Genomic DNA, 72089 nt, shown 5'->3' with positions numbered 1-72089 from the left:
CTAGTCATAATGTTTTTCTATTGTAGCATGCTTCTGGTTCAAATCCCTATGGGATGTTTGGGCTTTCTTTAAATATCTTTTGGGTCTATGATGTAAAGAGGTTTCGGGGCCCCCTCAAAACCTGTTTTTACCTTAATCTATAAAAAAAAAATCCTCTAGTGCATATGTCACAAGGTATGCAATAATAAATACAAATACATCAAAATGTTATACAACATCTCGTATGATCTCAAACACAAGATACATAATACACATAGATACAACATTTGAATAGAAATATCCAAGATAAAAATAAGAATGATAATGATACAAGTGCATCAATGAACATCCAACACTTTCCAATATGAGGAGGACCCAAATGGTAAGAAGTCACTACCTTCTAATCCCATGCTCACCTAATCAGGCTCTCACTCCTGTTGTGCAGGGGAGATTATGTACGATCCACTACAAATATCATATCATAAAATAAATCCTAGGCAATGAATCCTAATAGCCAAATATACTTCAAGGGTACATAAACTATTGAAAAAGAAAGATAACCAAAGTTGAATAGACACTCAACCAATTCCAACACCACATACCAAAGTAAAAAAGACAATTACCCATTAACAAAACTACCACATACAAAAGTCAACAAAAAGATACCAAGTATAAATCAAGTATTGAAACCAAAGAGATACAACACTAAAAGTATAACCATTTCTAAACCAAGTATCAAATTTCAAAAGCACAAAAACTAACAAACAACAATTGTTGTCAAAGAGAATAAATCCCCAATCAATAACTCAAATAAATACACCACCAATAAATAACTAAAAATCATCAATAAAAATCAATTGTCAACAATAAATGACATCCAATCAATATGTAACAACTCACAAAATACATTGCCAAAAGTAACATTCACAACAAATACACCACCAGAGGCACATATAAAAACAGCGAAGGAGACTCATGCTACATACTAAGGAGTGTCATCACATGGCCAAACAACTTGAGTTACCTTGAACTGGTCTCTCACTAAACCTCAGACCCTCAAGCATTGAGTTACATTGGATTGGTCACTCTAGACCCTAGACCCTCAACATGACACATGTAGAACCAGAATATCCTCTCATGAAAATGGGAAAACTAGTCATACCTCTCACTAGGTATAATCTCATTCCCATCCTTATCCTATACAAGCACTCAAGGCATGGCCGAGGTAGTATCTCTAACTTATATTTTTAATGTGAATTTCAATTTTTTAATTACTATGTTATCACTTATTTCACAAATTATAATGAGTTACCTTAACAACCACTTTGGTCCCTAACCTCCACTGCAACCCACTCTCATAGGATGCATCTAGACTACATTCCCAAAACTCACAAACCACAATTGTGTCCATGCCAAAACTTGGTTCCATGATAAGCAACACAAAGCTGTATTCGTTCTCAAATCCCAAGTCAAATGCTCAACAACATAAATCTCAGTTGAATCATAAAAGAAATCTCAAAATCCTCTGGTGCACCTTCTAGTTTGGTCAACTATACAAGTCACATAAAATCACCATGAAATAAACATCAAGAGACTTTAAACAAAGCATAAGAAACATACAGTTTTTATCCATATGGTTTAATTCCATCATTTTCTATGTTTGGATTGAGCTACAAATATGTGTTTAACAATAAAGTAAGATTATACATGTTTACATAATTTTTTAGGCTAATTTACTTATTTATATGAATAAGTATTTAAATGTCAAAATCTCTTTGTGCATATAAAATGCCATGCTATATTATCATATTATTAATTTAAACAATCTTAAAACATTAATGACTTAATTAATAACATAAATATATATTATTAGATTAAATATTAATATCAATTACATTTCTAAAATATTAATATGACTTCTATTCAAGTCCATTACTAATATTTATTTTTCCTTTAATTTATAATGCAACTAGAGATAATTCAAACTTGAAATTATAAATATAATTAAATTATTTATAGCTTCTCTCATAATATTAAATATTCATAATTAGATGATTTTATAGGGAACCCATTATAATTTCTCTTAAAATATAATTAAATCAGAAATATATATATATATATATATATATATATATATATATATATATATATATATATATATATATATATATATATATATATATATATATATATATATATATATATATATATATATATATATATATATATATAAACTTATAATTCCACTTGCACAAACGTGAATGCACGCACCCACGTGCATGCGCACGCACACACACAAAAGATATTTAAAAAGCATTAATATACAAAATTCACTCATAAGAATATGCAATATCTATTTATTTAATTTTTGAAATAAATAAAAAATAATATTTAATTTTTTTTAAAAATAAATCCAAAAAATGAAATTATATTTTAATTTTTAAAAAAAGCATGCTATTTGTATTTTCACATGCCTTTGATCTTCTGAGAACATGGAAGGATAATATACTTTGTTCTCTATCTTGAATGTATTTGTTTTCCTGCAATTTTCTATCGTTGAAATTCTTATTTTAAAAAGGGTTTTGAGATGAATATAAAAGTCATAGTTTTCCAATTTCTCTACATTTTAGTAGCATGAGTCTATTTTTTGCTTCTTTCAAAATTTCTCAAACCATACATTTTACAAATTCTATTTCTAAATTGCAAACCGGAATTGTTCCCAAGATTTCATTCCATAAATTTCACCAATGTAGCAGACATGAGATGGACATATTTTCCAAAATAATTCATACAAATGGGTTCTCAAACCCTACCTCAATCTGACATTGAAATGTTGAACAATCTAGTGAATGCATGCAAATCTAAACCATATGAAACTTTCAACAATTATTTTTCTCCAAATGTGTTGGAAAATGCACTACAAACCCTCTAATAAAGAATCATGACCCTAACTAGGGTTTCTATTCTCTAATTTTTTAAAAGTCATTTTCTTTATTAGAATATAAATATTTCAATTGTTTACTTCTTTCATGCATACTGAAAATCCTTTTTAATTAAAATAATTTTTTTAATTTTATTTTTCTCCACTTATTATTTATGTAAATTACTTTTAAAAATATATATATTTATTCTAATTAATAACAATAATTAAAGTCCATTGTTTGAATGCAACTCTAATTTAATCATTATTAATTAATCGATTACAATGAATATATTAAAACTTTAGTATTTTTTTTTTTTAATCCAATATCTCAAACTAAATTTTTAAATTAAATATTTTAAATTGAAGCACATATTTAATTAATTAAAAATTACCATATTTTAATTTCCATTTAACCAATTCTCCAAATTAGAGTTCTAAATTAAATCTTTTAAAGTAAAACACATATTTAATTTATTTTTTAATGAAATAATATTCAACAATTCTCAAAATTATATGATTAATACAAATATTATAATTAAATCATTTACCAAATAAATCACATAGCCAAATCCACATAAAAACAACATAAGAAAACTGACGAACAACCAAATCAAACATCACACACAAGATAAAGTCATAGGTTTAAAAGGATAGGTTGTCAAATACATGTCCTCCTCAGGATAAATAATTAGGACATGGCTAGGATTGGACCTGAACATTATCTCCCTATTCTTACCATTGAGTTATTGTGATAGGGTACACTCATCTTGACAATTCAGGGAAGTCAATGCTTGGTACTTGCAAACCTGTATAAAAGATGAGCATGTACATGTTCATAGATATCTAAGCTACAATGATGGGGAGTGGTGCATTGTGTAAATCCCGACTATCAGATGACTATGACTCCCTCCCTCAACCATATCAAGCATGCCAAATAGAAATGTAAAACAAACACATAACTCATACACATGCAAGTATGGGGTAAGTATACTAGTAAATCTTGAATATAAACATCATATTCTAACATGAAAATCTCATCATCATGAGGACATAATAAATATCTTTCAAGGAAACATCATATGACATTATTATGTAATTAACTCCATGAACTAACTAAGAACAACTAAAGCATCATCATTGCAAGTAGCCAATCATTACTATTTGACATAATCAATTCTCAACATATCAAAGTATTACATTTCAAATATTCCTAAAAATTGACAAGTTCATAGAAGAACTGATAGAACTTTAAACAATGTAATCTACAATGGTAGCAAAGAATAGGTATTACAATATTTGTTACATGAAACTTAGGTATTTGAATTAATTTTGCTTGTCTCTTTTTTGTATTATCTTTTTCTTATTTTGACACATCTTTTCTATTTTAGGTTCTTTTTATTTTGGAGGATAAGCTCGTTTCATTTTCTTGTGTATTTATTCTATTTCATCCAAATCTATTGTAGATTATGTATATAATATTATGTCTCATAAGACACATTCTTTGGCAACTTCAAAATGTGTCTTATGTAAGGTGATTTGCAATAAATATAAGCTTGAAATCCTTTCATTCTTTAACATTTTTTCTTTTGTATACAAATTGAACACATCAATGCAATTGCCTAGTAAAAACTTTCAATTGATTGGATGATGGCACAATGTGACATAAAACTAGTAGCATTTTAGGTCCATTCTCAACAAGATAATACAAATGTATTTATCAAAATTTTGCTAGTTTTTTAAAAATTATAATCAGTAGTCTACCATGGGGACTTACATAATCACAACTCGAAGGCATTGAAGAGAACAACACTAAAATAAGGGTGATGGCTTTTACAAGCCATCAACGTGCTAACAACACCCATTAAAAATAGTGTTTTCAAAGATAAAATAAACAATGCATTTTCATAGGCTAGTAGCCCTCCTCAAGAGTGGGAGGGTCACTTACAAACTACATGTAGAGAAGAGCATGAGTTTGAAGACCTATTTTTTTTGTGTCTTTGCACAACTTCCATGTGATGTAATCATTAAAATCCCCTCCGCAAAGGGGAGGACACTAGTGAAGCACCAAATGAATAGTTGTGGGCACCAAGGCCACAAGCAAGGAGAAAAAAGGAGAAGCATGGTCCACATGAGAAAAGGGGATTGCATTAGAAGGAGAACAAGTGGTATCCACATGGTTTATAACAAGGGTATACCTATATTTACAACAGAAGCATGACCTAGATTTGTAGCATAAGTGTTACGTAGACTCACAATGTGAGCTTCATCCTCATCATCAACCTATGAGGAGTCCTTAGAGGTAGAATTGGAAGCTCATATGGTCAAATGATCACCATTTGCATCCTTCCACCAAGTGGCAACACCTTTACGATGCAACATATGTCAAGTATAGAAGCATTGTCAACACGAAAAGGGAAGTCCCTCATGTTGATAAATTGTAGCATTGATATCAAAACTAATATGACATAGAGGGTTTCAATATGCTTGTTGCACGCAAATATTCAGAATTAATAATTGTGTATTTAGTTCACAGAGCAATTCAGATATTGATGATTCCAGACGTGTAAAATACATAACATATTGTGTACAAACAAAGATATTGAAGAAGTTGTGAAATATATACCTCTATGTTTAGAACTAACAAAGTGTGATGGTTGTATGTCTATTTTCAGAATTGCTCATTTTGTTCACCGATTGGATATATATTTGTAAAAAGCATGCCTACATCTGTGTTTAGATGACGCTAAAGATCCTAGGTAAAAAAACTTTGGCCATATAAAAACTTGTGATAAACAAAATTATTGATGTGGAGATCCAATGTCTCCGTAGAATTAAAAAGTGATGATAAGTATTCAGATGGTATAGGTGAGAACAAAACTAGCACTAGGTCCACACATAATCTAATTGGGTTGGATGACTCAATGGTTTGGTCTCTTTCACTTATGTGAACTTATTTTGTGGTAGCTAATTGAAATATTTTTCAAAGTATACATGTCATGTATATCTTTGAAATCAAGCTGGCAAGAAAGTAGACGACACATATCTATCTTGGCAATCCACGCAAGACTAGTTTAAGGGACTCTGTTTGTTTTTCAAGAATCCATGTGTTATGATTTGAAGGACAATAAAGAACAAAAGGTATATTTATGGATGCAAAAAAGGGGTTAGAGATTGTTACAGTTGAAGATAGTAAGTAATACACATGTATAACAAAAATAGTGATTCATCTTTTTGTCTTAATAGAGATATGTTTTTATCTCAATATACTATTAAATGCAACTTTCTTCAATCTATATAAGAAATATTTAGATTTGAATTAGTTTAATTTTATTTAAGATATATAACTATTGAACATTTGATTTAATGAAAATAGAGTTGTATCAAAGAACTTGTCGATGGTAATATTGTTTCAGGGTGGTTTTAGACTATAAAGACCATCATATCGGCTGAAGTTTAGTGTAAATTGTTATTTATAAAATAGAGAGAAGCTCTTCACAACAATAATATGTGTTCGATATTGAAGCAAGGTACTTACATTTAACTAGTTTAACATTCACTCAGTTTTAAATAGCATATAGATTTGAATCCTCAAGCAGGAAATATCTTGTCTTAAATCAATACTTTCAAACTAGACTATAAACCTATTGTGTAAACATAGAAAGATTGTTGTCACTTCTATATTTATCATTGGTTCAGGCTACAAAGGAATTTCATATATCCCAAACTTGAATTTATTTTCCAAAGAAATTTATGAAGTGCTCATTTCATTGAGTTGGTGCTCTTATTCATTGAGTAGGTGCTCATTTTTGGAAGCGATATTTTTCTAAGTAGGGGTTGTTTCTCTTTAGGGTTGAAGCCCTCAAAGTTGTAACTAGATTGGAGATTTTTGAGGTTGGAGTAGCACAATATATCCTAGTATCTATTCTCACTATAGTGTTCTCCTACATTAGGTTTCCATGTCATAGTCTTGTCCATTGTCTTTTGTGCTTTGTTCCTTGATACAGTATACTTTTGAAGTTGCTCTTTTAAAATTATTATTCTTAAGTGCAAATTGAAAAATTAAAGTAATCAATCATAGTTGGGTTAAATTTTATATATTACTAATTCACCTCACCCTACCCCCTTTCTTAGTAGTGAATTTGTGCTCTGCAATTGGCATTAGAGCTAGTACTCGTCATAAGACCTAACTAGTCTAAGAATAAAACACGTGGATAATTTAGAGGAAGCATCTTCAAATAAAACACCTTTATTTGATGGAACAAACTATGTTTTCTTGGAGTGTTACAATGGAAAGTTGTATTACTTCAATTGGTTACATGATTCTTGGATGTCTATTGAAAATGAGTACACTTTACCCAAATCTCCTTTAAATGATGTTGCAACTAAGAGAAATTATGAATACAATGCTAAATCTAGGAATGTATTATTATGTGGATTAACTAATAATGAATTTACAAAGTCTTGCATTGTAAAATTTCTAAGAAAAATTGGGATACGTTAAAGGTTGTCTATAAAATGGATGATAAGGTTAAATAGGATAAATTAGAAACCTATAAGGCTATATTTGAAAACTAAAAAAATTATATTTTGAGAGTTGATCAGGTTGCGAATGCAAACTAAAGTCTAGGTGAAAAATTAAAAGAGTCAACTATCGTACAAAAGGTTTATGCTCTTTACCTTCTAGATATAATGCTAAAAAAATTTCTATAGAAGAAGCCAAGTATCTCACAAAAATAACAATAGATGATTTACATGGTATTCTAACAGCTTATGAGATGAGATTGGCAAGTGATGTAGAAACTAGAAGAGAAGTTAGTTTCAAAACAACTAAGGTGGTGAAAGGAAAAACTTCAAAACCAAAAGACCTTAAAGAACAAATTAGCTAACCTGGTTAAAACATTTTAAAACTTTGATAAAAGTAAAGTGATCATTTTGCTACTAAGTTTCCTTATTCTCACAATGATGAGGAAGAGGGTTTTAAAGTGAAATCATTTTCTTAAAAATCAAAAAAGTTTACAAAGAAGAAGAAAAGTGTATATGTTAAGAATGATAGTAGTGAGAATTGTGAATTGGATAATTATGAAATCTTGTTTATGTTGAAAACATATTGATACAAGTATGAGAATGTGTTTCGATCATTTTTTTGTCACTGATGTCAAGCTTGCTACTTGTTGGTAAGACAACTACTTAGTTAATTTTGAGCACTATCAATTGTTTGATTGATGAAGAAGATTTGATCAAATGAGATAACAAAAGAACCTAGAGAAAAGGTTGAGTTATGGTATATAAAAGACATACAAAGATCAATTAAGACAATGATGATATAGTGCATTGATTATTTACTTAAGGTTACAAAGGTTGGATACACTGACTAAGTCTGGAAGAACAAGTAAGAAAAAATGAGTCTGCCAAGCTTGACCGAGTAGACAGTAGGTGTCAAGCAAAGTTAGTACAAATCAAGCAAAAAATCAATTGGAGTCGAGAAAAGTCAAATTTCAATTTTTGTCGAGTGATATAGTGTAAGCTGACTAAAGTTTAGTTAATATTGAGCATCAACAAACTTTAGTATTTTCTGAGAGATCTAGTTGATGATGAGTGGAAGAACAATATGGAAGCCGAGTGACAACATATTGATGTTGAGTACTAGTATTCATGTTAAATTGTGGATTTGATGAATCTGAGCTGACTATTTCATTTTCTTGAATTTTGTGAAGTGTGTGGAAGATAACTATGATGAGTTGGTGGTATAGAATTCATGGTAAACTATTTTGAGGTGAATTCAAAGATGATTGAAGCAGAAGTTTCCAGAAGGGACTAAAATGAAAAGATGGGTAGATTCATTGAATCCTACCTAATTCCTAACCCTAAAAATAGATGATAGAAGATGAATAAAAAAATATCTTAACTTTTTTTATTTATATAGATGGCTGGTTAGAAGCAAAGTTGATCAATGTTGGATAACCTAAGATAGACAAAAGGTCTAAGGTATTGCTTCATACAGTGACCGAATAGAAGAGATTTCTATTGGCAAGAAAAGCAAGAAGGCTTAAGGGTATGGATGCTTGAAGGGTGAACAAGCTATCAGAGCTGAAGTGTGTGAAAGCTAAGCATAATAGAGGACTAAAACATAGATCAATAATCTGCAAGTGAGTTGTAAGTTGTTATCAAATCAAGCCTTACTATTACTTTCTAATCATTGTACTAGTCTAGGGTAAATCCTTTGAAATAAGGTTTCCCTAACTATCATTTGTAAATCCCTTAACTAGGTGACATTCCAAGTGAATGATCTAAAGTCCTCTAACAAGGCTCACTCCTAACAGGTGATTGAAATCCTCTAACCAGGTCACATTTAACAGTGTGTATTGTAACCTTTGAATAGGGTTGGCCTTTCACAAGACATCACTTTAGAAGAGTGAGAATGACTAGCATGTTACTAGTGGTTTTTCCCAAATTGGGTTTCCACGTTAAATCATTGTGTCAAATGTGTTATTGAATATGTTATGCTTCATGCTTACATTTATGCAAAGTTGATTTGGTAGTAACCTACAAGTTTAAGTGAATGTATGATCTAATGGATGCATGCATGTTGAATATGTTTTATGGATATGGGTTCACTAAGGTGTGAAAAGTTTTATTTGTACATATGGACCTTGGATAACTGATTCACCCCCATCCCACCCCCCCTCCCCCCCACTCTCAGTTATTCTAAAGAATTACAACAGTTTATGGGTTTAGGATCTTTCTCTATAGGTTCTAATGATGGTGAATCATGAAACAATACATAAGATGAGTTTGATCTTGAAGCGGAATTAGTGTATCCTTTAGGAGAAATTAGATGGTATTAAGTAATGATTTTTCAAAAGATATTAAAACCAAAGTTGATATTACTACAAATTTGAAAATTCAACTTGAAGAAACCAAAAGAAAATTATATATGGTAAATTTTGAAGTCATTGTACTGAGTCTAAAAATTACTCTAAGTTAGCAAGTGAGATTATTGGTTTGAAAAATGAAATCAAGAAACTGCCTTATGATACCTGATAAGCAAGCAAAATTTACAAAAAAAGTTTAGAAATATTAAATGATATGTTGACTCAACAACATGAAAATAGTATCAAAATAGGGGTAGGATTTGAAAAGGTTGAAAGTTCAAATAATGCAATAAATAAAATAAATTCTAAAAGAAATAGATGGTTTCCTATAAGAACTTATTCATTCTATGGTTATTATTATTATTTATGTAATTACTTTGGTCATACAATGTTCAAATGCAAGGTTATGCTAAGAAGAAGGATCATGTTTGTAAGTCCAAATTCCTTTGGTGTCTTGAGAAATTTCAATTTGGTTTGCTTTATTTGTTAGAATCTATGGCACACTGCAAGAAATTGCTAGTTGAATAATGTTGATTTGGGGATCAGGTCACTTAACAAGAAAGAGACAAAAGTATGAAGAGAAAGAGTACAAGCCCCATGTTATTACAATGTTGTATGCTAAAAAAAATAATTGTGGGTTGTTAATGGTGATTGGTCAAACCACATATCAGGTGATAAGAGCAAGTTTCTTATATTCACAAATTAGAATGGTGGTCTAGTAAAATTTGGAGATAAATATTCAATACCAATTTGAGGTAAAGATTCCTTCAGTGCAAATGGAGTGTTAGTAGTCAACAATTTATGGTTTCTTGATGGTTTAAAGTATAATTTTTTGAGTGTGAGTAAGTTGTGTGATAATAGCTACTCAATAAACTTTAATGTTTAAGGTTGTGAAATAAGAAAGCTTACTCTAGAAAGGTAATTGTAGAAGGTAGACATGCTGAGAGAAATGTTTATGATTTAAGAGAGGTAAAAGGCATAAATTATTTGCTGAGTCAAGTTTATGAGAGTTGTTTGTGGAACAGGTGGCTAGGTCATGTTAGTTTTTATGATCTTGTAAAGATCAACTCTTTAAATTCAATTAAACACATGCCTAAGATTCTGAAGCCTAAAATATTTGTTTGTAAAGAATGTCATCAAGGTAAGTTTTAAGTCCAAAGGATTTTTAAGTATACAACCTTTTGGATTAATTCAAACTGATCTTTGTGGATGCATCAAAACTAAAGGTCTAAAAATTAAAGACATTTTATGTTGTTTGTAGATGACTACTCTAGAATGGCTTGGGTGACATTTTTAAATGAAAAATCAGAAGTTCTTGAATGATTTAATTTTTTTGGAGATATGGTTGAGAAGGAAGTTCATTATGAATTTAAATTCCTTAGATATGATAGAGATGACAAGTTTTCCTTGTTTCTTATAGTAGAGAAGGTATAGAAAGGAATTACTCTACAACGAAGACACCTCAATAGAATGGGGTAGTTGTACACCGATTCATAATAGTAAAAGAAATGCCTAGAACCTTACTTAATGAATCAAATCTTTCTGACAAGTTTTGGATGATAGCTATACATACAATAGTTTATGTTCTTAACAGGGTTTGGCTCAAGCCTAACAACAATAAATTCCTTATGAATTATGGTATAGTAAACTAGTTTTCGTAAAGTACTTAGTTTTTTTGGTAGAAAATATTATATTAAGCGAGATGAAGAAGGCTTGCGTACTTTTGATTCAAAATGTGACGAAGGGTTGTTTCTTGATTATTTGAAGCTCATAAAAATCATATAAATGTTTTAACAATATTTCAACGAAATTTGTTGGATGTATTAATTTAATTTAATTGATGAAATTACACAAGGAAAATTCTGATGATCGTGTTGTTAATTTAGAAACTATGTTCGAATGTACTTCTACATCTTCAAATGTGTAATGTTCTCTTTCAGAATTGCATTTAATTTTTCTTAATGATTCCTTTGAATCCAATAAATTTCATATATATCTTAATCTATCCTTTGTTCTCCTATTTATATATTTTATTACTAGTGAATGGTTGTGGATGGTTGCATCCCTTCAAATAATAATTAATCTAGCTATTTTTTAAGGTTTGATAGTGCTTTATTGACATATATGTAATAATAAACATTAATATATATTATATATGTATAACATTTATTATTTATTTTAAATTTCCATATTTGTAGTGTATCCTTGGACATATGCATAATATATGCTATTTAGATAACATACTAATGTTGTCACCATTCATTTGGTACCATCTTTACTTATTATCATTATTATATATATCATAAGATTCTTATATTGGTAAATATAAATATTGTAATAAAGCTATATTAGTAAATATTGATATATTATCATTAGTAAATGCTAATATATTATCATTATATTTAAATATATCCAAAAATATATATTAGATATATTAAGTTAATATAATAATATTATTTTACTCTTATTAAAACCTAGTCTAAAACTGGGGACATTACAGTCCTCCCCTCTCAAAATTTGCTTGTCCTCAAGAAAAGACAATTTATACAAATATTTCGATGTAAAATTAGTATCCACAAAAATATGATATAAGAAAACATAAGAATATATTGAGTATACATATTGATGCATAAATACATGAAGTAGACACGAAGTAAACACATAAATGCATGAAGACGCGAAGCATACACGATGTAGATAGATGAAGACACAAAGCATACACGATGTAAACACATAATACACATGTTATGCAATTCCTTGATTGAGTCCTATAGTTTGCAACTTCTATGGTTAGAGAAAGGATTTGCAAAATTTACTTCCTTATTATACTTGGTTGTGAACCCTACAACCACAAAATAATTAGTAGACATATATATATATATATATATATATATATATATATATATATATATATGAGTTCCAAAGAAAGGTGTATAACAATAAATTATGCTCAAGCTAATTCCATATACTAAGCCCAAGAGTGGGACTTTGACCCCTTTGGCCTTGATGGTTGATGTTAAGCATCCAACAAGGTGGTCTATTTAGATAATCAATATATCCTTCTTTTAGAGGAAGAACTGCAATAGGGCGCCCTATTATCCAACCCTAGGCCCAAGGGTAGATCCTCCGACCCCCTTGGTCCTATATCATATGGAGTGGTGTACCTAGTGGGCCTCACTAGTCCCCCTTATTGTAATTACCCATTGATCTTAGATTGGTTTTGACAAGTGAGTGTCAACACACTTAAGATATTTACTTAGTTCATGCCGAACTAGTAATGCATGCCAAGTACAACATGAAAATATTAGACCATGCCGAGTCACTCAAGTGCTGAGAAAATAGACCATGCCGAGTGATTCAAGTGTCGAGTAAATAGTAGATGCTAAGCAATTTATGTGCCTAGTCAGAAATAGAATTATAGTGTATGCCAAGGCTCAAAGACTTCATATGCTGAGTGACACAGATTGAACATATTTGTTTTTTATGGCACAAACAACTATGTAAACTAGTTTTTAGCCGACCTAAAGATAGATTTTGATCTTTTAGAGATAAGGATGAATCTATATAGGGATTCCCTATGTAATTACATGCAACCAATTAGAAAATGGGAAGGTTTAAGAGGCAAAATGGATGAATCTCAGCTGTAGATTCATACCTAACCCTAAGCCACCTAAGTCTTTTTAAGGAGGACAGAGCCCTAATTTTTTAACGATGTTGAGACCAAGATACAAGGGGTGAATGATTGAATTGGAGGAGAGATCAAGACAGTCTACAGAGCATTCAAGGTGACTTAGTAGTAAGAGTGAATTGTAGAATCAGTTGAGTGGAGAACAAAGGATAGAGGAGGATACACAATTGACACATCAAATCGTGAAGGATCAACTAGAGATTGGATAGAGGTGATCTTTTATCAGGCAAGCAAGTGCCAATTATAGGATCTATGCTAAGACATTTTGATAGATGAATTCAGCTAAATCTCTTAATAGAGTAGTCTTAACAGGTTGTATGAAATCCTTTAACAGGGTGCTTATTTAGTTGTAAGTTGAAGTCCTCTAAAAAGACACTCTTCTAACAGGGTGTTAAAATCCTCTAACAAGGTGGGACTTAACAGTCATTGTAAGCCTTTAACAAGGCAGGCCTTTCACAAGGCAGACCATGATTCATGGTCAAACCATTGTAACCTAAATTGGATACACTTTATTGTTGTAGTAGCGAAGATCTGTGGGTGTCATCCCCACACTAGTTTTACCTTCTCATTTGGAGGGTTTCTAGATAATCATATCTAGTGTTAAGTGTGTGTATTTGATTACATGTTTACATGATTTAAATGTATGTGCTTTACATGTTATTTTAGTATGTTAATGCATGTGATGTATGAATGGTGAAAGTTTTATGGGTCCAAGTTTAAACTCCTAATTCACCCCCCCCCCCCCCGTCCCTCAGAAGTTTACTCCTTGCCCACTTGTAATTCCAACAATTGTTATCAAAGCCTTGTTCTCTGAAAGAGAAGCTTTGTAGCTTAGAGGAAAGACCTTTGAATGGAAGTCTACAAATTGGGAAAGATTATTGAGAACTAGGAGATTGAAATACATCTTATACTACATCAATTGAATGAAGCTAGATATGCTTTAAAGAGTTCCTTGAAGAGAAGGAAAGAAATTTCTATTGTAGAGAATGACACACTATACAAAGAGATAGACACAACCAAGCTATTTGCAGATGGTAACTCCAATGTATTTGATGCATCAGTTGTAATTCTAATGGAGAAGAACAGAATCCAAGCTGAGAAAACCATAAATCTCAAGTTGGAGCAAGAATCACAAGCTACACTACTATGTGAGGTGCCTGAACAAAAGAAGAAAGCCATGGAAGACAAAGCCATGATTGAAGAAGACAAAATAATTTTGGCAAATAGATTGGAAGAAAAGTCAACACAACAAACCAAGATCTCCAACATGCAATTGGATACTATAAGTCAAATGATGAATGCCAACTATGAACTAAACGTCAAAGACATTGAGGTAACCACATTGAAGTTGCAGAATGAACAATTGTGGAATGATCTGAAAAGACAAAAGGAATTTGTTGAAAGTTTCAACAAGCCAAATGAAGCCATCAAATACTTTGAGCAATTACTGAGATCCCCTAGATCCAAAAAGATACATCAAGAATGGGCTACACAAGCACTAAAGAAGGAGAATCATCCAAAGTTATTGAAGAAAGGAACAACAGAGGTAAGAACTCCAAACCTACTTGTCATAGTTGTAGAAAGAAAGGACATACTGCTAATGTTTATTTTAGAGCAACAATGCAAATCAGAATGTTAAGCCTAAGAACATGGTTCATTGTCATAAGTGCAACAAACAAGGTCATCAGGCACATGAATGAAAAACCAAGACCATGCATAAACAAAAAATTGAAGCATATTGCTACACTTGTTAGAAGTATGGACATAGAGCCTTTAAATGCAAATGCAAATCCATGTGGTCATAAAACGAGCCAACAAAGGTAAGAAGCTATGGAAACTCTTATAATTGGGATTACAATACAAGATATAGTTGTCACTATTGTCAAGAATATGGGCATGTTTCTAAGAATTGTATTAGGACACACTTCAATGGTAACTACAAAAGGTGGTTAAGTCAAACTACATGTTTTAGCTATTTGAAGACTGGTCACATTAGTAAGCATTCTCCAACTAAGACAAAGGCACCAAGTTGTGAATTTGATAAAGGAAAAGGCAAGACAAATGTTGAACACATTAGAGATGAGATGAATGAGACATGCAAAAAGAAAGATGCTTGTAGTATATCAAATGCAGAAGGGATCACTTCACTCAATAAGTCAAGTGATCACACGTCATCAAATTGAACAATCAAGAGGAATGTGGGACTGATATTTAAAGTGTTATATCATACATTAGTTCCAAAAGAAGTTAGTACTGAAAGGACTACATTAGCATGAATGAAGATGCAAGATGTTGTTGAAAATTCAAGATTAAATCTTTATGTTTTTATGTTATTATCGAGCATGGAAAAGCTTCAATGGATGCCGAGTGGAATGCTAGTTGATGTTGAGTTTGTAGTAGCTACCAAGTGATGATAATATTAATGGATGCCATATGATTTTGAAATCAAGTTGATGCTGAGTTTACAATTGTACAAGCATTATGCAAGGGTTTTGAAGGGTATATGGTTATTTTTCACTCATTCTTCATCATTTCAAATTTGAGCAATAGTAAACAGAGCAAAAGGTGACTCAGAAACTTGTTTGAAGTGTTTGTAAAGATTTCAGCAAGGATTTCACACTAGCATAGAGATTTTACAAGGTATTTATCACAAGCCGAGCTACACAATTTATTTTACACAAACATTAGTTTGATAGGAATGACATCTAGCTCGAGGAATGTAGAAGGGAAAGAGGTTTAAAATGTTCATCTTGTAAGTAATGAACTCAAACAACCTATATTCAAGGCCATCCCTGACATAGCGTACAAACAAGATCCCTTTGGCACACTTTCAATGATCCTACCTAATGTTATTATGGTTCAAGATGTTAGGAAATGTTATAATTGTAGAATTGGTAGCATTGGAGACCTAGAAATTAGAGAAGCTTATGATAGATTATGTGATAATGGTGTTTTGAAAGAAGAATATAAAATTGTTGAGAGAAACGGTTTGACCTGTGCCCTAGATTTTCCTACTATTTTCAAGACTAAATGGATTAAAATTGTGTTAAGACAAATACACGATGGATACTTATGGCTATAAGGAGGACCAATTAAGATATCAAAGAGGATAATTCACAGGGTTACTAGCTATCCAACCCTAGATCAGCCCAAGACTCTAAGAAGTGACTCCAAGGAAGTAATAGAAAAGAATACAAGAGAAAAATGGAACAAGAGAGGGATGACAATTGATACTATCATTGATCCATTACTGGACTTTGCTATTAAGGTAATCTCACATGAATTCTATCAATCTAGTAGACTGAATAGTGTACCCTATATTGCAATAGATGTTGGTTATAAAATTGTAAAGAAAGATAGTACTTATGATCTGGCTAAGCTATAGTTACAAAAATTGATGGAGAACCTTGGGGCTATAAGGAAAATCAAAAGTGCACAATGCAAATTTTGTTCAATACTTATCTGTATATTCTTCTATGTACAAAATACATTTCCCTCTTTTGGCACACTTGGCTGGAAGACCAATAGGTCAATTGCAGTACATATTAGTGAGTATATTGAACAGATGGGTGAAATTTTTGAGACATTGATGACTAGCTACTTTGAGGACTTTAAGAAGTCAATGAAGAAAAGAATGAGGATACCTATTTCACTGGTTGAGCAACATTACAATGATATATGCTTTCTTTTTGATGTTGATTACACCTTTGTATAGGCTACCACACCAAGGGTTAGATGGTTAAGACCACTTGGATATGAGATCAATGTTGATGAAGCATCAACAGAAATCACAACACTCCTAGCAAAGGAAGTTGACAAGATTGCAAAAATCTTTGGGAACTATGATGTGATGAAATCAGAGATTGGAATGGATTTCAAAACTGCCTCCACATTTAAAAAGAAAGATAAGCTAGTAAAGAAGCTAAAGGAAAAAATTGTTGAAGGTGCAGGTAAGGAAGACGAGGAAAAAGATGAAGAAGAAGAGCAAGAACAAACACAAGGACCTCTTGCATTGACTCAAGGCATGGGAAAGGACAAGGAAGAAGAAGAAATAGAAGGTACTAAGGAAGAAGGATCCAAGGAAGCACCCACACAAGATGAGAAAAAGAAGAGAAAGGCTAAGGCACAACCTGTGGCTAGGGCAAAGAAAGTTGTCAAACCTAGCCCAGCCAAGCCTACTGCTCCTACCACCAGAGCTAGCACACATGCAAACACACAGAAGACCAAGGAGAAGACTAAGGCTACAGATCAAGGAGGTCAAGTGAAAAAGAAATAGAGAAGAAAATATTTTGCACAACCTGACTCAAATGAAGAAAAGACTAAATCAGATGATTTAAGTCAATTCAAAGTGGTAAGTCACAAACCACTTTTTGATATTGATTTTTTTTGTGAAAATGTCAAGAATAATGCAGATTTGTTTGGATTTAAGCATATTAATTTTGGGAAACTTGAGAAAGAAGAACAAAAGCTAGTAGAAGAAGTCGTATATGTAATGATGTCTAAATTTAAGACTATATCATTAAAATTTTCCAACTCAATACCCAAGAAGTTATATGATTTTTAGTTGAGTAAAAATGACATTATTATTTAAATTTGGAAAAATGAATAAGGGAAACTACTTTGGCCCAAGTAATGCCAGAACTAACAAAAGGGTAGATTGCTAAGGCTACTAAGAAATATGGAGTTAGGTTCACACCTAAGTATAGAGCCTTCAACATACTTCAAAATAATATTGAAGATGTGGTCAAGAAATCTACCCAAGTATGGAAACTTATCTATGGGTTGACCACTATAAAAAAAGGAGAAGCTGACCTTTTGAGGGTAAAGATGAAGATAAAGATGAAGATGACAAAGAAGATGATGACAAACAAGATGGTAAGAAATATGATGCAATGGGGGAGGAACTGAAAATCAAACTAATGACATGGCTACAGCTGATTAGCAGCAAGATGAACAAAGTGTGTAGGACACACAAGTGCCAAGTGTTAGTCCCCCACATGACACAGTCAAGTCAACAAAAACTATTATTTTCAAGGATGTTCTTGATGCATTAGCTCAGAACATCAATCCACTAACTGCAGATGAATTGAAGAAAATATTGGACCAAATCTACACTACAAGAAAAAGTTATGTGACAATCCAATTTTGGTTAGTGTAGACGAGCTCCAAAAGGTAGTAACTTATATGAAAAGGGACAAAGTGAATCCACAAGAACCACCTTCTACCCTCCCTTTAGTTACTCAAGTGCAACCTCTAATTCAAACTAAAGTAGATACACTTACTAGGGTTGATACACTTGTGAAAGTTGTTACTCTTGAGAAGAAGTAGGAAGAAGAGAAAGACAAATCAGGACAAATGGATTCTTATATACCTAAAGCACAAGGACAAGTGTTGTTCATGTCATTATATTAGACAAGAGCCAATCTAAAGAAAGCGAGCAAACACATAAGGTAAAGGAGCAAGAAGCCATCCAAGTATTGGTAACTCTACCTACATCTAGCACTTCTCCTACAATAGTTCTTCAGAAGCCAAGCATAAAAGATATACCATTGCAAATTTTAGTGCCAGGATCAAGCTCTTCAAAAGCTGAAAAATAAATTCACTATGGTGATATCACTCTTGATGAAGAGATTGTTATTCCTAAGTTTGATTATGATACAATGACATTGGATCAAATAAGCATTTTGCAACAAGCTTTAGAGAAGAAAAAGCATCAAGAAATGCTTAGGAGAGAATACAAGAAGAAGCAAGCTCTTTAAGACATAAAAGACATCTTTCTAGATGCGTTTAGTCTGCCTACTCCTACAGAGACCAAGCCACTACTAAAGAATCTGTCAAACATAGTGGAAAAGGTCAATAATGAAGACATTGATACTAGTGCAAAAATTTTGGAGTGGTTGGAAAAGAAATTCTAGAACAAGATCAATGAGAAGATATCTGGTGAGATAGCACTCACTCAAGTTGCACTAGCAACAAAGGTTGAGGATGTGATGAAGGTACTTGAGAATATATTCTCATTGTACACCAAATTGTGTGACCCTACACTCTTCACCCAAGAGACCAGACACCATATTCTAAGCCTGGAGAGAAATCTAAACATATTAGGTACAAGGTTAGCTCAGAACCTAGCTTAGAGTGAGAAGCATTATCATACAATGCTTCAAACACAAAGTCAATTAGTTGTGTTAATAGTAGAAGAGGCTAGAATAAGAGCCAAATTGACATGCATCCAGGCGTCTCTCACCCCTCATATGGAGTACTACAAAAGGAGCTAGGCTATGTAGAAACTTTGCTAAAGAAAGACCCCAATCTCTCTACTCTAAATGGCCTACTACACCTTATTTTCGAGCTTGCCATCCAACTCAAGTCACTAGATGTTGCATGTGACAATAGGGATACGGCTCTTAAAATTATAATGGAGGTCTACAAATATTTTTTGGACAAACACATTATATGTGTATAGCCCATTTGACATAAGTATCAAAAAGGGGGAGACAGATAGAATGGGGGAGACAAATAAAGAAAGGGGGAGAAATACAATACAAAGATAGAAACATACCAGAATAGATATTAGCTAAGGGAGAGCATGAATGAGTATAGTGCATTGAATTCAACATGAAAGAGTATAAGTTCATTAAATTCAAAGAGTATCAGTTAGCAGATCTACTCAAAAAGGAGCACAAACATATTAACTCATAGCACAGGCATGTTAACTCAGGGGGAGTTATAAATTTTGAGGTATATAGGTTATTGCAATTTTTTTGAAATTTTGAAGTTTTTTATATAAGACGAGTCATGGATATGTTATACTCGAGAAGATTAGATTGATTATGTATATTTAAGTGTTTTTGACACTCCTTTCAAAGGGGGAGATTGTTGATCTCAGATTGGTGTTGACAAGTGAATGTCAACACACTTAAGACATTTACTTAGTTCATGCCAAACTAGTAATGCATGCCAAGTACAAGATGAAAATATTAGACCATGTTGAGTCACTCAAGTGTCAAGCAGATAGACCATGCTAAGTGATTCAAGTGCTGAGTAAATAGTAGATGTCGAGTAATTTAGGTGTCGAGTCAGAAATAGAATTACAGTGTATGCCGAGCATTAGAGACTTCATATGAGGAGTGACACAGATTGGACATATTTCTTTGTTATGGCACAAACAACTATGTAAACTAGTTTTTAGCTGACCTAAAGATAGATTTCAATCTTTTAGAGATAAAGATGAATCAATATGTGGATTCCCTATGCAATTACATGTAGCCAATCAGAAAATGGGAAGGTTTAAGCGGCAAAATGGATGAATCTTAGCCATAGATTCATACCTAACCCTAAACCACCTAAGTCTTCTTAAGGAGGATGAAGCCCTAAATTTTCAACAATGTTGAGAGCAAGATACAAGGGGTGAATGATCAAATTAGAGGAGAGATCAAGACAGTTTGTAGAGCATTCAAAGTGGCTTAGTAGTAAGAGTGAATTGTAGAATTAGTTGAGTAGAGAATAGAGGATAGAGGATGATACAACATTAACACATCAGATCATGAAGGATCAACCAAAGATTGGATAGAGGTGATCTGTTATCAGGCAAGCAAGTGCCAATCACAGGATCTATGTTGAGGCATTTTGACAGGTAATTTTAGTTAAATCTCTTAACAAAGTAGTCTTAATAGGTTGTATGAAATCCTTTAACAAGGTGCTTACTTAGTTGTAATTTGAAGTCCTCTAACAAGGCACACTTCTAACAAGGTGTTAAAATCCTCTAACAAGGTGGGACTTAACAATCTTTGTAAGACTTTAATAGGGTAGGCCTTTCACAAGGAAGAGCATGATTCATGGTCAAACCATTGTAACCTTAATTGGATACACTTTATTGTTGCAGTAATGAAGATTTGTGGGTGTCATCCCCACCCCAGTTTTACCTTCTCATTTGGAGGATTTCTGGGTAATCATATCTGGTGTTAAGTGTGTGTGTTTGATTATATGTTTACATGATTTAAATGTATGTGCTTTATATGTTATTTCAGTATGTTAATGCATGTGATGTATGAATGGTGAAAGTTCTATGGGTCCAAGTTTAAACTCCTAATTCACCCCCCCCAGAAGTTTACTCCTTTCCCACTTGTAATTCCAACATTACCTCACTCTGATCATTATTCCCAAGATAGTGCCTTTATATGATGTAAATTAAGCCCATTCAACTCTAGGCCTTGCCTAGTGCCCTTGTATGATATAGCTCTTGCCCATTCCACCACAAGCCTTATCTAGTGCCCTTATACGGTGTAGCTCATGCCCATTTCATCGCAGGCCTTACCCAGTTCCTTTGTATGATGTAGCTCATGCTCATTCCACTTCCAACCTTACCTAGTATGTTTCTATGATGTAGCACTGTCCATTCCACCGCAAGCCTTACCTTATTTTGTGAAGAAATGATGTAATGTAATAAAAATAACACACACACACATACAATATTTTTTCCCTCTATCAAATAAATATCATTTGTTATTTCATATGATTCTAGAACATGCTTTTTGTTGATTCTTTACCATAATTTTATGGCCAATCTTTGTTCCTATATAGGGATATTTGTGCCTATAAGTCCTCCTTGATTTAGAAAAAAGATGTTTGAAAAGTATCTATAACAACTCCATCATTTAATATTTATTGATTGGTTCATCATTTTTAAAATTAAGTTTCCTTTAAAATATTAATGATTCTCTATCTCCATTTCAAATCTCATGGACTCTTTAAATCATATCTATGGTATGATGTTTAATTTCCATATATATTGATTGGACTACATAGTACATAATAGGGTCCAATATATATACTATCTATTTCTTCCAAGGGTGGAGTCAATCATAAAATGTTGTCAATGTCCCTTTCATGGAATGTGAAATTTGGGTATGATTTATCTATTTTTCACAAGTTTTCTTCTACTAAACACATGCATGTACAAGTTGATTGTCTTCAATTTATATTTTCAATATGTGTAGAATGAGTCTCCAAGAGTATAGAGTCCAAGCATTTATTAAGAATGTCTTTTCCCAATTTGGCCTAGTGATATAATTGATGTAATTATTGATAATCCCTTGTTCTAATTTCCTAGGAATTGATTGACTATGTCAATGTAATCATTTTTGTTTAAACTTTTGACTTCTTACATATTATGTTTATTAAGATGTTTGTTGGGCATTCACTATGACCACTATTTTTATTGTTATTATTGTTGTTGGTATCAATTCTATGCTAGTCTATATATAAAAATGCTCAATTGTCATTATTCTCCCTTGCAATACCTTCGTTCTCAGAGAAACTTCATATATTATAATCTAAATTTCCTAAATGATGATATGTCTTCACTATCGCTATTCCCCATAGTTAGCATGCATGTATGTCTTGTCCTCTATCATTTACAAAAAGATTATATATGGATGTTCTTATCTACTGATTGCATATTGCTTCTTCTTTTTGTATCCCCGATATTTTGCTAGTTTTTTAAAATTATAATCTATAGTCCACCAGGGGGACTTACACAATCACAACTCAAAGGCATCAAAGAGAACAACAACAAGCCATCAATAACTTGCTAACAACACAAATTAAAAACAAGTGTTTTCAAATATAAAATAAATAATGCATTTTCACAAAGGCTAGTAGCCCCCCTCAAGAGTGAAAGGGTCACTTATTGCATGTAGAGAAGAGCATGAATTTGAAGAAAAATAATTTTGTGTCGTAGCACAACTTCCATGTGATGTAATTATTAAAATCCCCTCCACAAGGGGGAGGACACTAATGCAACACCAAAAGAATAGTTGTGGGCACCAAGGCCACAAGCAAGGAGAAAAAGGAGAAGCATGGTCCACATGAGAAAAGGGGGTTGCATTAGAAGGAGAATAAGTGGTATCCACATGGTTTATAATAAGGGTATACATAGATTTGTAGTAGAAGCATCACCCAAACTCGCAACATGAGCTTCATCCTCATCATCAACCTATGAAAAGTCCTTAGAGCTAGAATTGGAAGATCATATGGTCAAATGATCATCATTTGCATCCTTTTGCCAAAGTGGCAACACCTTTACGATGCACCATATGTCAAGTAGAGAAGCATTGTCAACACGAAAAGAGAAGACCCTCATGTTGATCAATTGTATCGTTGATGTCAAAATTAATACAACATAGAGGGTTTCAATATGCTTGTTGCACATAAATATTTGGAATTAATAATTGTGTATTAAGTTTACAGAGCAATTCAGATATTGATGATTCCAGACATGTAAAATGTATAACATATTATGTACAAACAAATATATTAAAGAAATTGTGAAATTTATACCTCTATGTTTAGAACTAACAAAGTGTTATGGTTGTATGTCTATGTTCAGAATTTCTCATTTTGTTCATTGATTGGATATCTATTTGTAAAAAGCAGGCCCATATTTGTGTTTAGACGACACTAAAGATCCTAGGTATAAACTTTAGCCATTTAAAAAGTTGTGAAAAACAAAATTGTTGGTGTGGACATCCAATGTCTCCATAGAATTAAAAAATGATGATAGGTATTGAGATGGTATAGGTGAGAACAAAACTAGCATCGAGTCCACACATAATTTAATAGGGTTGGATGACTCAATGGTTTGTGTCTTTCACTTATGTGAACTTATTTTGTGGTAGCTAATTGAAATATTTTTAAAATTATCCATGTCATGTATATCTTTGAAATCAGGTTGGCAAGAAAGTAGACGATGCATATCTATGTTGGCAATCCACGTCAAACTAGTTTAAGGAACTATGTTTTTTTTTCAAGAATTCATGTGTTGTGATTTGAAGGATGATAAAGAACAAAAGGTATATTTATGGGTGAAAAAAATGGGTTACAAATTGATACGTTTGAAGATAGTTAATAAGTAACACAAATGTATAACAAAAATAGTGATTCATCTTTTTCTCTTAATAGAGATATATTTTTGTCTCAATATATTGTTAAATGCTACTTTCTTCAATCTATATAAGAAATATTTAGATTTGAATTAGTTTAACCTTATTTAAGATGTATAACTTTTGAAAACTCCATTTAATGAAAATAGATTTGTATCAGAGAACATGTTGGTGATAATATTGTTTTAGGATGGGTTTAGACTATAAAGACTATCATATTAGCTTAAGTTCAATGTATAAGAGAAATAACTATTGTTATTCCAAAATAGAGAGAAGATCTTCACAACATTAATATGTGTGTCATATTGAAGCAAGGTACTTACATTTGACCAATTTATCATTCACTATGTTTTAAATAGTATATAGATTTGAATCCTTAAGCAGGAAATATCTTGTCTTTAATCAATACTTTCAAACCAGACTATAAACATGTTGTATAAACATAGAAAGATTGTTATCACTTCTATATTTATCATAGGTTCAGGTTGCAAAGGAATTTCATATATCCCAAACTTGAATTTATTTTCTAGAGAAATTTAAGCAATGCTCATTTCATTGAGTTGGTGCTTTTATTCATTGAGTAGGTGCTCATTTTTGGAAGAGATGTTTCTCTAAGTAGGGGTTGTTTCTTTTTAGGGTTGAAGCCCTCAAAGTTGTACTAGATTGGAGATTTTTGAGGCTATAGTAGCACAATAGATCCTATTATCTATTCTCACTATAGTGTTCTCCTACATTAGGTCTCCATGTCATAGTCTTGTCCATTGTCTTTTGTGCTTTGTTCCTTGATACTTTTGATGTTGCTCTTTTATTATTATTATTCTTAAGTGAAAATTGACAAATTAAAGTAATCAATTGTATTTGGGTTGAATTTTCTTCACTACTAATTCACCTCACCCCCCACCCCCTTTCTTAGTAGTGAATTTGTGTTTTACAATTGGCATTAGAGCCAGTGCTTGTCATAAGACCTAACTAGTCTAAGAATAAAACACATGGATAATTTAGAGGAAGCATATTCAAATAAGACACCTTTATTTGATGGAACGCACCATTTTTTTTGGAGTGTTGCAATGGAAAGTTGTATTGCTTCAATTGGTCACATGATTCTTAGACATCTATTGAAAATGACTACACTTTGCCAAAATCTCCTTTAAATGATGTTTCAACTCGGAGAGATTATGAATACAATGCTAAATCTAGTAATGCATTATTATGTGGATTAACTTATAATTAATTTACAAAGTCATGCATTATAAAATTGCTAAGGAAATCAGGGATTCATTAAAGGGTGTCTATGAAATGGATGATACTGTTAAATAGGATAAATTACAAACCTTTAAGACTATATTTAAAAACTTAAAAATGTATATTTTGAGAGTTGATGAGATTGTGAATGAAATCTAAATTCTAGGTGAAAAATTAAAAGAGCCAACTATTGTGCAAAAGGTTTATGCTCTTTATCTTCAAGATATAATGCTAGAAAAAATTCTATAGAAGAAGCCAAGTATCTCACAAAAATAACAATAGATGATTCACATGGTATTCTAACTACTTATGAGATGAGATTGATAGGTGATGTAGAAACTAAAAGAGAAATTAGTTTCAAAACAACGAGGAATAACTCTTGCTTGTTCTTTTGTTTATCGCTATCTTTTAGCCTTTTGTTCTGGCTTTTGGTCGTGGCTTTGATAGTTTCCTTTTCCTGGTCTTTTCTCAGTACTCTTTCCTTTGGCTGGGCTTAATGCTTATTATCAGCCTTTGAACTTATACTTTTTTGGCTAGGTTGTCATGCTTATTATTAGCCTTCTTATGTACTAACTTTCGGGTTTCAGGTTCCCTGTAAAACCTGTTTATCTAATCAAAAACTAATGTGGCTAAAGATAAAAGTTCAGAACCAAAAGACCTTGAAAAAAAATTAGCCAACCTTGTTAAAAAGTTTTAAAATTTTGATAAAAGAAAAGGAAAATAACCTATGAAATGATTCAAATGTGGAAAAAGTGATCATTTTGCTACTAAGTTTTCTTATTCTAACAATGATGAGGAAGAGGGGTTTAAAGAGAAGTCATTTTGCTAAAAAATTAGAAAAGTTTACAAAGAAGAAGAAAAGTGTGTATGTTAAGAATGATAGTAGTGAGAGTTGTGAATTGGATAATTATGAAATCTTTTTTATGGGTTTACGATCTTTCTCTAAAGGTTCTAATGATGGTGAATCATGAAACAATACATAAGATGAGATTGATCTTGAAGCAGAATAAGTGTATCCTTTAGGAAAAATTAGATGGTATTAAGTAATGATTTTCCAAAAGATATTAAAACCAAAATTGAGATTATTAGAAATTTGAAATTTGAACTTGAAGAAACCAAAAGAAAATTATATATGGTAAATTCTGAAGTGGTTGTACTAAGATTGAAAACTGCTCTAAGTTAGCAAGTGAGATTATTGGTTTGAAAAATGAAATCAAGAAACTACCTATGATACTTGATGAGCAAGAAATTTTTTTAAAAAGTTTTGAAATGTTAAATGATATGTTGGCTAAATAATGCAACAATGGTATCAAAATAGGGGTAGGATTTGAAAAGATTGAAAGTTTAAGTAACATGCAATAAATAAAAATGAATTCTAAAAGAAATAAATGGTTTCCTATAAGAACTTATTCATTCTATGGTTATTATTATTTATGTAACTACTTTGGTCATACACCGAAAAAATGGAAGGTTATGCTAAGAAGAAGGATCATGTTTGTAAGTCCAAATTCCTTTGGTGTCTTGAGAAATTTACATTTGGTTTTCTTTATTTATTAGAATCTATGGCACACTACAAGAAATTGCTAGTTGACTAATGTCAATTCATGGATCAGGTCACTTAACAAGAAAGATACAAAAGTATGGAGGGAAAGAGTACAAGCCTCACATTATTAAAATTTTGTATGCTACAAAAAATAATTGTGGATTGTCAATGGTGGTTGGTCAAACCACATATCAGGTGACAAGAGCAAGTTTCTTAGATTCACAAATCAGAATGGTGGTCTAGTAAAATTTGGAGATAAATCTTCAGTACCAATTTGAGGTAAAGGTTCCTTCAGTGAAAATGGAGTGTTAGAAGTCAACAATTTATGGTTTCTTGATGGTTTAAAGTATAATTTTTTGAGTGTGATTCAGTTGTGTGATAATGGTACTCAATAAACTGTAATGTTCAAGGTTGTAAAATAAGAAAGCTTAACTCTAGAAAGGTAATTGTAGAAGGTAGACATGCTGATAAAAATGTTTATGATTTAAGAGAGGTAAAAGGTAGAAATTATTTGTTGAGTCAAGTTTATGAGAGTTGTTTGTGGAATAGGTGGCTAGGCCATGTTAGTTTTGATGATCTTGTAAAGATCAACTCTTTAAATTCAATTAAACACATGCATAAGATTGTAAAGCATAAAATAATTGTTTTTAAATAATTTCAGCGAGGGAAACAAATTAGAGTAAATTTTAAGTCCAAAGAATTTTTAATTCTACAATCGTTTGGACTAATTCAAACTGATCTTTATGGATGTACCAAAACTTAAGGTCTAAAAATTAAAGACATTTTATGTTGTTTGTAGATGACTACTCTAGAATGGCTTGGGTGACATTTCTAAAAGAAAAATCAGAAGTTCTTGAAAAATTTTAATTTTAAGGGATATGGTTGAGAAGGAAGTTTATTATGAATGTAAATTCCTTAGATATGATAGAGGTGACAAGGTTTTGTCTGATGAATTTGTTTCTTAAAGTAGAAAAGGTAAAGAAAGGAATTAATCTACAACTAGGACACCTCAACAAAATGGGTTAGTTGTACAAAGATTCATAATAGTAAAAGAAATGAAGGTAGAACCTTAATGAATCAAATCTTCCTGACAAGTTTTGGATAGAAGCTATACATACAATAATTTATGTTCTTAATAGAGTTTAGCTCAAGCCTAAAAATAATAAATTCCTTATGAATTATGGTATGGTAAGCCAGTTTTAGTAAAGTACTTAGTTTTTTTGGAAGAAAATATTATATTAAGTGAGATGAAGAAGGCTTGGGTATTTTTTATTCAAAATGTGACGAAGGGTTGTTTCTTGGTTATTTGAAACTCACAAAAAACATATAAATGTTATAACAATATTTCAATGAAAATTGTTGAATGTGTTAATTTAATTTAATTGATGAACAATTAACAAGGCCAATTCTAATGATTGTGGTGTTAATTTAGAAAATATGTTCGAAAGTACTTCACATCTTCAAATGTGTAATGTCACCTTTCATAACTACATTTAGTTTTTCTTAATGATTCCTCTTAATCCAATACATTTAATATATATCTTAATCTATCATTTTTTCTCCTATTCATATATTTTATTACTAGTGAATGGTCATGGATGGTTTCATCCCTTCAAATAATAATTAATCTAGTTGTTATGGTTAAGGTTTAATAACTTACTTTATTAACATATAGTTAATAATATACATTAATATATATTATATATGTATAACATTTATTATTTATTTTAAATTTCTATATTTGTAGTGTATCCTTGGGCATATGCATAATATAAACTATTTAGGTAATATAATAATTTTGTCACCATTCATTTGGTACCATCTTTATTTATTAGCATTATTATATATCATAAGATTCTTATATTGGTAAATATATATTGTTAGATTGTTATATTAGTAAATACTTATATATTATCATTAGTAAATACTAATATATTATCATTATATTTAAATATATCAAAAAGAATATATTAGATGATTTTATATCATATATTTATCTATATAAATATAATAATATTATTGTTTAACTCTTATTATAACCTAGTCTAAAACTGGGGACATCACAGTCCTCCCCTCTCCAAGTTTGCTTGTCCTCAAGAAAAGATAATTTATACAAATATTTCCATGTAAAGTTAGTATCCACAAAAATATGATATTAGAAAACATAAGAATATATTGAGTATACATATTGATTCATAAATACATGAAGTAAACACATAAATGCATGAAGAGAGATGAAGACACGAAGCATGCATGATGTGAACACATAATACACATGCTATGCAATTCCTTGATTAAGTCATGTAGTTTACAATTTCTATGGTTAGAGAAAGGATTTACAAAATTTACTTCCTTATTATACTTGGTTATGAACTCTGCAACCACAAAATTATTAGTAGACATATATATACATATATAAGTTCCAAAGAAAGGCGTATCACAATAAATTATGCTCAAGCTAATTCCATACTAAGCCCAAGAGCAGGACTTTGATCCCTTTGTTCTTGATGGAAAATGTTAAGCATCTAGCAAGGTGGTCTATTTAGATAATCAATATATCCTTCTTTTAGAGGAAGAACTACAATAGGGTTCCCTATTACCCAACCCTAGGCCTAAGGGAATATCCTCTACCACCATTGACTGCATATTATATGGAGTGGTGTACCTAGTGGGCCTCATTGTTCTCCCTAATTTTAATTACCTCACTCTAATCATTGCTCCCAATACAGTGCCTTTGTATGATGTAACTTAAGCCCATTCAACCGCAGGCCTTACCTAGTGCCCTTGTATGATGTAGCTCTTGCCCATTGCACCACAGGCCTTATCTAGTGCCCTTGTATGATGTAGCTCATGTCCATTCCACTATAGGCCTTACCTAGTGCCTTTGTATGATGTAGCACTATCCATTCTACCGCATGCCTTACCTTATCTTGGGAAGAAATGATGTAATGTAATAAAAATAATACACACACACAAATATATATATATATATATATATATATATATATATATATATATATATATATATATATATATATATATATATATATATATATATATATATATATATATATATATATATATATATACATATATAGTATTTTGTCCTTATATCAAATAAATATCAATATGATTCTAGAACATACTTTTTCTTGATTATTTACCGTAATTTTATGGCCAATCTTATTTCCTATATAGGGATATTTGTATCTATATGTCCTTGATTTAGAAAAAAAATTCTTGAAAAGTATCTATAACAACTGCATAGTTTATTCTTCATTGATTGGCTCATTTTTTTTCAACTTAAGTTTCCTTAAAAATATTGATGATTCTCTATCTCCATTTCAAATCTCATGGACTCTTTAAATCATATTTTTGGTATGATGTTTATGATTGGATTGCATAGTACATAATAGGCTCCAATATATATATCCTATCTTCTTCTTCCAAGGGTGGAGTCAATCATAAAATGTTGTCAATTTCCCTTTCATGGCATATGAAATTTGGGTATGTTTTATTTATTTTCACAAGTTTTCTTCTACTAAACACTTGCATATACAAGTTGATTGTCTTCAAGAATTATATTTTCAATAGATGTAGAATGAATCTCCAAGAGTATAGAGTCTGAGCATTTATTAAGAATGTATTTTCCCAATTTGGCATAGTGATATAATTAATGTAATTATTGATAATCCCTTGTTCTTGTTTCCTATGAATTGATTGACTATGTCGATGTAATCTTTTTTATTTAAAATTTTAACTTCTTACATATTATTTTTCTAAGATGTTTGTTGGGCATTCACTATGACCACTATTTTTATTGTTATTGTTATTGTTGGTATCGATTCTATGCTAGTTTGTACATAAAAATGCTCAGTTGTCATTTATTCTCCCTGCAAAACCTTTGTTCTCAGAGACACTTCATATATATTATAAATTAACTTTCCTAAATGATGATATGTCTCCACTATCGTTGTTCCCCATAGTTAGCATCCATGTATGTCTCATCCTTCATCCTTTACACAAAGATTATATATGGATGTTCTTATCTATTGATTGCATATTGCTTTTTTTTTTTGTATTCCCAATTGTTCATTAGTAAAATGGTCATCAGTTAGGTACAACTTAATTTCACAAGTGGAATACTTTTTTTCGAGTGATAAAAAAGAAAACTTGCCCAAGTGCTTTAGGAGCTCATAATTTTTATGGTTTCTAGTTTGCCTCTTTCTTGTTATGTCATCCTCCTCCAATTGGTGACCACACTTCCTTTAATATACTTTTCCATCATGGTATTATATTTGTGACACCAAATTTAGGAAATGTAAATATCAAATTTGATACAATATTTCATTTTCTCTTCTCTCATGGGAGAATTATATATCAACTCCAACTCTAATACTACACACATATCTTCATCTCTTCTTAGTGAATTAGATCTTCTCTTATTTTACTATTTAATGATAATGATATATTCACCAATTTGACTATAGGGGTCATTGCCATTTGGAGACTTAGTAGTTCCCTTTATTTATTATAATAGTTTTATTTTTTTCATGAATTGCACCATGTACATTTCAAAAGTATACATCACCAATGAAGATTCCCAGTTCTAAGTCACATTTAGATATTGATGGCATCTTCTTATTAAATATCGATCGTGAGTTTAAGAAAATGTTGGAAAATATAATATGATAACAAATTTTGTTTTTAGGTTATATCAACTTGTTGCAAATGAGGAAACTGATAATTATCTTCATTTTTAGTAATAACATGATTCCTTAGTGCTTTGTAATCATAACAAAGGATACAAAGTAGTGAGAGACATTAAAGATGATTATGCAGTGGAACAGTGATAATGAAGTATTTACAAAGATGGGTAGTAAACGAACGAAGAAATCACCAAGAGTTCAAAATAAAATTTTCTTTCATATAAATCTAAGACCTTCCAATTCATTAGTTTACATGTGGCTTCTCATAGCTTTATGTCCATGTTTTGGTTTCTCTTTCAACACAGGATGGAAGGAAAGTTGTTCTGCTAGCACTTATAATTGTTGGAAACTTACAATTGGAACAATTGTTGTTTTTCGATTGATGTCAAATCTATGGATGAGACATATTGCTACCTAATATAAATGTCATATCTATTTTATTGGTGAAGATAATTTGGGAGTTACTCATAACTATAACACCTAGAGGAAAGGTTGAATTTATGGAAAATGAGTTGCAATAGACATTTGATTAGATAGACTTTGATAAAGCAAAGTAATTGTTCATGCCAATGAAGCTAAGCCAAGCTGAGTAAAATAGTAAAATACTAAGGAGTGCCAAGTAATGCTAGTGTCAACCAAGCCACAATTAGTGCTAAGAAAATCTAGTGTTGACCAAGCATTAGCATTGATCGAGCAAGCTAGTTGATGCTGAGCCAGAAAACTTAAACAATGAATGAGTATTTTAGTGATTTTTGAGTGACAATAAAAGATCAAATTCAAATAAATTATAAGATCAAGCCACTCTTAGTTGATTTCTTGGGAGATGTAAAATGTGTTGAAGATAAGACTGATGAGTTGGATCATAAAATTCAAGGTGATGATTAGGTAAAGACCTAACATAAGGATTCTAGAGAAGTTTCTAGAGGATGATCAAGAAGATGTATAGATACATTAAATTGAGTTGAATTTGATTGTAAACCCTAAGATTTATGATGGATGTAGAAAATGGTAAAGCACACATTGCCTATTTAAGGTGATATAGAACCAAACAGTTAGTGCCCTGTCCAACCCTAGCCAGTGAGTGTGTGAGATTGTATGTGAAGGAAGTGATACAAAGAAAGTTTGATTAGAAACACACAAGTGAGTGGATGCAAAGCTAAAAGAGAAAATCTTGCAGATGTGATGTTGTTGTTGATAAGTGAATTTGAGCTGAAGGCTTAAGTGTTGATGAGAAGAGTGGACTAATTGCTTGAAGGGTGTCCAAGTAGATCAAGATCAAAGATGACAATGAAAGGTTTATTAGTAAATCAAGATAAGGACCGAACAGAGATCTGGACCAACAAAAGTGAGTTGTAATCACATAGATCAAAACTTATTGTTTTTTTTATTATCATTGTAAATAATTTGTATTAAAATCCTTTTAACAAAGGTTGACCTAATAGTCATTTGTAGACTTAACATTCTGTGTAAATCATTTAACTACATGACATTCTAAATGGAATAATCAAAGTCCTCTTACAAGGTCACTCCTAATAGGGTGATTAAATCCTCTAACTAGGTCACATTTAACAATGTGTATTGTAACCTTTAACAGGGTTGGCTCCTAACATAGCTCACTTCGAATGAGTGAAAAAGAGTGACATGTTGTTGGTGGTTTTTCCTAAATTGGGTTTCCACATAAAATCCTACTGTCAAACTATGATGAATGTCTTATGAATGTTTTGTTGAAGTTGATGGAAGATCAACCCAATAGCTCCCAAGAATCACCTACATACAAACACCTATCACAGATAGAAAGAAGCAAAAGCTATGGAGGTTGGAATTGTCAGATCCATAGATGAGACATTCTTGATGAACAAAAAGAGATTGCTATTATCAAAATTGAATGAATAAAATTACAAAGAGATCAATCCTTATAAAAGGAGATCAAAATACTAACAGGGTAAAACATAGGTTGCATGGTAATAATTAATAAAAGAATTGATTATTATATGCCTAAAGTTTAGCTTAAGTAAACTAGAGATAATAAGTGACTTAATAATTAATAAGGCAATATCTTATTACTCTAACACCCCCCCTTAAGATAAACTTAGGGAGTAGCTAAAAACCTAGAAACTATTACTGAAAGCAAATTTGGGTCCTCAACAAGGCTTGATGAGGTACCCAAGCACAACCAAACCTATGTAAAGAGGAGAAATAGAGAAAACCACATGGAAAAAACTCTACTCCAAAAATATATGTAAAGAATGTTCTAGAAGATAGGAACAAAAGATGACCATGAAGAACACCACTGAAGCATGAAGTTGCAAATGTTGGTTGATCTGAAGAACCTCCATTGTATAGAACATGACCAGGTAGAGAAGAATAAGTCTAAAGAGCTGATCAATCAAAGATGGAAGGTAAATTTTGGCCTCCAAAAATAGGAATAAAAGAATGTTTATATGGTAAATGATCCATCTCACCAAAATGCATAGGTATCTAGCCACTGCAATCACCTAGTACATAGGATCAAATACTAAATACATAGTTCACTCCATTGAACCAAGAAATAAATAGAAGCAACATAATCCCCATCTAATGCTGAGAGGTAAGACATGAACACTAAAACTCAATGCAATATCTCATGCAGAAAGAAGAATTAGGATCATTATGAGTGCAAAAGAAGTACAAACACTTATATTGGCACATGTCATTGACACATCATGAGGCTAATGTCATGGAAGGAACACTCACTTGACAAAGGAAGATGGAAAATATGGGCAACTAAAACCCCCCAAGGCACTTTATAATGTAGTGCAAGTACAAAAAAACACAAAGATGTCCAAGATCCTAAAATGCAATAGAGTGGCACTTTATCTCAGTGCGTTTACAAAAATACTACAAAAGGATGTCAACAAAGATCAAAAGAGACATAAGGCTTATACAATAGATAGAATAACCCATGAAAATTTATCTGAAATAACAAAATTAATTCTCAAACTTAAAACAACCAAGATATCCATCATAATGCAGAAAAGCAAAAAACTGAATGGGATGTACCTGAAGAAGAATCTAGAAAATATAATGTCTCAAAATATGTCTGTTAGAGTGCAAAATATAACTTTTGAATTTGATAGCCAAAATAGGCCACCAAATAGCATCAAAAATCTAAATAAACTACATAATCATGATGGGCTCAGAATTAGCTTTTTGATTCTTCTTTTGGATCAAAAAATGAAGTTTGAATAAGCAAGTTATGGCTAAAAAACCACATATAGGTTTAAAAAAGCACTGGAAAAACCAAAAAAATAAAATAAAATTACCATCTCAGGATCCATGTCAAAATGTCTCAAAAAGTGTGTCCACTAGTACCAAAAATTGCCTCAGGAAGCATGCTAGTTTTGTACCAAAACTACCTTGTTTTGTGTGCCCCAAAATCTTGATTTTTGTGCAAAAAATCTCAATTTTGGTGCCCAAAATCACAAAATCATCATGTTGGGAAACGTGTCAAAATATTTATTTTTTTGAAAAAACTTGATTTATGTGCTCCAAAATCTTAATTTTGTGCCAAAACTACAAAATTCTTGCCTCGGGAAATGTGCCTAAAATCTTGATTTGTGCACAAAATTAAAAAAATCATCACCTCAAGAAATGTCTAAAATCTTACTTTTCAAACCAAAAATTTTGATTTACATGCCATAAATTTTGAAAATCATTGCCTTGAAAAATGTGCCAAAAAATAGAAAATTGTTGCCTCAAAAAATGTGTCCAATTTAGGAGCAAAATTTTTAGCCTCAAAATAGGGATTTTTGGGCACTCTAAGCTCAATGGTGATGTCTGTTTGGGCTCAAAGTGCACCAAAAAAGGGTGACCCCTAGATTCAATACAAAAAAACTTTGAAAAATGAATTCCGTTGAACAAAAAGTATAAATCTGAAAGCCAAGACAAACTTCTCATAAATAGGAATAGGGGTATGAAGATCTAGAGCTCTAATACCATGTTGAAGTTGATGAAAGATCAACCCCACAACTACCAAGAATCACTTGCATGCAAACACTTGTCGAAGAAAGAGAAGCAAAAGCTATGGATGTTGGAATTGCCAGATCCATTTATGAGACATTCTTGATGAACAAAAAGAGATTAATATTATCAAAAGTGAATGAAGAAAATTACAAAGAGATCAATCCTTATAAAAGGAGATCAAATCCCTAACAGGGTAAAACCTAGGTTGCATGATAATAATTAATAAAAGCATTAATTATTATATGCCTAAAGTTTAACCTTAAGTAAACTAGAGATAATTAGTGACTTAATAATTAAATCAAAATGATTTAATTAATAAGGCAATATCTTATTACTCTAACATGTCTAGATGTGATGATGTTTTCATTATGCAATGCAATGCATAAGTTAAAATTTATGACAATTTTACAATAGAGACCAAGCAACAACAAGATATGCAGGATAAGTAGAACAATGATGTGTTTAATGTTTAATTTTTCAAGTGGTACATATGGACCTTGAGTAATTGATTCACTTCCCCCACTCTCATTTATTCTAAGCATTTCTAATAATTGGTATCAAAGCTTAGAGCTTACAAAGAAAATTTTGAAGGTACTTAAAGCTAAAGATCATGATAAACAAGAGAGATGTACCCAAGCTAAATAAGGAGAACTTTCCTGCATGACAGACCCTAATGAAGTTGCACATATCCAGTATCGGTGATGATGTTGTCAATTTTTTGAGCAATGAATAAGTAGAGGTAAACAACTACTCCTCTGATTGTTGAAGATCTGAGACAGAAGTTAGATCACAACCAAGCAATCTTGGAGATTTCTTGAGCTCTAAGTTATGTTGAGTTTGAAGATCAAGTTTTTTTGTGGTTGTCTATGTTCATGATATAATTTTTGGTGGAAATGATAAAGTGTGTTGAGATTTTGCTAATCAAATGCAATCATCTTTTGAAATGTCTATGTTAGGAGAGCTATCATAATTTCTTGATTTTTAAGTTTTTGAATTATATGAAGGAATTTATCTACCACAAACTAAATATACTAAGGAAATATTTTAAACAAATTAGATGAACACATGCAAACCACTCAGTACTCCAATTGTTACTAACTGTAAGTTAAGTAAAGATGATGATTCTCTTTCAATAGATTAAACATTGTACAAGTCTATGATTGTTAGTTTGCTTTATCTAACAACTCCTAGACTATAAATTATGCAGGAAGTGTGTATGGTTGCTCGTAGGGTAATCTTTAAGAAACCCCCCTCCAGAAAAAATTATAAAATATTGGCGAATATTTAATTATTTTGAAAAAAATATTTCTCTTAATTTTTTTTATTTTAAATATTATTTATATTGGCAACTGTATTGGAATCATAATTTTTGTATAGAAAATATCGGCGAATCTCAACAATAATATAAAGTTCATTAATCACCATGGAATATTACAAATCAAAATTGAATACTTTTTAGCTCATGGAATATTATGAGGATCATTACATTATATTTTAAATCAATAGTGAAAACTAAATATTGGTGATATATCCCTAGAGTAACTAATAATTATGATTGGTAAATTAATTTTAATTTCTCCAATAACATATAATATTTAGGTAAATCAAATCTAATCATATATCAAATATTTTGGGGAATCTTTGAGTTTGAATTTTTTTATAAAATTAATTATTGAGTGATTTTATATATTTTTGCGCTAAACTTTATAAAATTTTGGCAATTCAGGTTGCATTAAATCTTAAATTATTAGCCAAATTACCAGCCAAAAATTTATAAAATTAGCCAACTGGAAAATATTAGCCACTAAAAAAACCACAGTTGCTTGATTTCAAGGCTTTCTTAAATTTTCTCATCTTAATGTAGCCATACTTAATTTCAAATACTTGTAGGATATGATTGATTATGGACTATGGTATCCCGATAATAATAATAAGTTTAAATTGGTCATTTATAAGGATTCAAATTTTGTAGGTTATTTAGATGGTAAATGCAACACTAGTGATGGAGCTTTCTTTTTTGGTGATAGGTTGGTAGCCCGGTATAGTAAGAAACAAGATTTGGTTACCTTGTCAACCATTGAGGTTGAATACATTCTTCTACTTCCTCATTGTACACAAGTCTTGTGGATGAAGCACAATCTTATGGATTTGAAGGTGATGTTTGATGGTCCAGTTCCTATTTATTATGATAATAGCAGTGAAATTAATATTTCTCAAATCTTGTTCTTCATTCTCACATTAAGAACATCTCCATGAAATAACATTTTTTGAAGGAAATAGTTGTTGACAATAAAGTTTGTCTTGAGTATGTGCATACCCAATAGAAGTTGGATGTATATTTACAAATCCTTTTCCTGAAACCATACTTAAACATCTTCGAGAAATGCTTAGACTTGTGGCTTTTCCATATTGAGCTCTTGAATTCGTGCCCGAAATTAGGGGGAATAATTATTGGTTTATGTTTTGCACCTCAATCCCTAGTCATTGATGTCAAAGGGGGAGAAATGATTATGATTATGAAATTTTTGTAGGTTTATATTGGTTTCATGGTATTGTGTTTCAAGTTCAAATTGGTTTCAAGGTATTGTATTTTATAGATGGTATTTTTTCATCAATGAGAAGGGGAGATTGTTGATCAATTGTGTTCGTAATGTCAAAATTAATACAAGGAATATCATCATACAATCATATGTATATGTGTATATTTGTTGTACAATTGTGTGTGTGTGTGTAGTAGAAAGGGTTTCAATATGTTGCTTGAATAGAAATATTCAAAATTGATCATTGTGTATTATGTTCATTAAGAGATTCAGATATTGACAATTCCAAATATGTGAAATATATAGCATATTGTGTACACACAAACAAATTGACGTTGTTATATATAAACGATAGTTACCTTTCTATTTTGAAATAACATGTATGTTTCTATTCAAAATTACTCATTTTGTTCATCAATTGGGTATCTCTTGGAAAAGACATACTTATTATGATTAACTCATTATCTATTTGTAAAAAGCATGGTCATATCTATGTTTAGATGGCACTGAAGATCCTTTGTATAAACTTTAGCAAGTTTAAACGTCATGATAGACAACATTTTTGGTGTAGAGATCCAATCTATAGTCTCCAATGAATTTAAAAATAATGATAGGTACTAAGATGGTATAATAACTGACATCAGATTTGAAATAATCTAACAAGTCTTGATAAATCAATAGATTGGTTTCATTTTCTTATGTGAACTTTATTTTTGTAGCTAATTTAGATAATTTTAAAAGTATCTATCTCACATATGTTAGTGTTAGCAATTCAAACAATAGGTTGACCTCTTTTTTGATCCATAATTTATGGAAACTCATCAGTTAAGTGTAGAGTTACGGTGATTCACATGTAGATGGTGATTTCAATGTTAATTAGTGTGCATACATTTTGCATGTTTTATTTAGGATAGTTTAATTTGTATAAAAGCATGCTTAATGCTTATTGTAATTCAAACAATTTCTATAGAATGCGAGACTCAATTTTTCGTGCATTGATTGTGAGCAGCTCTATTTTCTCTATTTATTTTGTTAGTTTTGTAATTATCATTTTAATTTCTAGTTAGATCAATGGCAAAAATTTTACATGGTATCAGAGTCTAGTTGCTAGGAAAGAGAGCAATTTTTTTTTGCAGGTGTTGAAGATCATATTTATTGGACATGGAATTTTTAGCCTTTGGGTTTCTTACTCTATACAACTATTTTGAATGGAAGCCCAAGATTCAACTTTAGCTTAGAAGTAAAGGCTTGTATCAAATAGTTGTGGGATTGGAGGTTGAACCCAGTTCTGTAGTTCAAAAGTCTAAATACTTCAACTACATGGTGAATCCTTTTGTATACTATGATTATCTATTTCATGTTGAAGCATGAACAACTCCAAATGAAATTTGGACTACACTAGAGGGTCTTTTTGGGAAGAAAGATGAGATGTCGGTTCACATCCTTGAAAATGAGATAAACTCATTAGATCTAAGGTAATTTGGAGAATATTCAAGACTTCTTCATAAAGTTCAAGGCTTTATTACTTAAGTTGAAAGAATGTGGAATTGACAAATCCACACAAGAAAGCAACTTAATTCTTTCTATTTTGTCAAAATTGGGTCCACAATATGCTGTGTTTGTCTCTTCTTTTCACACCATCAAGCTTACAATAGGGAAAAGTTGGAAGATGCCCACTCTTAATGCTTTCATTGAGTCCTTGGTACATGAGCAGGATAAGCTTATAAAGATGGGTACATTGAAAATTTCCAAAGCTTGTGCTCTTGTTGCGCATACAAGTGAGAAGGGAAATTTAAAATCTAATCAACAGCCTATGACAAAGAAGAAGTTGGATGAATCTTACAGTTTCTGTGGTAAGGAGGGACATGTGGTCAAAAAATGTTGGAAGAGACTAGAGACCTTGGAAAAGGCCATGCAACAACATGAAATTTTTTTCGTTTCATCTTCTTCATCACATACTAGTCAAGACCATGCTCTTACTACATGGGCCTCATCTTGATTTTCTCTTTAGTGATAGTTTTTTTGTAGATCTATCATGCCTCTTGGAAAAAATGCTTTCTTGGTTCCATAGTTGATCATATTTATGGACTATTGACACCTATATTTTTAATTAGCATTTTATTCTTGCATGGTTGAATAGTGTCATTAGGATCATACTCATACAGATTTGTGTGTTACCTACATCCTTGACAGATAGATGTTTTTCCTTTATTTGTCATCTATTAATTTTTTGGGGGATCTATGCAGCTTATTGTCTTCTATATCTTCAATTGGTAGATGTTTTTCCTTAGTTTTCCATCTACTCGTTGCTTGAGTAGTGTTATTGGGGGAACTCGTGCAAATTGATCTTGGTCTTCACATTGGTTTCAGAGGAGGTTCTTTATTCCATACCATGGTGGTTATCATTCGACAAATGGCCACAATTTTCTCATCTCAAAGAACTTTCATTACAACTCTATAGATTTTGAGGGAGGGTTTTATTCTCACTGGGCTTTCCCTCTTTCCTCCTTTCTTCATTTTCTTCTATTCTCCTTGGTTAGAATTAAGGGGGGTGTTAGCGTTAGCAATTCTAATGATAGGTTGACCTCTGATTTGATCCATAATTTATGAAAACTCATTAGTTAAATGTAGAGTTATGGTGATTTGCATATAGATGATGATTTCAATGTTGATTAGTGTGCATGCATTTTGCATGTTTAATTCAGAATAGTTTAATTTGTATAAAGGATGCTTAATGCTTATTGTAATTCAAGTAATTTTTATGGAATGCGAGACTCATTTTTTTATTCATGGATTGTGAGGAGCTTTTTTCTCTCTATTTTTTTAATTTTTTAATTATTGTTTTGATTTCTAGTTAGATCTATGGCAAAAAATTTACAACATATCTTTGAAATCGGATTGACAAGCAAGTTGAAAAGTCACCATACATATCTACATAGGCAATCCATGTCAAACTATTTTAAGGGACTATGAATAATTTTCAAGATGTTTATTCAGATTAATTAAAGAAAAATTGTGCATACCTAATGATGGAAGTTGAAACTAATTCCACCTAGTCAAACCCTTTTTAAAGATGATTTCCAATGTTCAATATGTTGTGAATAGAAAATTAAGATATAGAGGTTGTAAAAGACTCATTGATGGGATGTGATTTGAAGGAAAATAAATGATAAAAGGTATATTTGTGGATGTAGAAAAGGGATTAAAAAATTGATACAATTGAAGATAGTTAGTAAGAAATACACAAGTATAACAGAAACAATGCTTCATATTCTTTTCTTAAGAAAGATATATATTTATCTCACTATACTTCTAAATGCAACTTATTTCAATCTACATAAGTGGTGTTCAAATTTGAATTGGTTTAACCATACTCAAGATATGTAACTATTGAACATTTTGTTTATGAAAACAAAGTAGTATCAGAGAACATGTTGGTTGTAATATTGTTTCAAGTTGGGTTTATACTAAAGAGACTATCATATTAGTTTAAGATCAGTGTACAAGATAAATAAATATTATTATTCTAGAACAAAGAGAATATCTTTAGGATAGTAATCTATGTTTTATATTGAAGGGAGATCATTACGTTTGACCAATTTTTTGTTCACAAAGATTTAAATAGTATACATATATGAATTCTCAAGCAAGAAACATCTTGTCTCAAATCAATATTTTCAAACTAGACTATAAACCTGATGTGTAAATATAGAGAGACTATTGTCACTTCAATATTTATCACTGGTTTAGGTTCTAAAGGAATTTTATATATCTCTGACTTGAATTTATCATCTAGAGAAATTTATATAGTTCATAGTATCAAGATTACAAGACTATTTATTTTGTTCTCAAGAGGAAATTTATAGAATCGTAATTGGTCCAAAGTTTATTTGAGACATATGTGTCCATAAACTAATTGTATGTTGTGTTTTAGTTTATGCTTATTTTCATTGTTTGGTTCTCATATTCATTGAGTAGCTTCTTTGATTTGGAAGATTCATTTCTCTAAGTAGGGGTTGTTGCTTGTTAAGGTTGAAGTTCTTAAAGTTGTATCTGGATTGGAGATTTGTGAAGCTAGATTAGGACGGTAGATTCTAACAACTATTCACATTATGTTTTTTTCCTAGACTAGGTTTTTACGTCATACTCTTATGCATTCTCTTTTGTGCTTTATTCCTTGATACTTTTGGTGTTTCTCTCATATTTTAATTTGATTCTTAAGTGCAAAGAGACAAATTGAAGAAACCAATTATAGTTGGGTTAAATTTTATATATTACTAACTCACCCCCTCCCCCTTCTTAGAAGTAAATTTGTGCTCTTCAACTCATAATTCATAAATAATTCCAAGGCCTATCCCTAATGATGAGCACCACATACTTCAAGAATGAAGTGGAGATACCCATGTCAATCAAAATGTGAACAAACATAGAGTAGTCTAGTGAAGTCATAGCCTCATCCACCTTCAAGAAATGACCAACATATTTCCCAATGATCTTGAAGTAATAAATATCACAAAATTTGAGTCAAAGATTGGGGAGATGAATCCACATAGAGTGCATATTGAACAGTTTAGTTAGGGGTTTGAAGGAGATTGTCCAAGGTTTGAGAGAGCGATTTCCCCAAACCCACAACTTTCTCAACACCAAATAATGGTTTGATGAAGAGAACACAACAATAAAAAACCTTTACACAAGGGAAAATTTCAATGAACTACTCAAAACTAAGGGTTGCCAAGGAATTGTTACCCAACAATATAGATCCATAAGAGAAGGCCAAAGATTAGTAAATCTACAAATTAACCCACAACTTTGGTATGACTTGACATTATCCACCACATTTTAGCCACACACCATTTCAAGGATGGTCTTAGCACAAGAAAGTGTCAATCTTTCCCCTTTAGAGGAATAGGAGTAGCAGATATGACAAAATGAGTACAACACTATCCATTAACAAAAGAATTAGGAGGGGATGAGTGGGAAACCCTTCCCCTAGCTGCAATAGTGACCCCCTAACCTTTAACATATTGGTGTGGATATGACTCTAGCCCATAAAGAGTACTAGTAGAAGGAATGTTTTCAACACCAACATTATTAGGAATATCAAACACCACTAAAACACTAAAAGCTATTGTTACAACAACATCATTAGTTGTTGTATCCAAAGACATTGAATCTGTTGTAGTGTACATACCCATTGGACTAGGAGTCATTGTAGAGAGTAGGAAAATGTCTTTGCTCTAAGAAGCCCCAACACCCATCTCCCTTGTAGGATGTCTATAAATAATGAACCTTGACAAAAAAAGGTGCAAGACCAAGAAGTTGGTCCACATAGTCAAATATCATATCCACTAACCAACACGTCAAAATTAATTTCCATTTAATTGCCAAAAAAAGAACAAGGTTTGACCAGCTTGCCACAAAGAATAAATGATTGCATGAGCCCACAAATAAGGAAGATGTGTTGACCAAAACTATCAAACACACCATGAGATGCTACATCAAAATTAATAACAATTTTGACAAATAATCAAAAAGCATAATGACCAACTGAGAAGAACTTTGACCAACTTATTGAAAACATCAATGCTTATCTAGGAACTATAGACCAAACATGAACATAGTTTCACAAGATAGAAATATTTTACAAGATCCATCAACTATCATAAGTTACAAATGTCATTACAATAGACCATTGGTTGAGAACATGAAAACACAATCTTCTAAACATGCCAAAGTTCTTGACAACATCTCCAAACACTTTTTTTACACAAAATATTAGGGGTAATAATATTGTAGGAGTTTTTTTCTCACCCTACCACAAAGTAGTCATGATTCCCTAGAATCTTCCTTGACATGAAATATATTTGATGCAGGAGCATCCTGGGTATAAGAGCAATCTTGCATCACCCAAATATATTTCATTTTTAGTCTTTTCTATTTTAATAAGGACTAACAAACATGGTGGTTACTATAAATGGGAACTTGCTATTTTTAGTAAGTTTTTCATATGTGCTTGGAATGTTCTCATTTTCTATAGGAAGGTTCATTTTACAGTTGTAAGCCTACCATACAAATCTCATTTCTCAAGCATAGGTATCAGAGAAGTTATTGCAGATTTTTGGTGGAAATATTTGCAAAAAAATCTTAGGCTCACCGTTGGAGGCCTTAGAGTGCCTAGATGAGGTCCAAAAACTTGATGGAAAGGCACTAGCACCATTTGACCATGTATATCAAGAGTTTGGCATTTATGAAAAGTGGTTATAATAGCCAATCAGAGCAACAGTTTGAGAGTTATGGACTTCCAAAGTTGGGCTACCTGAAATATCTAAAATAATTGTCAAAGATGTATTTGGCTAACTCTATATATATTGTTAGGTTTTTCGGCCATAGGTATCAAGTTTCATTGTCTAGAACCTCCCTAAGTGGCATAAAATTGCCTATTTAAGAAAGGCCCAAAAATTGTCTAGGACAACTCTAGGTATTGGTTCATAGCTTAGTCTTACAAATTATTGTAATGAAGGCACCCATGTGGGTTAGCATATTGTACTTGTAAATTCTGTAATCCCACATTTGCAGCGCAAATAAGAAGTCCATATTTTGTTCTCACATTTGTTGTTGTTTCTTTGTTTCTATTATGAGTTTATGGTTTTAAGGGGAGCACCCTTCATTAGATATGTTGGCCCAAAGTGTCAAAGACTAACCAGTAAATAGATTGGCAACCTTAGTTATCAAAGGTGTTTTTATTTCTAGAAACACAAATACAAGCAAAGACAACTAATCGGTAGATTGGAACAATCGATAAGGAACACTAACATGCGACCCTACTCAGAAGAGAAGGAAAGAAGAAAAGTGACAAGAACAATAAATAGAATATGCTAGGTGTGCTAAGTGAATCCACACAAGAAGCAAGAAGACAAGCAATAGGACCTGTAAATAGGATAACAAGATGACTCAGCATAAAGAGCATGAAGCAAGATATTTGTGACTACGTATCCATGTCAAAGGCAAAGAGTGCATGCAATGTTGCATTTAATAATGATAGGAGAAAGGATCGAAGAATACAAATTTTAATTCTTTCTAGTAGATGCAAGTCACCAAAGGCACATGGAACTCATAACTCTCACACAAATATGCCACAACCTAAAAATAGCAGTGCACCACTGCAATGAGCAACTAAATTTTTAATAAGGAGGGAACTAAAATTTTGAATTCTTGGGGAAAAAACTTCCAAGTGAAGCATAAAGAAAAGTATAAAGTGAAAGAAAATTGAAGCACAGAAGGTTAGATTGCCAAGTGATTATCCTAAGAGCTAGAGGCCAAGCTAAAGTGGAATCTCATAGAGAAAAGGAAAAGGATCAAGGAGAGATCAATCCTTCAAAGTAACTATTGAGAAGAGGTGAGTGAGCCTAAAACACAAAGTGTATTATATGCACAAAATAATAAAGCACACAAGTGATCAAAGACTAAAGTTGTAGATCCCAGAGAAGCAAAGCACATATGCACATTGGTCAAGAGAGTCAACCAAGGATCTAAACCAAGATAAGTTTAGTAGCTAAACTATTGGATCATTTTATTGTTGTTTACTTACCTTTGTAATAGAAAACCCCATCAAGGGTTGACCCTAACAGATTCTTTGATAAATACCTTAAAATGGTGGCACATTAACTTATGTTCCAAATTCCTTTAACCATGATGCTTCTAATAGAGCAAGATCTTAACAAATCTTATCCAAATTCCTCAATAGGCTAGCACCTCACAATATCATTGTAAGCTTTTAATAGGGATAAGCTCTTGACCAGGCACATTTTAGAAGAGTGAAAATTTGTGAGGATCATGGTTTTTACCCTAACTTGGTTTCCACAAGATAAATTATTGTGTTATGTGTTGGTATTTTTGTGTGATGTATTTTTCTTAACCCTAGTCAGTTGAGTTACTTCCTGCACTAACCTATAGATTAAAAGGGAGTGTGATCTAATAGAAGAAAGTTGAAAATATTAAGTATACTGATTCAAACACCCCCCACCAGTATATTGACTTGTGGTAGAGACCATCTATTGGTATCAAAGCCTAGGTTTGCAAAATACAAGAGTCTAATAGCTTGAGGAAAAGATCAAGATGTTTAAAAGAGACGAGCACAAATTCTTGAGGGAGAACTATAACTCATGGTGTAGAAAGATGCATTTGCATCTAAAGACTTTGGGAGATGTTTAAATGAGTCATGAAGAAGTTAAATATGTTGAACCAATCGGTCAACTCAGTGCAAACTAGTTGAAGGATAAGGAGATACATATTGCTATAGTGGATGCTTTGGCAAGCACCCTATCACACTCTAAGTATAAAGATGTGGAGGAACTAGAAACCACATATGAAATGAAGGAAAGTTTGAAGTTTTTCCATGGTGGAGAAAAACATGTCATGAGGGATAAAGCTAAAAGCATGAGAGGAAAGTTCAATGGCATGAGGATGTAAGAGGGAGAAAAGATTAAAGCATATGAAAAATGAGTGAAGGATACCATGTTAGCCATTAGAGAATGTAGAGGATTAATATCTAGAGATGAGTGCATAAGTATGGTGTTGAGAACCTTGCTGCCAAAATATTTCATAAGGATGTCAGATATCCAAGAGTTAAGAACCATAGATAAGATGGACATGTTACTCAGCGCCTTGATAGGCAAGTTCATTGCATTTGAACTCAAATAATTAATCAAGGTTAACAAGTTGTTAACTCATAACACAATGTTTTTCATAAGCATTAATATACATTAAGTCAATGAGAAATTCAACATATTATTAAATTCTTGATTTGTTTGTGTAAATGTTACATTATGTGAACTATGGATGAAATAAATGTATATACACCACTTGTTCATCACATACATGAATAACAATTCTTAACCAACTTATATGTTATAATATCTGATAACCAACGTTACATCAATAAAATGATACCATACATCATCACTAAGATGAAGTTACAAGGCCATATGAAATGTTTTGAAACTTGATTATGTTCTCTAAAGTGTATCCAATCTCCAAAGCCTTTAGACATCATCCTTCTGCTAATTGAGACGGGAGTGTGGCCTAGGCACTTTTACCTCACCAACCACAGAGTGTTTACTCCCCTAGGATTCTTCCTAACATGAAGAATAACCTAACCCTATCACAACTATGATAATAGTCAACTAGCTAAGGTTGAGATTGCATTCAAAGCCTTAGTTGCATCAAGTGCAACACAAAGGGAAAGAGGAGAATCAAGTTTGTCCAAACACATAAAGGAGTTGGAGAGTTTGTACATGGAAGAGGTTGAACAAAAAGAATAGGAGGCCTTGTTTACAAAAAGAATGGTTAGAGGAAAAGGAAATTACAAAGATAAGCTTCCTTTGAAATTCTTTAACTGCAAAAAAGTAGGATGCTACATAGCTAGGTGTCCTGAGCCAGTTAGAAAGGAGACCAGCAAGTGGAGAGAAAATAATATTTCAAAAGGCTCCAACAAGAAGTCGTCCAAGATGAAAGAGAAGAAGCAGTGTTATATCTCAGAAGAAGATGTGGCTAGTGAAGAGTGTATCAATAATGAGGAAGATGATGAAGTATCTTTTTGAATGGAAAGAAATTAGAAACCTCTTCTCAACCCTAATTCCCAAAATGAATGATCCAAATTGATTAAGCACAAGAAAGTGTTCAATACAAAAATGGATCAAGTGATGGAGAAAAGGGTGAAAAGAGGTTCAATAGGTCTTCTTTCCATTTTGATGGGAGTATGTGCTTAAATCCTGAAATAGAAAGATAAATACTAACCTTGAATCTAGAAAATGTTCATTTCTAATGTTTGTGTATAGTTCAAGGAATTCTATAACTTGTTCTAGACTGGAAATTTTGAGATGAAGAAAACCTAGAAATATTTTATCTTTTTGAAGGGAGGTCAACCTTGACCCTACTCATGGGGAAAAATCTTACCCCAGGGCACAATTGTAACTCTAAAAGTTGACCTTGACCTACACTACTTTGACAAAAATTTTGTTTACGGATCTTGCAAGTTTGATGTAGAGGGTATCCAAATTTGTTCTCCAATTCATTGTTCCACACCTATATCTACAAGAAAAATGGTTTGTTTGTTGGATGGGGGGTTTGCCTCACTCAAACCCTATTTGGAATTAACCTTGAAATATAATTCAAAATTGTAATATGCATAAACAAAGTAAATAGAACTATTTACCTTGCTTATATGGGAATCCTTGAATCCACAAGTATGGATGCTCCAAATAAATGTAGAAATGTATGTAGGATGTCTCAAATTAATGTCATTAGATCTTCAACACCAATCTTGAATGTATCTTTTCATAGAACAAGGCTTCCTCATATAGAGATCTAAGGCACTAACTCCTAAAGAAAGCTGACATAGGAGCATTAAATCCCATTTAACCTTAACCCTTAGGAATGGACTTAGATTAAATGTAATTTAAGAGTCTACCATTCCCAAACCTGAAATAGCTGACCCAGAAGTAGGGAATGAAACTTTCTAAAGCTTGAGATCCAAAAATCTCATAAATTGAAATGGGACCTAGGGTCAAGGATGAAGCGAACCTTGCCCTAGGTCAGGGTCAAGGTCATTCTTGACCTAGGTTAGGGTCGAGGTCAACCTTCACCTAGAAGGTCATCCTTGACCCAGAGGTCAAATTCCTCAGTTTCATAAAGCATAACTCACCATGCATGGTGATAGGAAAAAGTATCATTCCTCTAAATGAGACCACTACTTGCGAGAACATGTATTTATTGGAATGATCGAAATACAACTTGTTGAGCATGACTCAACTAATGGAAAAAGGCTACAAGTTTGAGTCCAATAGAGGGTCTTAGAAAATATTTAGCAAGAGAGGCAAGCTACTGGACATAGGAGAGAAAAGCAAAGGTAACCTCTTTTACCTCAATATTTGCATGTATGGTAGCTAGCGGTGACAATAGTTGGTTACAAAATTGAAGGTCATTTCATGTTAATTTTGAAATAATTATCAAAGTAGGAGGAAAGAATTGTGTAAGGGGTTTGATGCCAATCACCAAACCTTACAATGTGGTATGTAAGGATTGTCAACTAGGAAAGTTGGCATGTTCAAGTTTCTCTAGCAAATCGTTCAATTATGAACATGTATTAGATCTAGTTCATATTGACATGTGTGATCCTATGAGGACAAAGAGTATGTCTAGAGATAAATATTTTATGTTGTTCATTGATGATTTTTCTAGAATGACGAGGATTGTTTATCTAAAAGAAAAGTCAAAAGCCTTTCACATGCTCAAAACGTATGAGGCAATGTTAGAAAGGGGGACTAGTAGAGCATTAAAGTGCTTGAGATCAGACCAGGGAGGTGAGTTCACCTCACAAGAATTAAAAAAAATTTGTGAGGAGCATGGAATTAGAAGGAAAATTTCAGCTCCAAGAGCACCACATCAAAATGGTGTTGCTAAAAGAAGAAACTGAATAATCATAGACTGTGCTAGGAAATTAATGATTCAAAAGAATGTTGTATAGATCTACTAGAGAGAAGTTGTAAGTACAAGAGTGTACACCTTAAATCAAGTATGATTAAAGAAAAGGACAAAGAAGACTCCCTACGAACTATGGTTCAATAACATGCCATATACTTCAAGGTCTTTAGAAGTAGGTGTCAAAGTGGATAAATTATCAAATAAGAATGAGGAAGAAAGCATAAAAGAACTAAAAGATTATAAGAAATGTGCTAAATTATATAATGGAGAGAGTGTTAGTTGAAGAAGAACATGTAGAAAAAGTTGTACTAGCACCAATAGAAGACAAAATTAGAGAACAAAAAAAAGATGCACCTAAAGATGAGCCAGTGCTAGCAAAATATGTAAGAAGACACCACTCAATAGATCAGATCATTGGAGATAGGAATGTTGCAGTGATCACTAGGAGAAAGGTGAGAGAGATACTATGCATGTTGTAACATATGGAGCCTAAGACCACAAAAGAGGCACTAAAGGATGAAGACTAGAGGTAGTCAATCAAAGAGGATATTGACCAGATAGTGAAAAATGATGCATGGACCTTAGTAGCTTGACCAAATGACAAGAATGTCATTGGCACAAAGTGGGTGTTTCAAAACAAAGTGAAAGAAGATGGAGAAGTGGTTAGAAACAAGGCCATAATTGTTTTCAAGGGATATACATAAGAAGAAGGTATAGATTATGGAGAAACCTTCACACCAGTAGGTATACTTGAAGGAGTTAGGATACTCGTAGCATTTACAACACACGAGAGCTTCAATGTATACTAGATGGATGTGCAGTCTTCATTCCTAAATGGAATTCTAGAAAAGGAAGTTGACATTGAGCAACATAAGGGGTTTGAAAATGAACATGGTAGGAACCAAGTATTTAGAATAAGGAAAGCCCTATATGGACTGAAATAGGCACCAAGAGCATGGTATGAGAGACTACACTCATATCTAATAAAGATTGGGTTTGCAAGAACTAGTGAAAAATATTATTTATACATGAAGCAAGAGACAAAATAAATCTTGCTAATTGTATAAATCTTCATAGATCATATCATCTTTGGTGGAGACGACAACTTGAGTGTTGATTTTGTAGAAGCCATGAAGAAGGAGTTGGAAATGTCAATGATCTGAGAAATAAAAAAGTTCATCAGACTTCAAGTGTCCCAACTAAAAAGAGGTATTTTCATAGGGAAAATCAAGTATGTTAGAGAAATACTTAAAACTTTTGGCATGGAAGACACAAGACTAGTGGGAACTCCAATGGCAACCGATTGCAAATTATCTAAAGACGATAAAAGCCCCAAAGTGAATGAGACAATTTACTGATCAATAATTGGCAAGCTACAATATGTGTACATGGAAGAAAAAATATAGAACAAGCACTTAGGTTAGTGGCCAGATTCTTGACCAACCCAAAGGAATCACACATGGTAGTCATAAAGAGTCTTCATGTATCTAAGGGATACTAAAGAATATGGACTATGGTGTCCCCACAAAAGTATCTTTGAACTTACTATCTTTATACATGTTGATTGGGCAGGAAACATATATGAAATAAAGAGCACAACTTGAGGTGCATTCTTCCTTGGGGGAAGACTAGTGGCCAAGACTAGCAAGAAACAAAATTGCATATCGTAGTCAACTATAGAAGAAGAATATGTTATTGCAGCTATGAATTGCACTCAATTTATTTGAATCAAACATATGATTGAAGGAATTTGGGAGAAATGGAGGAACTATTAGTAATCAACTGTGATAATATATGTGCTATCAATATATCCAAAAATATAGTCATGGACTTGAGGACCAAGCACATATCTATGAAGTACCATTTTATGAGGGAACAAGTGCAAGCAAAAGAGATCAGGTTGGAATGTGTACCAACCAAGGAACAACTAGTAGATATCTTTAGTATATCTCTTAAGAAATATATGTTTGTGTATCTATGAGAAATGTTAGGGGTTTTACCCCTATCTAGCCTAATTTAAACTAAGATAGGAGGACATCAATCCATGATCATGAACTGCAACAAGCTCAAAGTGGATTGATGAGAACATGGGACTACTCCATAGGGGGAGCAATAAGGAATATAATAGGAAATGAAATATGGTTGCCTTTGGCATTATTGTCAAAGGGGGAGAAGTTGAGAAGGGTCATAGAAGATCAAGCATAAAAATGCACTATCCTAGGGGGAGACAATGAAAAGAAGCAAATGGTAGAAAGTGCCAAAATGACTAAGTGTTGCCATCAATGCCAAATGGGTGGATTGTTGGCATAAAGTGTCAAAGACTAATCGGTAAATAGACTGGTAGATTTAGTCATCAAAGGTGTTGTCATTGCTGGCAACACAAACACAAGAAAAGAGATCTAACTAGTAGATTGGCATAACCAATAAGGCATACTAAGGTGAGACCCTTAGTCAAAAGGTAAGGAAGGAAAGAAGATAAGTGATAGAAAAAGTAAATAAAATACACTAAGTGTGCTAAGTGAAGTCCATGCAAGTAGAAGGAAGATACTTGTGATTGCCTAGCCACATCGAAGGAAAAGAGTGTACTCAACATCGCATTTAATAATGATGGGAGAAAGAATCAAGGAATAGTCAAAAGAATTCAAATTTGAATTATATATAGTAGATTGAAGTCACCAAAGGTACATAATACTCATGACCCTTGCACAAACATGTCACAACCTGACAAGAGTGATGCATCACTGCAATGGGTGGATCAGTTTGTAATAGGGAGGGAATTCAAATTTTGAATTATTGGGAAAAAGAAAAAATAAAAGTATAAAGTGAAAATAAGTTGAAAGAGAGAAGGTTAGATTTCCAAGTGATTATCCTAAGAGCCAAAGGAGCCAAGCTAAAGTGGAATCTCATAGAGAAAATGAAAAAAATCAAGGAGAGACCAATCCTTCAAAGTGATTGTTGAGAAGAGGTGAGTGAGCCTAAAACAACACAAAGTGTATCATGTGCACAAGAGAAGCACACAAATGATGTAAGACCCCTCCTTGTATGTACTTATTTAAATTTGAATTAATTTTTTATGGTTTAGGTATCCTAATGGAAATTGAGATCAGTTGATACATTCATGTTTTAAATACTTTGTGATTGGAGAACTAATAAATTATCTCAATTGTTTAAACATTAATTGCACTAATGATGATACGAGATGTTTCACCTTATGATGATGATGTTGATTATGGTACCTTGATGATTAGGTTATATTCATTTGAATAGTTCAGTATGCTCTATTGATGATGTTTGTGATGTTTAGGTAAACGCATGCCTAATGATGAGTATTCTAGTATTTTAATTTGAATTAATGAATAGGTTAGGTTATATGTGGGTATGCAATTTGTTTTAAATATATGAATATGATGTTATTGAACTATTGATTTTTGAATTGAGTGTGCAAGATTATTAACCATGGAATTTATCAGAGAATCAGTAATTGACCCTATGTACAATCTGTGAAACCAAGGTTGAGTCTGATGAAGAGATGTAGACCTCATTGTTTTGTATTTTATTTGTATCATAATCTAAATGTGTGTATCATTCTATAATTGTAAGGTGTTTAATGTTACGTAATAGTGAATCTTATGGTGTCACTTGACAGTTGTAATTCATATATATCTATTAGAATGTTAATTAGGGTTAGCAGAGTAACTTGATAATCTGAGATTGATTAAGTTAGCAATCTAAGGCTAATTAATTGGTAACCTATATTGATTACCCTAATTAGGGTTTAGTGAAAATGTGTCATTCTTAGTTTTTTTTAAGTCCAAATATTTTAAGTCAATTTATAGGTCCTAAAAATGATCCTAGAAGCCAAAATAAATGCAAACCAAGGGCCTAGGGGGTATGTGTATGGGGTGGGGACATTTTCCACCCTTCTAGATTTTTTTATTGACTTTTATGACCTCCTAAATATCTAATTTTCCCTTTAGTGCGAAAATTGAAATTCTTCATGAGTTTTCCAAGTTTACATTTCACCAAAAAGGTTGTCTTAATGGTAGGATCAAGTAGGAAGACCCTAGAAGGCTATGGTCAAGTCTGGAGTTATTGTCATTTTAGGTGGGTGAGTTTAGAAGCCTATTTAGTTGTTATTTTAAGGGTTGAAGAGTTTTTCACGCATTCTCTACATTTAGAGAGAGTCAAGCCAGGATTGAAGGAGGAAGAAGGATTAGCTCTTCTCAAAATTTTAATTTTCCATAACCATTTGTGAAGGTAGGAAATCTTCATGGCCTTATTCTTCATGTTGTGTTTTCATTTGCTTAAGTATGCCTTTTGCATGTGTGTGTATTTTCATATATGTGATGGATGGGTTATTGTGGGGTTCTTAATTATTTTCCTTTCATGTTTTACATTTTTTTTTGTGGGGAAAACTATAAGGGTTGTGTTGGCACTACTCACCCTTGGATAGGGCAAAAGTGGCCATGTACAGGAGGAGGGCCTTAGTTGGATTCCAGGTCAATGTAGAGTCTCTCCTCATGATGAGAAGAGGGAGAAAATAGGGTTTTATGGACACCTACTTGTCAATACATACCATTTTGTGTTTGGGGAGATCATGAGTGAAAGAACAAAAGTTCTTGTGATTATTAGCCTCAGAAGAGGCATGTGTTTTGGTGTTGTGATTGACATCTCATACCCTAGAAAAATTCCTATTCTTGGTTCGATAAGGAACATGTTGTACAAACCTGGGATGGGATTAGTTGGTTGAGTATGTCTATGTGTTTAAATTTGATTGTTCATCAGTTAATTTTAGTTCTCCATGGTTATCTTGATGTAAATTTGTAGATTGCATAGTTGATATCTTAATATGGAGCCAAACTGGATTCAAAGTTTTGGTGTCCTTGAGTTCAATTTTATGGGGACTTTTCCTTGAGAAAATGATCCTGATGTATAATTCATTGTTAACCTTATATTTGTAATAACAATGATATCAGATTTTCTTCCCTGATTCTTTCCCGATTGAGTCTTTGAATCAGGTTTTTTAATAAAATGATAGTTCCTTATAAGGGAAAAGTTGCATTGAATTATTATAATGTTCCATTAGTTCTTCTCTTGTGATTTTGTCTTCAAATAGAAATAAAAGACATGGTTTTTAAAATGTTGATTTACATTATAGTAAAAAAATTAAAAAATCATTCCTTTGTAAATTGTATAAATGATGAAAGAATGAAAGGATTTGATCTTAAGTATGTTTTGTGTGAATTTTCAATATGAGTTCAAGTGCAAATTAGATTGGGAACATAGTCCTTGGATTAACCTACATTTGGATATGATAAATTGCTTAGTATTCGACCTTATCAATTTAATAGATTAAATGATATACTATGAGTTAATAATCCTATATAAAACATTAGGAGCATAGTTCCTAAGTGATAGTATTATCTTGATTAGTATTCCAATACATGACCCAACTTAGAAGAAGAAAAAAATTGCATTAAAAGTGGATAGAAATCTAATGAATCAAGAATTGTGAAAATCCATACTTTTCTAAGAGAGTATATTAGCTCTTTGGAAAATGTACGGCAAACAATTAATTCATCCTCAAATTTTCCCTTGCAAAAGAGAATATTATTCTTAAAGATTCCCTTCTTGAAAATAAAATGATTTTGTAAAATAGATAGATGTAAGGATGACCTCAATATAAGACCTTTTAAAATATATATATAAATACAAAAAGGGCTAGTAGGATGTGTGGGGATGTGACCCACCTGATCTCCTCTAATGAGATTCATGTAGGCTTTCATGACTGAAAACACAATATAAAAAAAATTCAACAAAAAATAAATATTATAACTATTTTCATTAGTTCATAAAACTACCCAATCCCCTATCTCACCTTCCACCTCATTCCCCAATTGTCTAAACCCTTCCTAATGCCTCAAAAAGATCTGAAATGCATTTAAGAAGGACTTTAATGCTTCCTTGATTGTGACATCCTTGCCTCACGTGGTCTTGGGTAGCCTTTGTTGAACAACAATATGAAAAAGTATTAAAACATAGCTCTTTAAACACCATCACATCTCCCTTAACGGCTCATGTAAAGGCATGCATGCTAGGAAGGAGGAAGGACATGTTGCCTTGTGAAATGATCTGTATGCCTTGGGCAGCCCATAGAAGATGTGGGGAAGCACTCTAAGGGTCCTTAGAAAGATAAAAGGGCAAGTGGCCAAGTGGTCTGGTTTAGGTATATGCTTAGTGTAGTTAAGTAGGATATTGTAATTTTAATGTTGATTAAATAGTATTTTAGTAATTTGAATTAGTAAAAGTGAATGACTTTTTGTAGAATTGTAATTTTAGTAATTTGATTTTATTTTTTTTTGTTGGTAAAATGTAATAGGGGGTTGCCTAATGGCCAAGTGGCCCACTTGTATTAAGTAAGGGTTAGGATAGTAGTTTTGTATGTAAATGTAATTTAAGGGGTAGTTAGTAGATGTAAGATAGAAATTAGTAGTTTTTTAATTTGTTATTGTTTTTTTATATATGCTTAGTAATACATGGTTGGAAAATAGGAGTTCCATTGTAAATTTTTCTAATTAAAGGAAACTTTAGTGGTTAGGTTAGCTAGTGTAAGTTGGTTATTGTTATTGAGTTTAGAGGATTGATTAGTGGTTAGAGTTTTAGTTTTAATTATATGGTAGAGCATTTTTGGATATATATATTATATGATTTGGAGAAATAATTTTAATACTGTTTCATAATGATATTATGTATTTAATTTTTTATTTTAATTTTTTTGATAATTCTAATGTTAATGATCAAAAGAGATATAGAAAGGGTTGCATAGATAACTCGATAGTTTCTTTACGGTTATGTTGGAGGATAAATTTAAGTGTATGTCATAATTATTTTAATGATGAATATTTGATTTCTTGATATAGTTCTAATAGGTTATGTTAGTAATTGAGATTGAATATTAAGGTGATAGGTCAATTCCCTAAAAAAATGCAGAACTTGTTCACCCAGAGTTTTGAACTACTATAACGAAATGAATTTACGATATCATATCAACCTAATGAAAACTTATGTTATTAACCAAATAATGCTGTGAAATGAAATATAATTAAGGTTGCTTTAATCATTAACTAGGGTTAAATCCCAAATGTGTCAAGGTTGTGGTGTTTTCTATCCTCATGTCAGAATCTTATGATCTTGACTCTATTGAAACTATATCTAACTTTCTCAAAATCAAATTGAGAACTTGGAAACCCTTAAATGGCATACTTTTGAAAACATAAACATATCGTTTAAATTAATCAAACTAATTCCATCGATGCTAAGTGTTCCTGTAGCACTTGATTTATGGGTTTCAAACCTATGTAGTAAGGTTGAATGTTGACTCTACATCCTCAAGAAATATAATTAGAAATTAATTTTCACCGAAACCTTGTGACTTGAACCCACTTTATCATGTCACAATGAATTAAATTTTAGTATGTGTTTAACATAGTTGTTACCACCTTAATAATAATAATTGTTGTTGTTGTGTTTGCCCTGATATTTTGGGCATGACAAGTGATTAGAGACTGAAGTTTCAGAGCTTGAAGAAGATAGAGCATAGTTGTAGATTGGTCAAGAGAGTCAACCAAGGATATAAACAAGCTAGGTTTAGTAGCAAAGCTATTAGATCATTTCATTGTTTCTTACTTACCTTTTTGATAGAAAATCCCATCAAAGATGGACCCTAATAGATTCTTTGTATAAATCCCTTAATGAGGTGGCACATTAACTTGTGTTCCACAGTCCTTTAATTAGGGTTCTTCTAACATAGCAAGATCTTAACATGGTGACACCTCATAGTATCATTGTAATATTTTTATAGGGAAAAGCTCTTGACTGCATGTACTTTAGAAGAGTGCAAATTTGTGATGATCATCTCATATACCATGGCTTTTACCCTAATTGGGTTTCCATGAGATTAATATTGTGATAAATATTGTGTTATGTGTTGGTATTTTCATGTGATGTGGTTTTCTCTAAACCCTGACCGATTGAGTTACTACCCGTACTAACTTGTAGATTTAAAGGGAGTGTGATCTAAGAGAAGAAAGTTGAAAATAATAAGTATATCAATTTAACTCCTCCCCACCCTCTCTTAGTATACTAAGATGTGGTATGGACCAACAAGATACCCAACCAAGCTAGAGGTAGACTAATAATGTAAAACTAACAAAAGTAATAGAAAATGTGCTACATGAAACATCCATATAATTTCTAATATAAGTAGTGAACTTCTAAAAGTGTAACTTGTAATTCTAATTCTATTTCATACATATGGAAAATATTGTACAAATATCTTAAAATGATGTAGGGAAATAGAAGGAGGAACCTCAATCAAGTTGTCCAAACCAACCTCCTAAAGTAAGCTCATGAAATCCAAACACAAAATACATAGGAAATAACAAAATTCAATTTATTTCATGTAGATCCAATGCAATTTGATTACAAGGTATTAGGCATATGGCCTACTCAAATGCATCCTTCTAATTCAAAAAAAAATCCAACATGCAAGCTTAGATACTCAAGAGCTTAACCTATAGATATTCTCTTCTAAGCATACTTCCCCTACATAACTAATTCATTACATAATATACCCATCAGGAAATACAGGTCAAGTAAAATATTATAATTTTCATAATCAAGAAACACATTACAACAAATGGGTCCCATCCCATAAGGGAAATGAGAAACCACACAATTAAGAACATGAAGAAATGCTAGCTTAGAGATAGGTAGACCCAAGATCCAAGAATCCACATGAAGAGCCACAAAAGATCACATACATGAAAGAACTATGCATAAGAGAATTCACACGTGCTACATGAAATGCCAATGAAGAATATGTCATGAGCTAGAATGAATGAGAAAAGGCTAGTGATGCAACATTAAGAACTCATGTGATCAAAGGAGTAAGATCCATGATAGGTCCACACTAATAACCTTTTCTCGTAAATGAAACAACAAGACTATTCACATGATCAATAGGCTAGAAACAAAAAGAAAAACAATCATTTTGGTTGATACAAGATTGAAAACAAATGCAAGATGCTCCTGCATTATCACATAAGGAATAATACACCATGATTCATGGGTGCATTTAACATACATATAGGAATATATGCAAAATTCTTCTCTTAACTATCTAAAGTTGTCAAGCTCGTACTTTTGTCAATATCTCTCTTAGTTGAAATGGTAAGTATAACTTGAATTCATCATATAAATGGAGATAAATCAAGAACACACATATAATAATTTCAATATGTTTAGGAAGCATAAACACATAACAATTTGTAACATGTACATTGCAAATAGGTCTAATGAAATTACATGGCTAAGCTTTCCTCCATATATATACTCATTATGATTTGACTTTCACCTCTTTTATTTTTTATAGAAGTAACACAATTTTTTTTCAAATTCTAAGCATACCCAAGAATACATCTATGTATTAGTATTCTAGGCAATTCTAAACTATAATAAGTTAGCAATCATCATTCACTTGACTGTCATATTCTTTAATCAAGATACACACTCAGATGATTAAGAGATTTTCATCATATCAAATAGCCATGTTATTTGCACATGATTAAATAGAACATAGTTGTAACTAAACTTTTAAACTCCCCTCCTTACATCAACAAGCACAGGAAAATAATTGAACAAGTCAAACTTTAAGGTCCCCATGTTTATGGTCCTATACAAAGAGAAGGATCATACAAAATATAGCCAAGCAACAATAATCATAGGGGTTGTCATTTTTAGAAAACAACTTCTAATTGGGAATATAGAAGAATGTGAGAGCAAGAATCACACAAATTCTAAACAATCTCTAACAATTTGATGTTTCAAAACTAAGTAGCCTCTTTTCTTAATCTTGTTAGGTTTTTAACATAATCTTCCAATTGAATGATTTGTATGTGCATACATAGGTACAATATTAGGCAATTACAAAAATGAAATGATAATAATGGAAAGGGAAAATTAGCATTTCCAAAACTGTATTAATATCCTAATTTCGTTGGATTTTAGCCAAACATTGCCAAATGACTTACAACTAACTAACTAATCAATAAAAAATCAATACACTAAAACTCTAGTTACCACACATTCAATTATAGGTAGAATAAATTAAGTATCCATTTAATATTCAATATTTAGGAAAGAAAACTTGATCACATTACTAGCATCACTTACATTTCAAGAAAAATAATAAAATAAATGCTCCACTTATAGACTTCATATCCCTAAATATAAAATGTAAACATGCGGCTTCTACACCTAATGAGAAAACAACCGATAGTTGATCTCATTGTAGCTATAAGATAAAAGGCACTTGAATGCTAATGAGAAATATAAAGACACTAGAAGCTAATTTTTAACATATATGTACTACTTCTAGTAAAGGAAATCATTTTTCCTAAATTTGATGAGAAGTATATTATTAATACATCGATCTTTAATTAAATACTCAACCATGTCATTGTAAGGAGGAATCCAATCCATATGGAATTGATAATGGAAAAATAAGAATCAAAGATCGAGCATGAACACATGTACAAATAAAGTCAAAGATTAAAAAAAATTTAAAAGGGGTTTTCCAAAATAAATTGGTAGTTTTGGTGTCTCATTGAAAGAAAAAAGGATAATGGCAAAATCATCTAGCTCGAAAGGTGTTCAAATATTGAATAACCCAAAAAAGAAATGAAAGTACAAAAATTAAAAAATTGATCCTTAGGCTAAAAACCTATGTATACAAGCCTTGCTAGTTAATTTGTACAAAGGCTACAATTTGAAGACTCTTAAAAGAGATACGAACTAGTGTGAGACACTATTGTAGGTCTATGTCTGTCTAAATACCTAAACAGATATATATATACACTCAAATTAAAGTAGGAAAACTCTCTAAGAACATTTAAAAAAAGTGGGCTCAATGACCAATTTCTACCACAAAGTGGTATCTTGTTTTGAATCACAACTCAAGAGTGTTGGATCATATTTGATGGTGTTGGTCCACACACAAGTAAATATAGTGACTGGGAGGTTCTAGATAACTTCAACTTTTCTCACCTATCTATCTTTACACCAGTGTATAGGCTAGTGCTAGCTATAACTTAACTGATCATCATTAAGAAAAAATAATGAAGACACTCATAACATCACATAAAATAGTATTTATCTCATGGAAACCTAGGTAGGGTGTAAACCATGGTGTGTGAGACAATCCTCATAAATCTTGCACTCTCCTGAAGTGCACTCGGTCAAGAGCTTATCTCTGTTAGAAGATTACAAAGATAACATTAGGTACCACCTAGTTAAGGGATTTAGATAAGACCTTAAGAGAATCTTGTTTAGATGGCTTCATAATACAAATTAGTGAGCCACCATGTTAGGGGATTGAATACAAAGAACATGTCAGGGTCCAGCCCTAATGAGACTTGTTGTCGTAGGGATTAGAAAATAACAGATAGGATGATCTAATCAAATTAGATACTTCACTTATCTTGAATATGGATCTCCTTGATGCTCCTTGGAACTGTCTACAACTTTTCTCTTCTCCACATCAGGTATGCAACTTAGACATGATTTCTTATGTGCTTGCCTCTTGAAACATTACGTGTTTCATCATTTGTGTTGATCAGGCTCTCTAGTTTCTCCTCAACACACTCTCTTTTATATTATTTTTGTGACTTCTTGACCTTAGTCTTATCACCCTTAGATTACACTTAGCTCATCTTTGTGGCTCTCTTGCTATTCACTTTGTAATCTAACCTTTTTCCTTGAAACAACATTTTCTTATCTATACTCTGCATGTTCTATTTTGAAAACTCAGTCTATGAATTCAAATTTTGAATTCTCAATCCTATACCTAGCTTGATCTCATGTTATTATCATTTGTCATTCTTGTCATATGTAGCATGTATAAACAAAATTCATGGATGTTCTGTGATCATGATGGCCTTCTCTACTAGAAAGAATTCAAATTTTAATAATTTTGTATGTCCTCAATGTGACAAGACCATCACCATTAAATGAAATGATGAGTGCATTTCTACCTACTTCATGACATGGAAGTCATAGGTGTCTTTCTACTTTCTTCCTCTTACTAATTTGGCCTATCCATTCTACATAACTACTAGTCACACCATCTTACCTTCATACTTGATAATATCCTTATTGTGCTTACTCACTTAGCATAACTCTATCTAAGTGGTTTTCCTTTGTCATCACCTTTCTTGGTCTTGTCCTTATCCTTTCTTGGGTCACCCTTGTGAACTAGAGTCTCACATATGTTCTCAATGTGCCTTTCCAATTTTGGATTCATATCAATTGACATCTCATCTTTACCTTGACATAAATGGAAACTAAGGCATAACTGTAGACACCAGTGACTCCACTGGTTCATCCTTGGACATTTGGTCAATTATACCAACAATCTCCTCCTTTGGAATTGATTACAACACTTTGGTCTTCACTTTATCATATCCTTTATCACTACTTCATGTGTAGTAGATAATAGCATGAATTTACCTTCTTCTTCTTATCTTCACTCGACATCTCCCATTGAGATGATTCATCCACATCCTTTTAACCACTTTGAGTCATTCATATGGGTTCACTTGATTCTATTAGACTTCATCCTTTTTCTTCTTTCTTCCTATTCTCTATTTCCTTTGGGCTTCTTCCCTATTAGTGGTATCTCTCCTCTTGACCCTCAATTTGTAAACTTCTCCCATTAACTGCTCAACTTCTTCCATTTTATTTCTTAACTTCTCCACCTTTGACAAAAATTCCAAAGGAATGCAACTTAAGTCTATGACTTCTCCCCTTATGAAGTAGTCCCCATTGCTCATCAATCCATACTTGGTATTTTTCATTTGTGGATCATGGATTGATTCCTTCCCTTGTTTCTCTACTTTGTGCTTGATAGGGATAGTACCCCTAACTTCTCCCTTAGATAATCAAAAGTATCCTTTCGAAGAGGTTTTGTGAATATGTCTACTAGATACTCTTTAGTTGGCTCATAATCCAACCTTACCTCTATCTCTTGTTCTTTCTCTCTTAGGAAATGATACTTTATCGATATGTGCTTGGTCTTTGAGTGCATGACTAGGTTCTTTGATATATTGATTACACTTGTGTTATCACAATTGATAGCCACATGTTCCTCCATCTTTTCTTGAATCCCTTCAAGCAATTATTTGATCCAAATAACTCATGTGTAGTTCACTTCTGTTGCTACATACTTTTCTTCTATTGTTGATGTGATATGTAATTTTTCTTCTTCTTGGCCCATTCAACTAGCCTTCCTCAGAGAAAAAATTCACCACTAGTCATTCTCATTCCATCATATATGAACCCACCCAGTTAGAATCAATAAAGACATTGAGCTCAAAGTTCCCCTTGTGAGGAAACCATAAGCCATATTCTTTAGTTACCTTTAGATATCTAAAGATCTGCTTCACAACAACCATTTGTGATTTCTTTGGATTGCTTGATAATCTAGACAGTACTAATAGCTTATGCTATGTCTAGTCTATTGTGCACAACATACTAAAATTTACTAATCATGGATCAGTAAAGAGTTTTATTTACTTCATGACTCTCATGTTTTTTTTTCACAATTTTCAATTGGTCACCATTGGGGCACTTACTAATTTAACTCCTTCCATAATGAATGTCTTTATAATCTCCCTTGCATACTTTTTTTTCCTATGAAGATTCATCCTTTTAGTTGGGGGGCTTGAAGTCCAATGAATAATTTGATCTCGTCAATCATAGCCATTTCAAATTCTCTCATTGCTTCTACAAATCTAGTGTTCATCTTATCATCTCTTCCAAAGATGATGTCATCTACAAATATCTTAGCCATCAATATACCACCTCTTGTTTCCTTGTTAAGGTATGGATGTTGTTGTCGCTTGTTCTCACAAAGCCAATTTGTATCAAGTATGAGTGTAGTCTCTCACACCATGCTTAGTGTCCTATTTTAGTCCATATAGGGAATTCTTTAGATTGCACACTTGGTTCTTTCCCTCTACATTCTCAAACCCTTTTGGTTGTTGAATGTACACTTCTTCCTCTAGAAATCCATTCAAGAATGCAGATTTTACATCCATCTGGTATACTTTTAAGTTCCTATATGTTTCAAATTCTAGAAATATCCTAACTCCTTCTAGTATGGCCACTAGTACAAAGGTCTCTCTATAGTCTATGCCTTCTTCATGTGCATATCCTTTGTAGACAAGTCTCACCTTGTTTCTAACTACTTTTTCATCCTCATTCATTTTTTTCTAAACACCCATTTTGTGCCAATGACATTTATTTCTTTTGGACAAGTTACCAAGGCCCATGTATCATTCTTTACTATCTAGTCAATCTCTTTTTCCATGGCCTTTCTCTAGTCTTCATCCTTAAGTGCTTCCCTTGTAGCTTTTGGCTCCATGTGTGAGAGAAGACATATTATCTTCATTACTTTTCTCTTTTTCATCACTCCAACATCTTCATCACCAATGATTTGATCAATTGAGTGGTGTCTTCTCACATACTTGGCTAGCATAGGTTCTCCTTCAGGTACTTCTAATATTCGCTCTTTAAGCTAAACTACTTATGCCTGTATTGGTACAACTTCTTGTACAACTTAAAATTATACTAGTACTAATCCCACTAAATTACCTATTGGAACATATTCAAACTACTTGTATTCTTTCAGTCCTTCTTTCTTTCCTCTTCATTCTTCTTAGAGAACTCATCTACCTTTACACTAACAGGGTCCACAATTTTGTTTTCCCAAAGGTTCAAACACTAGTACACTTTGTTCTTGGTAGAGTATCCCAAAACTACACCCTCATCACTCTTTACTTAAAACTTTCATTGGTACTAATCTCATGTGGTGTAACACTTTCTTCCAAATGCCTTGAAGTAACTAACTGAAGGTGAGTTCACAAACCATAGTTCATACAAAATTTTCTTTGATTCCTTCACTTTTACCATATTCAAGGTGTACATTTTTGTGCTCAGAGATTCTCTCCAATAGATTTGTCCGACAGCTTTTTGAATTATCGGTGTCCTAACACAATCTATGATGTTTGGTTTCTTCTTTCTACAACACCATTATGTTGTTGTGTTATGGGGGTGACATATACTTTCTAATCATGTGCTCTTGGAAGTAACTCTTAAATTATTGTGAGGTTAACTCACCTCCCCATTTTGGTCTCAAGCATTTCAACACCTTATCAGTCTCTTGCCACCTTTTCCTTGTAGACCTTGAACATGTAAAAGGCTTCTGACTTTTCCTTCTAGTAATTAATCTCCATCATTCTAGAAAAAACATCAATGAATAAAACAAAATATCTATCACCAAATATACTCTTAGTCCTCATAGAGTTGCACAAGTAAGTATGTACTAACTCTAAAACTTGTTCAGAGGTAAATGACTAAAACTGACCAACTTTCCTAGTTGACAATCTTTACACATTACATTGTCAGGTTTAGTAATAGGAGGTAGGCCTCTTAAACATTTCTTCATTCCTACCTTAATGATGTTATCTAAATTTAAATGACACAATGTCCTATTCCATAACCAACTACTATCATTCTTTTCTATCATGTAGTTATTCTCATAAATGTTAAGGTAGAAGACATTACCTTTTCTTTCTTCTCATGTAGCTAGTAGTCTACATGACTTATCAAAGATTATGAAATACTCTGTTTTAAACTCAAACTTATAACCTTGATCCATTAACTAAGCTACACTTAGTAGGTTATACTTGAGACCTTCCACTCAATATACATCTTCACAGTTAGTGGATTTATTTAGGGTTGCAGTACCCTTACCTATTACTATGCATAGTGAATTATTTCTAAGCTTCTTCATTCTTCCATCATATGCCTCCACCTTATGGAATTTTCTCTTGTCACTAGACATGTAGTGAGAGAAATTGCTATCAATTATCCAATTCTTGTTGCTACTAGTGTTTGTTATTAGGTCTCTCTCTACCCTTTCTTCCATTATAGCAATAAAGGTTATCTCATCCTTGTCTTTCTCATCTGCATTGGTTGACTCTTCATCAATGACACCCTCCTCACCAATGTAGCATATCTTCTTCTTCCTTGCTTTGGAGCTTTTCCACCTTGTGATGTTCTCCTTCTTGGTTGGCTCTAGACACAGAATAGCATAGTTTCCTACCTTTTTATAGTTAAAGCATTTGAATGGAAGCTTACTTTTGTACTTTCCTTTTCCTTTCATCATTCTCTTTGCAAACATAACCTCTAACTCTTCTTGTTCATCGTCATCATCATAGAGACTCTCTAGGTCTCTTCGATATCTAGAAGTACTTTCTTCCTCCTTTCCTCTATGAGTTGTAGTGGGTGCAACTAAGGCTTTGAATGCAACGTCAACCTTAGGTTGATTTTTTGTGAATTTTATTAACTCAAATGCAATGATCTTTCCTATGAAGGCATTGAGAGATACCTCCATTTTCTCTATCAATCTCATTTATGGAATGGATAGACCCTTATGGCATACTTTGGTATCAAGGTTCTCAATATCTTTGTTGCCAAATCTTCCATATATAACATGCCTCTAGCTTTTCTAATGACTAAAATTACATCCTTCACCCTTTTATCATAGGATTTGATGTCTTCTCCTTCCTACATCCTCATCTTGTCATGTTTTCCTCTCAGGCTATCAGATTTAGCCTTCTAAAAAACTTGTCACCGCTATAGACAATTTTAATCTTTTCCCACATCTCATATGACATCTTTGTTTCTTATACATCTTTGTATTTGGTATAGGACAATTTTTTAGCTAGTACATCCATTATGGTCATGTGAGTCTCTTTTTCCTTTATCTAGTTTGGGATAAGTGGAGCAACATGTTCCACATTTTTGGTCCCCACATGATTCTAGTATGCATCCCTAAGATTTCTTAGACGAAACCTGGTGCAGGAGCACCTAGGAAAGGATATCTAATGACCTAGGGTTCCTAGTTGAGTTTTGGCTTGTAGTGGCCTTAGACAAGCCACTAGTGGAATAAAGAGGGATAGAGATTCCTAGGGTAGGACTTAGCCATTAAGAGGTCTAATTGGGTCTTCATTACTACTTATTCATCCAAGTTGCTTAGTGTAGTCAAATTGTTGTCATTGTTCATAAGAATAGAAATTGTGCATCTAGAGGGCTAGATTAGGAAACTAAGGGTTGGAATGATGTTCTCATGTCATAAATTACATACTAGGCACTTGGTAGATTTTCATGGAATTTGGACCAAGTTTGGCCTAACAAGGACAAAAATTGCAAAGTTGCTTGACAATTTTGCAAAATTGCAAAAATTGTCATGACAACTTTTTCTTGCAAAAGAGAAACTTTAGTCAGATGGTTGTGTAACCACCTCTGAGTAGTTGGATTAGAGATCATATACCTATATAAGACCTCCCTTGACCTATCACAAAGGTTGGAGATAGTTTTGGAGGGAGAGTAACTTATGAAGGAGCAAGTTTTTTGAGTATTAAGATGTATTTCCTTGTTAATGGAGACTTGACAGATCAAACTCAGCACTATGACTTGTGAATGAGATAGTCCTTGTAATTTGTAGATTCTGTGTGTGTTTAGTTATTGTGTTTGGTTCATTTTCATTGCTTTTGTAAACTCTTTAGTTTTTTGCACTATCCTTAGTCTGAACTAGGCAGTTTGTGTAAATGGGTTCATAATCACCATTCCACCATGGAATCCATACATGTTCTTGGAATTGGTGAGATGACTCCATGTACCATATGTGTGGAGAAGTTTGGGCCCTGGAAAGGTTGTCATCTATTTTTGTAGTGATGCCTTATGCAAGCCAATAGGGCATGGCTAGGGAAAACAAAGTACTACAAGAGTCCTCCAGTGGATTAAATGCATTGGATGCTTCAACCTAAGAATTTGGAAAGGAAGGAAGAAGTGTGAGGAAGCCTCATGCCCAAGGAGAAGTTTGGGAGATGAATTTTTGGAGGTGAAAAAATAAACACTTGGGTAGATTGTTCAAAGACCTTGAAACTCTTATTTTTAGGCTATAGTATAGAATTTCATTGTATAGACAGTTTGAGGAGTGGAGACCAATAAAATATTAAAGGGATCCATAAAGGGTATCAGGAAGTGAAATTTTTTTGGCACTTTTTTTGATAAAATTTGGAATTATTGATCAAAAAGTAAGAAAGTAGGCCTAATTCCTTATAGCCCAAATCAAGACAGTTTGGTGTTAGATCTTGAAATCGATAGGGATTTCAATGCAAGTAGGGTTGCTTGGTTTTATAATGGACCCAAAACCTTAGTAATAATTTTTCCTATCCATGATTGATTATTTTTTATTGAATTTGGTTATTCAGTATAGGGGATGCAAGAAGACATCCAAGGGCAAGTTTATGGTTGAGTCAGTTCTAATGTTGATGTTGACAAATTGAAGAGAAGAGGTTAAAGATAGGAACCCTCTTGAGTTAGGGTAGTGAAGATCCCTAATAGGCTAGAGAAGTCACCTAGAGAAGACCTTAAGGCAAATAGGGTTGGTGAGCAAGATTTGTCATTACATCAAAACCTCATTTTTCTACACCATGAATTGTAGTTTTCCTTTGAAAAATTGTGTGCTTTTGTTTTCAACATTTTGATATTTCTCCTCAAGTTATTATATGCTTTACTTCAAAGGACCTATGATTTTATACCATTTTTTCACCCATGTACAGGTAAATATACTAAGATTAGGGGGAGTGAATCAATATGTTTGAGTTAACTTCAACTTCTCCCACATGTCTATCTTCACACCATTTTGTAGGTTAATTATTGTTATAAATTAACTAGTCAGGACTAAGTAAAACTAATGAAGGTAGTCATAGCATCACATAACCTAGTATTTATCTCATAGAAACTTGACTAGGGTGAAAACCACATTGAGTTTGATAATCCTCACAAATCTTGCATTCTCCTGAAGTGTGTCTGGCCAAGACCTTATCTCTGTTAGAAGATTACAAAGATATTGTTAGGTTCCAACTAGTTAAGGGATTTACATAAGACCTATGAAAGTCATATCTGGTTAAGGGAAATTTGGTTAAAGGACTTCAAATTACAAATTAATGTGCCACCCTATTAGGTAATTTAATACAAAGAACCTGTTAGGGTCCACCCTTGATAAGACTCATTGTTTTAGTGATTAGAAAATAAAATAGATGATTACTTAATGAAATTATCTAGTTTACTTATCTTGGATATAGATCTCCTTAATGCTCCTTAGACCTATCTACAACCTTTCTCTTCTCTTATTTGGCTTTGCAACTCAGATACAATCATTTATGTACTTTCCTCTTCTAGCTTTTGCATGCTTTGTCACTTGTATTGATCGGTCTCTCTAACTTGTCCTCAACACACTTTCTTTTACACTATGTTTATGACTTCTTGACATCACTCTTCTCACTCTAAGATTACACCTAGCTCATCTATGTGGCTCTCTTTCTATTTACTCTACAATCTAACCTTTTTCCTTGAAGAAATTTTCTCTTATATAGTCTATGTGTGTTCTACTTGAAAACCCTAATCTATGAATTTAAAATTTGAATTCTCAAACCTATATCTAGCTTGATCTTCTACAATGGTCATGTTTCATTTTTGTCATATGTAGTGTGTATGAAAAAAATTCATGGATTTTCTATAATCACAATGTCTTTCTCTAGTGGAAAGAATTCAAATTTGAATTATTTTTCTGCTCTCTATGTGACAACATCATCACATTAAATGCAATAATGAGTGTATTTCTTCTTGCTTCATGATGTGGTAGTCATGGGTTTCTTGTTACTTGCTTCCTCTTACTGACTTGGCCTACCCATTCGGCATGACTATCAGTCACACCATCTTGTCTTCATAGTTGACATTATTCTTCATCTTCTTGCTCACTTATGATGACTCTGTCTAAGTGGTTGTCCTTTGTCATCACCTTTGTTGGGCTTATCCTTCTTCTTTCTCTAGTCACCCTTGTGAGCTAGAGTCACACATATGTGCTCGATATGCCCTGTTAGTTCTGGCTCCATATTGATTGACACCCCTTCTTTACCTTGAAATCAATGACAACTAAGTCATAATTGCAAACATCAATTACTCTACCAGCTTATCCTTGGACATTTAGTCAATAATGCCAATAGATTAGATTTTTGTTATGAGTGGATGGTAGAATACTACTTTTCCATTTGACAAGTTCTCAAATCTTGGTAGACATAATAGAAATGAAAATGATATTTCCCCAACTAGCAATCCATTTATAGACACTTGAACACATAAGTTATTGGAATTATAAGGAGCAATAGGATGCTGAGAGTGGTGGGTGAATCATCATCCACAAAAACTTTTATCCTTTAGAAAATTTAGAACTTTTTTCCTTATGTAACTTGGTAATCACTTAATTTGATGAACTCATAGACCTAGCTCTAATTGCAATTTTAGATAATGCAAGAGAAAGGGCTCAATCTGCTCAATAATGCCAAAAATAGCATGATAGATAATTTTTGTTCTATCAAGTGGTTGTTCCATGAGATTGAGGCACTCAAGGATAAAAGGAACTAGGAGGAAAGCCATAGGATGATTAGTGACTAGGTTCATCTTGCTGACTAGGAGAATCGTCTCTCAAAGGTTGAGAAAAGGGTGCATAGGATGGAGATATCAAACCAATACCTGGCTAATCAGGTGATTGCTACTCTGAACACTCTAAATGAAAACATCAATAGTTTGGGTGAATCATTGAAAAATGTAGGAAGTGGTGGGGATAAGGAAGAAAAAGCCAGTATAGACCTCAGACAGACCAAGGGAGAAATGAAAGAGAGCAAGGGCTAGGTGGAACAAACTAATGACTTGAACTAGGAACGTGTGGGCGCGGAGATCCAGAGTCTCAATGAGGAAGCAGAAAATTTGCAAGATCCAGATAGTGAGAAATAATTGTTAGTGCTCTTATTTTTTTCTTCGTCTTTTCTTAAGTTTAGAGTTTTTGGCTTTTGTTTCTTGGCCATGGGCCTGTCTTTTGTTATGGCTTTTTATAGGTAGATGCATAGGGTCTGGACTTTATTTAAAATTATTATTTTAGATATTTTATAAAAACTCTCAGGTTTCAAGATCCTTGTAAAACCTATTTTTCTTAATCAAAAACTTGGTAATCACTTAACATTCATTACTATACTTTGTAAATGCAACTAGCATAACTAATTCAAAAATCACCAACTATAAACACATAAGCTCATGAAACATAACACAAAACATAATCATTTGATATCGTAAAAACCCTTAGTAAGAGATAAAACTATATTGGGGATGGTACCCACAAATCCATCACTACCACACTAAGAGGGTGTCTAGTTAGGGCTATAATGGATAGTCACTTCTAATGACTTACTCTATTAAGAGTATACAATACAACCTGTAGGTGTCTACCTTTCTCAAGGATTTTACAATACTCTTGAAGTGTGTACTTGGTTAAGTGATTTACATATAAGACTATTAAGTCCACATTTTTTAAGGATTTTGAAACTACTACATTGATTAGAAAGTAGCAGATAATAATCTTTACAATAGCAACTTACTTTTCTAGATTAGATCCCTCTTCTATTCACTAGTTATCACCTTATGTGATAGATCTACAATTCCCCTCTATACCATCCTTATCTCTGTCAGTGATAAAATTGCCAAGGAAATAAGTTGTAAGATAGTTAAACCTCCTCCTTTCTATCTTTCGTTGATTATTGGTGATAAATTAGTTCACAATTGTATGGTTGATAGTGGAGCTATAAGCTCAGTCATGCCCAAAAAGATAGCTGACCAGTTAGGATTAAAATATCAGCCCATTGAAAGAGGTGTTGTTCGACTTGGTGGAATGTTTGTTGGTACTATAGGTGTGATTAAAGATGCAAGTGTTACTCTTCATGTCTGTCCTAACTTTGCCATTCAGCAGGATATCTATGTTATAGATTTACCTCCATACTTTGTCATTTGCTTAGCTAGGGATTTTACTACAAAGATTGGCGGTTATTTATCATCTGATTGGTCTCACATGCTTTTTAGGACTAGGTATGATACTAAGATAACAATTAAGTCTAAATTACTTGCAAGAAATCATATAGAACCTTATGTACC

Source organism: Cupressus sempervirens, chromosome 9 (assembly GCF_028749045.1).
Source record: "Cupressus sempervirens isolate cs-2001-9-10 chromosome 9, ASM2874904v1, whole genome shotgun sequence".
NCBI lineage: Eukaryota > Viridiplantae > Streptophyta > Pinopsida > Cupressales > Cupressaceae > Cupressus > Cupressus sempervirens.
Note: the sequence above shows the minus strand (reverse complement) of the source record.